Source organism: Scleropages formosus, chromosome 9 (genome assembly GCF_900964775.1).
Source record: "Scleropages formosus chromosome 9, fSclFor1.1, whole genome shotgun sequence".
Classification (NCBI taxonomy): Eukaryota; Metazoa; Chordata; class Actinopteri; order Osteoglossiformes; family Osteoglossidae; genus Scleropages; species Scleropages formosus.
Genome location: NC_041814.1, coordinates 2,608,616 through 2,680,704, shown reverse-complemented (window position 1 = coordinate 2,680,704; position 72,089 = coordinate 2,608,616). Strand labels below are relative to the sequence as shown.

At 43.6% G+C, this 72,089-nt stretch overlaps 2 protein-coding genes across 2 annotated transcripts in view; one reads left to right on the top strand and one right to left on the bottom strand.

The window, feature by feature from the left end:
• Positions 1-18,174, top strand: part of atp8b3 (ATPase phospholipid transporting 8B3) — a 19,666-nt gene extending 1,492 nt beyond the window's left edge. Inside the window, 21 exon segments of the mRNA XM_029254783.1 lie at positions 224-322; positions 695-756; positions 1,661-1,733; positions 1,844-1,914; positions 2,079-2,170; positions 3,306-3,464; positions 3,884-3,972; positions 4,123-4,316; positions 6,438-6,646; positions 7,220-7,251; positions 11,842-11,998; positions 12,591-12,779; positions 13,809-13,921; positions 14,471-14,632; positions 14,800-14,911; positions 15,000-15,075; positions 15,709-15,817; positions 16,421-16,607; positions 16,805-17,028; positions 17,475-17,557; positions 17,743-18,174. Of these exon segments, the coding sequence (XP_029110616.1) occupies positions 224-322; positions 695-756; positions 1,661-1,733; positions 1,844-1,914; positions 2,079-2,170; positions 3,306-3,464; positions 3,884-3,972; positions 4,123-4,316; positions 6,438-6,646; positions 7,220-7,251; positions 11,842-11,998; positions 12,591-12,779; positions 13,809-13,921; positions 14,471-14,632; positions 14,800-14,911; positions 15,000-15,075; positions 15,709-15,817; positions 16,421-16,607; positions 16,805-17,028; positions 17,475-17,557; positions 17,743-18,028 (2,778 nt within the window). The 3' untranslated portion in view covers positions 18,029-18,174.
• Positions 18,175-32,383: 14,209 nt separating this feature from the next.
• onecut3a (one cut homeobox 3a) lies at positions 32,384-55,473 on the bottom strand. Its single transcript, XM_018728126.2, has 2 exons — positions 54,192-55,473; positions 32,384-32,676 (listed from the first exon to the last, which is right to left on the bottom strand). The coding sequence occupies exons 1-2, from the start codon at positions 55,222-55,224 to the stop codon at positions 32,384-32,386; spliced, it is 1,326 nt and encodes a 441-aa protein (XP_018583642.1). The 5' UTR covers positions 55,225-55,473.
• Positions 55,474-72,089: the final 16,616 nt, after the last annotated feature.

Here is a 72,089-nt window from a genome sequence, read left to right as displayed (position 1 = left end):
ATTGGGTCGTACGCTTTGCGCACGTTTTCACGTTTTTGTGGTGAGGGACTTCTTTTAGATCAGTGCTACCCCTTTTTATTTAGCACATAGTTGTCCTGCAGTAATTTTAAACATTTCTCAAAGATGCAAAGAAGTTCCTTCTTTGCCTAAGATCCAGAATTCTTTTAGCCATATTTCCCGGTCCTTAACCGCTATGGCGAACGGCTTTTTTTTTTTGATGCAGTGTGTCCCTGCCATTTCCACGCTACCGTGGTACACCACCATGCTTCCCCTGCTGACTGTGCTGTCTGTGCGAGGCCTCAAAGACCTGGCTGACGACCTGGTGAGACCCCGTCCTGACTTTCCCCTTCACCGATCGCCCTCCGTTTTCCTCCTCGTCCTCAGCCATCCCAGCCGCTGCTCCTTCTTCATTCTTCTCATCATCTCCACGTCGCCTTTCTCCGACCAGGAGTAATTTTCGTACAAGGGAGCCTAGTCCTGGGTGGAGAGGTTCTTTCAGCTCCACAGTTTTGTTGTCAGTGTTTGTGTTTAGGTTTATTCTGCAGCAGCTGCAGACAGATATTTGCATCACTCCCCGCGCCGACTTATCGCCTTACTGATTAATGCAAATCTTCTCCCTCCCATCACCATGGAGACTGCCAGACACATCAATATTTTCATGTCTTCACTTGTGGCTTTTCTCGATGTTTCTCAGGCGCGCCGACGGAGCGACTCGCAGATCAACCAGCGACCATGTGACCTGCTGACTGCTCAGGGGTGAGAAGAAAGGACTTAATTTGTTACGACTGCTAATGCTAATGTACTTCCGATCACTGTCGCACTTGCTTATGTATGAAACATAACTTTCTAATTGATTATAATTTTCATTATTTATTATTACATAAAGAAAACTGATTTTCTTTATGTAATAAAAAAAAAAGAAATATAAATTGAGAAAAAATATGTAAATATATAAAATAACATATAAATATATTTATATTTAATATAAAATAAAGAATATAAATAAAAATAATATAATACATATTATATTGCAGCATAATAATAATTGCAATAAATATTACAATGTAATCAATATTATAATGCAATCATAAAGAATGGCTCCATACACTGTACTGACTCGTGGTGTCAGCACTAGTGGGGCCCTGGTTGGACATGGTGAAGGGCATCATTCTTTTTTCGGTTTTCTTTATCTGCTGATATTTTTTGACAATCGTCTAATTGCAGTTTGACGTTTTGAGTGTCAAGATCCGAATATTGAAATTTCTTATCCTTGTGGCATTTTCTATACGTGCTCCGAACATTTCCTTCTCACTAAGCTCATAAGGGTGATTTTCATTTTAGTACATGTATAGTCAGATCTTTCCGATCAATACTTTTGCAGAGATAACCATACGAGGTGAAAAAGGCATTGTAGTGTTTCGCTGTAAACACCTCTCGGATAGCATGTCTTCTTTCAGTCCATGTGTCGTTTCTTTGAGGTTCTTTTACAGATGAGAAGTGAGCAGTCTATGTCTTTTCTGGGTCTGGGTTTGAAAACTGACAGCGGAGTCCTGTTTGAAGTGGAGGGATGTAGAGCTGGGGTCGGCGTGCTTGCTGCGGTTCTTTTTCATGCGATTTCCCATACCTTTCCACTGCCCACTGCCCCCGCTCCTTTCTCCAGGTTCACCTCGGTGCGGTGGAGGGACGTGTGCGTGGGAGACGTACTGCGGCTCCGCAAGGACCAAATCGTACCGGTGAGCCACTGGGAAGAAGGGCCTAAACGGACAAATGGATGAGAGAAGATTAGGAACAATGCAAATACTGAGCCTGTTTGTCCCTTTACCTTTGTGCTGCCGTCCCCCAGGCAGATTTGCTCCTCCTTCGCACATCCGAGCCCCACAGCCTGTGCTATGTGGAGACGTCTGACATTGACGGGTAGCCAGCATCTCTGAAGCATCTTCCCAGCATCCTCCTCCTTTAGCTGGGAAGTACATTTGGAAAGGAAGGGGTCAATAGACGTGACCTGATTATGATTCCACATTAAGGCAGAGACTCATTGCCTGTGCATCGTGGTAAATGTACCTTCTCTTCCCCGCAAGGGAGACGAACCTCAAATTCCGCCAAGCACTGGGGATCACCCACCACGAGCTGAGCTCAGAGCCCGTGGAGCCCACCCTGCTGGCTTTTGATGGTGTGTATGGCTTAGGCAAATAACGTCAAGCAAACACTGAGTCTTTCTCTCTCTTTCACACGCTTTGGACTTCAAGCTCTTCAAAAGCAGCCCTTCTTCACACTGATTTTGTTTATAGCGATGGGACGCTTTCGGGGCCTGTAACAGAGCTCACAGATAGGCAAAGTGTGCACAACTCATGGAACCGTGGTGCTGTTTTCATCACAGCCTTACAGTTTTTTTCTTCTTCGTCAGTTCTCTTTTGTTGCCTATATTTAGTAAGACTTTTTTTTCATGATGTTATCATCAGTTTTAGCGGTTTGTCGCAGATGCACCGATAAACCATGTATCAGCCGAGCAAAAGAGGAAAAAATAGCTGAATTTTTGCATCTTTTATGGTCTGTAATTGTTCCTGTGTACTCTTTCTCATAATGCCATTTGTCTATATTTGTACGCTTTGAGTTATTTGTTTTTTGTTAATCATATTATTATTGAATATGTATTACCATACTGCTTGCTATGTCATTTTAAAACATTCACTTTGCCATATAATTTGTCCAAATAAAGTAATATTGTCATTACACAGCTCCCATCTAATAGATTCATCAAAGAACGTACAAATCTTTGGAAAACGTCCTGTTCTCTCCAAACATGGCCAGGCGTTTGACTCTCTAATATTACATCCCATGCAAAGTCTGCATCAAGAAAGGATCAACGCTTAATTCAGTACAATTTTGCATTTGGCATGTTATGAGGAACAAAACTATCGATTAAGAAATAGAATAGGATAGATTTTTTATCTGCCAGTAGCAAAGAGCCTTGGGGTGCGGTGGTGCAGCGGTTCAGCTGGTGGCTGCTCTGTGGTGGGTCTGGGGTTTGAGCTTTGCTTGGGGTGCCTTGCAACGGGCTGGTGTCCCCTCCCCCTTTGGCATTGCCCTGTGTTCCTGGGTAGGCTCTGGCTCACCATGACCCAGCTTGGGACAAGTGGTTGGTGACAATGGATGGATATATATATACATATTTTGAAAATGTTTGGAAGGGGGGTGGAGGGAATGTAAACTGTATTTAGACTGTCATGCATCTCAGTTGTGTGAGTCTCATGCTTCGTCATGAATGATGACTTCCATGTTGTCTTTCACCTCTTCCCCTACCTCAGCCTGTGTGTGGTGTGAGCAGCCAAACAGCCGCCTGCACTCTTTCAAAGGCGTACTGGAGTGGAAGGGAGTGCGCCACCTACTGGACACAGATCACATCCTGCTGAGGGGAACCGTGCTCCGCAACACAGACATTGCCTATGGCTTGACCTTATACACGGGTACACTGCTGTTTGACTGTATACACACCAGCGGCACGGTGTAAAATATGGTGACCATGCATTGCTGTCCTCCCAAATGAGTCTGGCTGTATACACAGGTATCCTTGGAGGGGTTATATTTGGATTTCCTGTGCCAGTTCAGCTTGACACATCTCCTTATTCTTGACTTCTAAAATGAAATAATTATATGCATGAATACACTGCCCTCTAATTACTGTATGCAATTCACTTGCTGTGCAGATGCTCCATCATACAAGTTGGGTGCTTTTCATTTACATTACGCTCAGTTGAACATCGAGAAATACAGGTGGATATATGTGCTAAGAGCAGGGACAAAACAGGGTAATTCGGGAGATGCATGTGCTTGCAGAGGTGTGGTGCACACATCTACTGCACTGTCACCCTTACTGTCCCCCCAGGTGCAGACAGTAAGATCCTACAGAACTGTGGCCGGCTGTCTGTGAAGACCACTCAGATGGAGAGGATTCTCAACAGGGTCGTGATCGGGGTGAGAAAAGCCTGATTTCGAGGTAGAGCCAGTGTGTGAAAAGGGACAGAGACGAGGGAACATTGGACAGGGTTCCTATAGAGCCTGCTTTGGTCCAAGTTAACAATGATTCATACAGTATGTGACCCGAGAACCCTGACTGGTCCACAGATCGTGCTGTTGCTGCTGATGGTGTCTCTGCTCCTCGCGGTGGGGGCTGGAATTTTTGAGGCCCAGGTGGCCCCCCGTTTCGAGGTGTTGTCTGCACTGGGCGCAGGCAGATCTCCAGCCTACAAGGCCTTCCTCACGTTTTGGGGCTATGTAATTCTGCTGAGCCCCGCTATGCCGATGTCCCTCTATATCTCGTGAGTAACAGGAAACAATGGGGTGTGTCTGTCTGTGTGGGTCTGTCTTCCTATGTGTAACTCGTACTCCCTGTGTGTACCTCACTATATCTCGGTTTTTGAGCCTCACATTTTGCACCCTTAGAAAGAAGCAATGCTGCCTCTCGTATTAGTCTTATAATGTGTTACTCTCAGTCTGCGCTTATGTGCATCACCTTTAAAAGCTGCTATACCACGAAGCTGACAGCCCACCTCCCACCACATCTGGTGCAAACTGAACCAGCTGCAGCTCAGCATTGGAAAGACCAAAGAGATGGTGAGGGTTTTCAGAGTGGACGTGAAGGCAGGGGGTAAACATAATTGCCAGGGTGTGCATCTGGACAACAGGCTGGAGTGGATATGTGACACTGAAGCTTGGTACACTAAAGGACAGTTACCTTTACATTCTAGGGTGTGCAGGACTCTGTTGGAGAAGTTCTACCAGATGGTTGTTGCTAGTGTAATCTTTTCGACGTTGGAATGCTGGGGGAGTAGCATTACCACAAGTGATGCCAACAGGATCAGAAAGTTAATCAGGAAGGCTGGCTCCATCCAATGTCTTATGGAAACGGAATCCAAATAAACTCCGGTCTGTCATAGACTATGACTCACACTTTCTGCAAACCGCTTTGGTGAAACACAGGAGCACTTTTGGCTACAGGCTGGTTCAGATCCAGTATTCCAAGGAGGTTGTTTCTACCAGCTTTTCTCTCTGGCTCGACAATGAGTACTAATGTATATGGGGTGTGATGCCTCAATGACTATGGCACTCAGAGGCTCCGTATCCCACCATTCACCCTACATCACCTCACCTTTAACAATCACCTCCTCCCCTATGTTTGCCTGTCCATTCACTTCTAAAGTTATTTTTCTACCTATTTTACTTGCTAACTTATTTAAATGTATTTAAATGTTTTGTTACTTTACATATGTATCTGTGTATAAATATATATGTTGTGTGTATGTGTACATGTATGTGTACTAGCATTCAAAACTGTGGAATCACATTGAAATTTTCATGTTCTCAAAGAATTATTGATACTTTTTTAATCAAGGTACCATTAAATATGTTTAAAAATATAACCAAGACAACATTGCTAATGTTCCAAATAGCTATTACTGCTTATTGCATCAGATAGCCAAGAAACTGAAGATTTCGTACAAAGGTGTCCACTGCTGTCTTGAGAGAAGAGGGCAAACTGGATCTAACTAGGATAGAAAAAGAAGCAGAAGACTCAGATGCACAACTGAGGATAAATACATCAGAGTCTGTAGTCTGAGAAACAGACGCTTCACAGGTTCTCAGTTGGCTGCTTCCTTAAACAGTAGACGAGAAGAACAGTATCGTCTGCTACAGTGAAAAGACGAATCCAGGATGCTGGCCTTAGAGGAAACATTTAAAAGAAAAAGTCATATCTGAAACTGGGGTTATGGACCGATGAGTCTAAATTTGAGGTGTTTGGATCAAGGAGAAGAGCATACATGAGACGTAGAGCACATGAAAGGACGTTGGAAGAGTGTTTGATCCCTTCTGTCTAGCATGGCGGAGGAAGTGTAATGTTATGGGGCTGCTTGGGTACCGGTACTGTGGGAGATTTACAGGGAGTGTAAGGAATAATGAACCAGAAAGGTTACCATTCGATTTTACATTGTCATGCCATCCCCCGTAGGGAGTGCTTGATTGGTGCAAATTTCATAATGCAGCAGGACAATGATTAGAAACTTACTGATGAAGAAACAGTAACCCAGAGTACAGTCTTTGATAGACTGGCAAGCGCAATTGAGGATTCTTTGATGAGTGTAAAGTTTTTATGTGTAGAACATGAGTATGAAATAAAAATAATGTTGCTGTATGTCATTATCAATGTATTTACTTATTTTTGATCAATTTAATGGTACCCTGGCAAATAAAAGTATCGGTTTCTCCCAAAAACATGCAAATCTGAGCTGTGCATTGCTTTGGAGAAAGTGTCTGCTAATTAAATAAATGTACATGTAAATGTAAAATTTCTGATTCCTAACTTCTGAAGACTAGTGTATGTTGTGCGTTGTATACTGCTGCAACAAAAGTGAATTTTCCTCATTAATTCATCTCCACTGCAGGTTTGAAGTGGTCCACATGATTCACAGCCTGTTTATTGGCTGGGACCTCGATCTGTATGATGCGGGCAGCAATACGCCAGCCCAGGCCCACAGTACAGCGCTCAACGAGGAGCTGGGCCAGGTGGGCTACCTGCTCAGCGACAAGACTGGGACGCTCACGGAGAATCGCTTACTCTTCCGCCAGTGCTGCATCGCTGGTGTCCTCTATGGTCTGTCTCAGCGACACACAGACACACGCACAACACAGCACACCGCCACACAGATCCGCCGTCATCCATTAGCCCCCTGGTTTTCCTACAGGGAAATGAATAGTCCAGGTTACAGGCCTATCCAGTTCTCATTATTTGTAACAAGGTATTGTTTTTCAAAGGGGGCGCGGTGGCACAGTGGCGCAGTGGGTTGGACCGGGTCCTGCTCTCGGGTGGGTCTGGGGTTCGAGTCCCATTTGGGGTGCCTTGCGGCGGACTGGCGTCCCGTCCTGGGTGTGTCCTCTCCCCCTCCAGCCTTACGCCCTGTGTTGCCGGGTAGGCTCCGGTTCCCCGTGACCCCATATGGGACAAGCGGTTCAGAAAATGTGTGTGTGTGTGTGTGTGTGTGTGTGTGTGTGTGTGTGTATTGTTTTTCACTCTGATTTTTAGAGTTCTAGATTGTATTACTAACACTATGTGCTTCCTTTCTTTAAAGAAAGGAAGTACATAATAAGAGTAGTACAATTAGACTCTTTCTTTCCTTATGTAAAGAATCTGTTAAATGTAATTTTATTCCTTTTGTGTCTTTACCAGGTGGCATACCAGATGATGGCAAGAAATTTGAGGTAAATTCAGGGTATTGTTCATTGTTCAGTCAAATGGCACATTTCTGTACAAATTGCTGAAAATTTGTTCTTAATAATAAGTCCATGTTACCTGTGAGTGTGGGAGATTAATCACACCACCCAACGAATATTTTCCACACAATAAAATTATGCGATTTTTACGGAATCGGTTGTCCTTGTCGAAAGAAAGATTTTCGTCACCTAAAATGTTTCTATTACATGCAAATGATGAACTTGAAGCTGTCCCTTTTGTTGTGGTTGTTATACGGGCTGAAAACCACTGTAAGCTTTTTGAACATATGTGCCACGCCCACACCTCCGAGCCGACACGGAACACCTGGGACGCAACGCAGACTGCAGCATAAAAGGCTGCGTCAGACCAGCAGCTGATGCGGAACCTTGTTCAGCTTTCTCGTTTGCGACCTCCTAGCCAATTCCTGTTCCCGAACGCCTTCCCCGATCCCGTCCCTTGTTCCCACGATCCTGTACCTCTTTATGATCATCGACCTCTTGCCTGTGTACCGACCTCGCCTTTTGGATTCTCCCTGTTACGACGTTCGCACCTCGAAGACCATTTGCCTGTTCTCTGACCTCTTCTCTTGGACTTCCCCGAAGACACCACGTATACCGCTCTGCACTTGGGTCCGCCGCTTCCTTCCAGACCCAGCCATGACACACACACACACATTTTCAGAACCGCTTGTCCCTTACGGGGTCACGGGGAACCGGAGCCTACCCGGCAACACAGGGCGTAAGGCCAGAGGGGGAAGGGGACACACCCAGGACGGGACACCAGTCCGTCACAAGGCACCCCAAGCGAGACTTGAACCCCAGACCCACCGGAGAGCAGGACTGCGGCCCAACCCACTGGCCATGACAATATGTTTGAAACATATAAAGCCATGAGGTGCCATATGCCACTTCTTCATTCCCATTTGGATCTCGCTCTGCCTAACTTGAGTGCCGTGAGTGATGAACATGGAGAAAGATTCCCTCAGGGTATTTTTGTCCTGGAGAAAAAAAATAGGGGAAGAGGCTCACCAAACATTTGAATGTTGCTGGAATATCTTTAAAGGAGTCCAAGAATGCAGGTTTCTAGAAAGGAGTTTTAAAAATGTAGTGCAAAGGATTTTCTTATCACTAATCAGATGTTTGAAATACATTTTACATGACAGCATTTTTTCAACATCATGATTACCTTCTGCATGTTTGAATTAATAAAAGAATATATTTATACACCTATGGCACTAGCAGATATTAAATATAATAGTTTTAGTAATCTCCACAATCTCCTGCCCCCCTTCTTAAAAAGAGGGACCGCCACCCCGGTCTGTCAGTCCAGAGGCGCCGTCCCTGAACTCCACGCGATGCTGCAGAGGCGTGTCAGCCAAGACAGCCCCACAACATCCAGAAACTTGAAAAACTTGGGGCGGATCTCATCCACCCCCGGAGCCTTGCCACCGAGGAGTTTTTTGACTACCTCAGCAACTTCAGCCAGTGTAATGGACGAGTCCCCCTCCGAGTCCCCGGCCTCAGCTTCCTCTACGGAAGGCGTGTCAGAGGGATTGAGGAGATCCTCAAAGTACTCCTTCCACCGCCTAAGGACATCCTCAGTTGAGGTCAGCAGCGCACCACTTCCACTGTAAACAGTGCTGGCGGAACACTGCTTCCCCCCTCTGAGTCGCCGGACGGTTTGCCAGAATCTCTTTGAGGCCGACCGAAAGTCTTCTTCCATGGCCTCATCGAACTCCTCCCAGGCCCGAGTTTTTGCCGCGGCGACTGCCAGAGCCACGCTCCGTCTGGCCCGCCGGTACCCGTCAGCTGCTTCAGGAGTCCCATGAGCCAGCCAGGCCTGATAGAACTCCTTCTTCAGCTTAACGGCATCCCTTACTTCCGGTGTCCACCACCGTGTTCTGGGATTGCTGCCGTGACAGGCGCTGGAGACTTTATGGCCGCAGCTCTGAACCGCCGCCCCGACAATGGAGGTGTGGAACATAGTCCATTCGGACTCAATGTCCCCAGTCTCCCTCGGGACCTGGTTGAAGCTCTGTCGGAGGTGGGAGTTGAAGACCTCTCTGACAGGGGCCTCAGCCAAACGTTCCCAACAGACCCTCACTATGTGTTTGGGCCTGCCAGGTCTGTCCAGCTTTTTCCCCCGCCATCGAATCCAACTCACCACCAGGTGGTGATCAGTTGACAGCTCAGCCCCTCTCTTCACCCGAGTGTCCAAGACATATGGCCGAAGATCAGAAGAAACGACTACAAAGTCGATCATCGACCTCCGACCTAGGGTGTCCTGGTGCCAAGTGCACTGATGGACACCCTTATGCATGAACATGGTGTTCGTTATGGACAAACCGTGACTAGCACAGAAATCCAATAACAACTCACCACTCGGGTTCAGATCAGGGAGGCCGTTCCTCCCAATCACGCCCCTCCAGGTATCACTGTCGCTGCCCACGTGGGCGTTAAAGTCCCCCAGTAGAACGACAGAGTCCCCAGTGGGAGCGCTTTCCAGCACGCCCCCCAGGGACTCTAAAAAGGCCGGGTACTCTACACTGCCGCTAGGCGCATAAGCACAAACGACAGTGAGAGACCGTTCCCTGACCCGAAGGCGCAGGGAGACGACCCTCTCGTTCACCGGGGTAGACTCCAACACATGGTGGCTGAACTGGGGGGCTATTAATAAGCCCACACCCGTCCGCCGCCTCTCACCCTAGGCAACGCCAGAATAGTGGAGAGTCCACCCTTGGTCGAGAAGAGTGGTTCCAGAACCCAAGCTGTGAGTGGAAGTGAGCCCGACTATATCTAGACGGTATCTCTCAACCTCCTGCACCAGCTCAGGCTCCTTCCCTGCCAGTGAGGTGACATTCCAAGTCCCAAAAGCCAGAGTTGGCGCCCGAGGTTTGGGTCGGCCGGGCACTCAGCCCTGACCACCGCCCAAATCACAATGCACCGGCCCCTTATGTCTTCTCCGGCAGGTGGTGAGCCTCACACTCCTTAGCCTCCCTGGGAAAGTCTATGCCAGGGTATTGGAGAGGAGAATCCGACAGATAGTCAAACCTCGGATCCAGGAGGAGCAATGCGGTTTTCGCCCTGGCTGTGGAACACTGGACCAGCTCTATACCCTCACTAGGGTGTTGGAGGGTTCATGGGAGTTTGCCCAACCAGTCCATATGTGTTTTGTGGACCTGGAGAAGGCATTCGACCGTGTCCCTCGTGGCATCCTGTGGGAGGTACTTCGGGATTATGGGGTTCAGGGCTTGCTGCTACAGGCTGTTCGTTCCCTGTATGACCGGAGCAGGAGCTTGGTTCGCATTGCCGGCAGTAAGTCAGACCTGTTCCCGGTGCATGTTGGACTCCGCCAGGGCTGCCCTTTGTCACCGATTCTGTTCATTATCTTTATGGACAGAACTTCTAGGCGCAGCCAGGGAACGGAGGGTGTCTGTTTTGGTGGCCGCAGGATCTCGTCTCTGCTTTTTGCGGACGATGTGGTCCTGTTGGCTTCATCGAATCAAGACTTACAACGTGCACTGGAGAGGTTTGAAGCCGAGTGCGAAGCGGCGGAGATGAGAATCAGCACCTCCAAATCCGAGGCCATGGTTCTCAGTCGGGAAAAGGTGGATTGCCCCCTCCGGGTTAGGGGGGAGTTGCTCCCTCAAGTGGAGCAGCTTAAGTATCTCGGGGTCTTGTTCACGAGTGAGGGAAAAATGGAGCGGCAGGTCGACAGACGGATCGGTGCGGCGTCCGCAGTAATGCGGTCATTGTACCGGTCTGTTGTGGTGAAGAGGGAGCTGAGTCGTAAGGCGAAGCTCTCAATTTACCGGTCGATCTACGTTCCTACCTTCACCTATGGTCATGAACTCTGGATCATGACTGAAAGAATGAGACCGCGGATACAAGCGGCAGAAGTGAGTTTCCTCCGTAGAGTGGCTGGGCGCACCCTTAGGGATAGGGTGAGGAGCTCAGTCACCCGGGAGGAGCTCAGAGTAGAGCCGCTGCTCCTCTGCATCGAGAGGAGCCAGTCGAGGTGGCTCGGGCACCTGTTCCGGATGCCTCCTGGATGCCTCCCTGGGGAGGTGTTCTGGGCATGTCCCACTGGGAGGAGGCCTCGGGGCAGACCCAGTACACGTTGGAGAGACTACGTCTCCCGGCTGGCCTGAGAACGCCTTGGGGTTCCCCCAGAGGAGCTGGAGGAGGTGTGCGGGGAGATGGAAGTCTGGGGGGCTCTGCTTAGACTACTGCCCCCGCGACCCGGTCCCGGATAAGCGGAGGAAGATGGATGGATGGATGGATAGTTTTAGTAATTTTCTGACAAAAATGTAAATTTTTATAAGAGAAAAAAACTGTACACAAAATAACCTTTTGGGTTTCATTTTTGAATTCAGGGCATGTGATTTAGTGAAAAGCCTTAATTTTAATTCTGTGGCAAAACAAAAGCATTAAATTTGGTCATCAGCATAAGATCCTGTTATACCTAAAAAGCATAAACATGGGACTAAATATAATATATTAAACACTTGTATTTAGAAGTCCAGGACAAACAAATATCATATACAGAAGATGATTAAAGGTCATCCCTGTCTCCAGCCCCTGGATCTCAGCTGGAACCCTTTCTCTCGTGGCGGTCTTCAGTTCTCGGACCAGCGGCTGGTGGACAAGCTGCGTGATCAGGACAGCACTGAGGTCCGGGAATTCTTCACAGTGCTGGCACTGTGCCACACTGTCATGGCCGAATGGAAGGATGGTGAGAGAGTAGAGGGGCAGGGACCCATGGTCATCTTACCAAAAGGGGTGCAGCGATAAAAGGCTGTAGGTGGCATAGTTCAGAGCTTGCCGCAGTCCAGCTGTCACGTTCCAGAAAATATGCTGTTTTTTTGCTGTTTTTAATTGATGCTTTTCTCCAAAGCAACTTACAACATGAAGGGATTTACAATTATTATGCTCATTTATACAGTTGGGCAATAATTTGGGGTAAGTATCTAACACAAGAGTTCTACAGCCAGAGGTAGGGATTGAACCTGCAATCTTTGGGTCTAGCAGCAGCCCTAACTACTACACTACCATCTATCCCTTGCGTCTGCTGAATGTTAAAAGTACTTTTCCCTTGTAGAGTACAGTAAACCTGGGTATTTCTATCTCTAGATAATAGCATTGGCTGTGGAATTTAAAATAGTTTAATGATACAATAGGTTACAGATGTAATATATAATATATAAAAGCAGAATTGGTAGAAATAACTGAAAAATCTATGGTTAGGAAGAACTGGCCACTTATGTAGTCAAACAACTCTTACTGATGAGAGTTTTTCATGTCTGAGGATGCGTTTGTCGCTCCAGGAACCCCAGTGTATCAGGCAGCGTCCCCGGACGAGGAGGCCCTAGTGGGGGCGGCACGGGAGATGGGCTGGGTGTTTCTGTCCAGGACACGGGACTCCCTGACACTCAGTGAACTAAGCCACATCCGTCATTACCAGCTTTTGGCACTATTGGACTTTACCAGTCAGAGGCGCCGCATGTCAGTTGTTGGTGAGTCCATAAACACACACCCACCCTTCAACTCTTTCCTTTTGTCTTCACATTTATTTACTTAGCAGACACTTTTCTCCAAGCAGCTTCCAATGAACTCTAGGTAGTGTTATCAGCCCACACACCTTATTCACCAAGGTGACTTACACTGCTAGATACATTACTTACACTGGGTCACTCATCCATATACATCAGTGGAGCGCACACACACTATGGGTGAAGCTGAACAGCATGTCTTTGGAGTGTGGGAGGAAACCAGAGCAGACACAGGGAGAACATGCAAACTCCACACAGATTGAATGGGGATCAAACCCATGTCCTTTCACACCACCCAGGCGCTGTGAGACAGCAACGCTACTCACCATGCCAGCAGGTGCCATCTTTCCATGCCACTGTGCTGTCTTTTTATCGTGGCCCTCACTAATCACCCTGACATGTCTTCCCCCCACCCCTCTCGCCTCTTCAACCCATGTCCCACCACATTTCTCACTCCACATCCTCTCTGTGGAGTTTCTCTGAAACTCTTATCATTACTTACTTGTATGTATCAGCTCCAGCAGCAATTGCTTAACCAGTTCATTTGTTTTTTTTTTACCTCAGTGAGTTTTTACCTACCAGATCTTAGAAATTTGTACCCCTCCCCACTTTACACTCCTCACCAGCTTGTTTCACAACTTCCTCTGCTTGGTGTTGGGTTCTCAGATTCCAGCTGAAGCCTACCATGAAAATGTTACTGGTGTATTGTGTGTTACGCGTGTCTGTTGTGTAGCCTTTCAGTGCTCTCAAAGCTACCGCGGTCTAAGTCAATGAAATATTTTTCCAGTGAATAAATCAATAAAATTTGCCAGTGGTGTGGTATATTCTGGAAAACATTTCCATAAAGTGCTGCAAAGTAGCCTGCTTTGAAGGCACTGATTTGGAGGCTATGAACACACACACGTACTGCGTTTGTAACTGTGCCTGCATTATGGGCTGGTCTTCACATGCAGTATAACTCAAGATGATGCTGTGCTAATGCTGATCCTGCAGTGCGAGACCCAGAGGGGGTACTGAAGCTATACTGTAAAGGCGCAGACATCGTCATCCTCGAGAGGCTGCGGCAAGACTGTGCGCATCGAGAAAGCACCGAGCGATCGCTGGAGGTGAACCGCATGCGCGCTCATACGTGCCAGAAGAAGCATGCGCAAAGGACACACGCTATACACACATAAATGTACACAAAAGAAATCACTAGAAGTATTTTGCAAAACTCTGTACTAATCCTTTTTATCACAGCTTTACATAGTCACTATCTTTCCCTCTCAATGATCGCCTAAGCTCTTCGACACTTTTCCCCATGTCTCGGACGGAGAAAATGTCCCTCTCTGCTTACTTTCTGAAATTATTCTTTTTTTCAGAACAACGTTGTCGCTTTCCTTTATGTCAGTCCTTGCAGCAATTATGTTTGTGTGTTTTCTATTGTATAGATATATGGACGTGCGCACGTATGTGATTCTGCCTCCTTTGTGATTCCAGCAGTTAGGATGGAGCACAAAGAAATATTGTGATCATTATAATACATTTTGTTCAGCAATTTTAAGGAACTGTATTGATCCAAAGCATCAATAAAAAGAAACAGCATTCTGTCTAAGCCAATTGTTTACCAATTATAAAGACCTGCATTGTAAACATACGGGCCTCTCGTGTCTCAGCTCTATGCGCAGGGTTGCCTGAGGACCCTGTGTGTGGCGGTGCGCTCTGTGTCTGAGGAATTGTGGGAAGAGTGGAGCCGCGCCCTTGCAAAGGCTGCCATGATGACGCAGTGTGGTGCTGTGCTCGACACCCTGTATGACAGCATGGAGAGAGAACTGACAGTATGTTTCTTACAACATCAGGTTGACAAGCCCAAGTAGAAAGCAGTTTAAATGCACCACTGTGTCATATGTTACGGCTCCCCATATGGAAGAAGAGAAACACGTTGTGATTAACTATTTTCTGTGAAGGAGTGAGTAAAGCACCCATTGTGCTACTGTATGTGCAGCTGCTGGGGGTCACAGCCATTGAAGATCGCCTGCAAGAAGGGGTCCCTGAGACCATTGCCACTCTTAAGCAGGCTGGAATAAAGGTGTGGGTCCTCACTGGTGACAAGCGAGGTACTGTAACTGCCACATTTGACATTTTCACACTCACGATGGCTCCGGGAGCTTCACCTTCCTTCTCTCTGCCTCTGTGCCTCTGCAGAAACCGCAGTGAACATTGGCTATGCTTGCCGACTGCTGGACCCCGACACTCAACTGCTGCAGGGGGAGGAACTGAGGTCCAGCTCATTACTGCACTGACAGATGCACTGACACCATCTGACATTCTCAGAAATGAGCTGACAGACTTGCCCTGATTCATATGCATACTCACAGCCACATGCCAATGCATTTGTGGTGCACGTGGAAAACTCACACAGACAGATATATCTGCACACCACACACACACACACACACACACACACATTTTCCGAACCGCTTGTCCCATACGGGGTCACAGGGAACCGGAGCCTAACCCGGCAACTCAGGGCATAAGGCTGGAGGGGGAGGGGACACACCCAGGACGGGACGCCAGTCCATTGCAAGGCACCCCAAGTGAGAGTCGAACCCCAGACCCACCAGAGAGCAGGACCCAGTCCAACCCGCTGCACCACCACGCCCCCTCATCTGCACACCAGTTGACGTGATTACATGACAAGTGGCATGCTCACAGTGACAAACATCTTTATACAGAAAATAACACACATACCTGCCAGCTGGCACATGTGCAAACTGGCTGACACACTACACACGGAATATTGTTTGTGGAAAATTGCCAGATGGGTAACAAGCCAACAAGTGAATAACATCTATTGAGAATAAACTATGAATAAACGATGTGAGACTGATCTCAGTATGCTTTCCCACACCAGGCAACTCTTGCAGCATCCAGATCAAGAGGCCATCCTGGACAACAGCAAAGTGACGGAAAAGAGGAGAAAGCACAGTACGAGCGCTCTGGTCATCACCGGACCTGAACTGGTACAGTACATCCCTAATTATTTTTCCACTATTTTGCAAAGGCACTGGCCCTGTACAAACACAAGGAGCAATAACCAGGCAGCCCATAAGAAAAAAAAAAATCTATGCAAAACACAGAAGGCTTGTATTTCCCTGTCTGAGAAATACATGGAGCTCACAAGCTTTTAAAATACAATGTATGATATACAGTATGTATGTATTATTTATGCCACAATGTAGACAGAATTGATACATATATATTATGTATTTATTCATATATAATCATTATATATATGTACATACACACATATATGTATATACATATACGTATAATTATAAATTGTATATTGTAATTGCATATAAAAATATATAACTACAAATATAAAAATGAAACTACAAAAATATACATAAATATATTTAAAATATAAAAAATATATAAATTGCATTGTAAATTAATTGTATATAAATGTGTAACTAAACAATTTTATATCATTGCAAATTGTATCAATAAATTGTATATACATATCTACAGTATATCTATACAATTTGCCAAAACCATATAAGATAAGTGAATAGCAGCCAGTGATGTTGAATTAATCGCCTTGATCACCACTGTCTCTTCAGGCACAGTTTGGTGAGCAGCCAGGCTGGGATGGTCGGTTCATGGCCCTGTCCAAGCTCTGTCAGTCAGTACTCTGCTGCCGCATGACGCCCGGCCAGAAGGCCGGAGTGGTCCAGCTTGTTAGGAAACACACCTCATCGATTACTATGGCAATTGGAGATGGAGCCAACGATGTGAACATGATTAAGAGTGAGCAGACAGAAGACTGAAACAAGACGTGCATGATCTTTGAAAGTTACGTGGGAAGGGTTGTTAGGATGAGAGCTCTTTTGGATGAGAGTATTACTTGAGTTAATTGTAGTAGACTGTCTTCATGTTGAATAACGATGTCCTTATTGCTTGTTTGCCCACTCACTTAAGCACTCGAGGTCTTTTTATCCCCACAGCGGCTCATGTAGGAGTAGGTCTGAGTGGACTGGAGGGCAGTCAAGCGGTTCAGAATGCTGACTTCTCACTGGCCAAGTTCCGCTTCCTGCGCAAGCTGCTGCTGGTCCACGGGCGTTGGTCATACCAGCGAATCAGTGCTTTCCTGCTCTACTTTCTGTACAAAACAAGTGCCTTTGCTTTGGTGCATGTCTGGTTTGCGTTCTACAATGGCTTCAGTGCACAGGTCAGAGAGCCAAGCATGTGAAAGTGACCTCAGCACTCAGATATGGGCCAGCTGAACTGTTTCTGCTGAAATCTTTCTTACAAAACATCAGAAGACAGAATAAACAAAAACTAAGAATCAATATTAATAAAGAAATGACAGCCTTTACCTTGAAGCAATGGTAATTTCAAGCTGAGCACTCAAATCGGTAATTTTGTAATAAACTAGATGTAAAAGCGGTCAATCACAGACTCTGAAGTATAGTATGAAGGAGATGAAGCACAGATAGACCTACAGCTAGATGAGTGTGGTACAGTATTGGCCAATCTACAATGTACCATAACAAAATGAAATCTGAGAGAAATCATCGAGCAATGCAATAAAGTAGAAGTGTACTGAGAAAACGGAACATGTCATGAAACCTGCTTGATGTTGTAATGCCAACACTGTGCATTTTTCTCTTCCAGCCTATGTATGAGAACTGGTTCATCACACTGTACACTGTCATGTACACAGCCATCCCTGTGCAGTGCCTGGCTATTTTGAGCAGGTACTCATCCACTGTTCAAAAAAGAAATTGGAGGATTCACCCTTTAAAGGGAGTATTCATCATCCATAATTGTCGTATCCATACATCATCCTGACTGACCTGTCTCTAGAAGGAAGCATTTAGCCATAAACATCCAAGAGAAACATTTATTTATTTTGATGAGTAAGACTACAAGTGAAAGAAAGATGATGACTGTTCTCTGGCATGCAGGACGTGAGTGCCGAGGGCAGCATGCGGTGGCCGGCGCTCTACCAGATGGGGCCCGAGCAGCAGCTCTTCAACTGCCGCCAGCTGGTGGTGACCCTCATCTACTCCATCTACACCTCATTGGTCCTCTTTTTCCTCCCTTTTGGGGTCATGTGCTTCTCCACCTTTGACTTCCAGGCCTTCGCCGTCATCGTGGCAACTGCAGCTGTGTTCTCCACAACCACTGAGGTCAGGGAAGAAGGGTCCGGAAAGGTCATTCTATAGGATGTGTGAACATTTCAGTAAAGACTTCATACGGTTGAAAAGCCCAATACGGCACAGCAAAGTAGAACCGATGTGGGAAAGCAGGTGGCACAGCGATTCTGACCATTGTCTTGCAATCTGAAGGTTCCTGCTTTGAACCCTGCTTCTGCTGCTGTACCCTTGAGCAAGGTACTCACCCTGGTTTGCTCCTGTACACATATAACCTGCTGTATAAATGAGTAAATAACTGTAATTTGCTTAACGTACAAACTCATGGTTGTAAGCTGTCTTGGAGAAATGGGTCAGCTAAATAATACCAATAATAAGTGGGAAGAAAAAAGAATAGAAAGTTCAGTAGTACCAGTCATAGAAAAGTACAATTGTGGTTTTCTTTGTCTCTCAGATAGTTCTGCAGACCAGATTCTGGACCAAATATAATGTTGCAGCAGTAATTTACAGCTTTACTGTGTACTTTGTGGCAACGCTGGTTCTTCACGGTCCCCGTCTACATGCAGCAGCACCGGCTGATTACTATTTCCCAGGTACACACTGTCTATATTGTTCAGAAAGACATATGACAATGCATGGACTTACCACATTCTGCAAGCATGAGTTGTCCACATATCACTTAGGCCCAACTGCCCTTCACATATTAAACTACCTTACCATAAAGTCACTGCAGATTCATGTTGGCAAGATCCGTGACAATTATGTCTCATATATGGGCAGGGGTGTCCATGAATGTGTTCTCTAGTCCGTTGGCTTGGCTGACCATGCTGTTGACCACCTGGACGGCGGTGCTCCCCTCAGTGATCATTCGAGCTGTGGCCCTGGTTCTCAGTCCACCTGATGTGCACCGGGTGAGAGTACAGGAGGAGAGTAAAGTTTGTGGGGGGGATGCCTTCTTCAGTTCCCCTTCACCTGCATTTACTCATTATCTTGGTCTGAAACTCAGGTCCACATCACAGACACCGGTGGCCTGCCAAGGCAACACATGGAGCTGCAGTCAGGATTCAAACGGTGCCATTTTCGTCGCCGCTCCTCTTACGCTGTGTCACAGGGCCGTGGATTTGGGTGGCTGATCACCTCTGGGGCTGGACTGCACAATGTCGTGTCACTACCCGATGGAGGTGCGGATGCAGGGAAGATCAAGATGCAGTCATTTCACAATAAAGACTCGGTTGTTACCACTGTATGCAAGTCCTGATGGATATAAAGAGAAGGTGACATTCTGGCTTAAGACCCTTCAAAGCATCATTTCATGGGCAGATATAATCAAATGCAACTGGCCGATGAGCTAACCAGAGAATTAGCTAAACGTGTTCTTTTAATCATACTATATAACCTTGTGTACTACTGTATTTTGAACACTAAGAATATTGACTATTTTTCCTCAAAAAAATAAATTTACAGATTACAGAATAAAGATTGTATTTTTTACAAATAAATCGATATTTCTTATTAAGAACGGTGCTCTTCGTTTATCTTGAATTCTACCTTTCTCACACAATAAGGACAGCAGGTGGCAGAGTGGTTAGAGTTGTTGCTCTGCACTTGAAGGACCCACATTCAGATCCAGCCTTGTTCTGCAATTCATTTGAACAAGGTACTTACCATGAATTGCTCCGGTAAAATTACCCCGAAGTATAAATGTGTAAGTCATTGTAAGTCACAATGGGGGGAAAAAGCATCACTCAAATGAATAACTGTAAAAAGGAATTCAAGCTTTTGGTTAAAAACACACTAGTGGGGATGGGTAAAATAATGTAACTCACAAAGGGTGTACTGTGATTTTAGTCAAACATAAAGACACATTAGACGACACATCACAAATACAAATGCTGATCTTATTTGTAAAAATTTACATTTTAAAGGTGCTTTTCTCCAAAGCCAGTTATAATAAAGGTTACAATTACACACACATTTTCTGAACCGCTTGTCCCATACAGGGTCGCGGGGAAACAGAGCCTAACCCGGCAACTCAGGGCGTAAGGCCGGAGGGGGAGGGGACACACCCAGGACGGGATGCCAGTCCATCGCAAGGCACCCCAAGCGGGACTCGAACCCTAGACCCACCAGAGAGCAGGCCCCGGTCCAACCCACCGCGCCCCCGCGCCCCCCATAGGTTACAATTATTCACCCATTTATAGAGTTGATTAATTTTTTACTGGGGCAATCTTAGGATAAGTACCTTGATCAAAAGAACTACAGCTAGAGGTGGGGCTCGAACCTGAGCCCCTCGGATCCAAAGGCAACAACTCTAACTACTGTATTGCACTCCCAACTGTTCCAACACACCCAATGCAGTGTTCCAACAGTCAATATCTAATGAAACATGTGCTACAGAGACCTGAGGTTTATATTTTCCATTGGTGCATTTGTGTTTATACTAAAAAAACACTCCTAAAAATGTACCATGATAGCACAATTTAAAGAAAAAAAAGAAGAACCGACTCAATATATACATCATGGTGGTACCGTGTATGACTGAGTCTGAAATTACGCTTGTTGAGGTATTACACTGTAATTACAGCGCAGTTCTTTTAGGAGGATAATTTGTAAGGGTGCATCAGAAATAAGAGAGGAGATGAGAAAAGGACTCTCAACGCTGTGGGGACACGGGCGATGGAGACATACAATATACTGGTTCATGCCGAGGGACCTCAGCGCTTTATACGAGGCAACAGCTCCTCGGTCTGGTGTGTGCGGGCAAATTCCCGTGTGTGCAGCCAACCCTAGTTACCGTACAGTATACAGTCTGCGGGGGCTGCGGAGCGCACCGGGTGACAGCAAAATGACTGTCTATAAAATGTTTGTGCAGTGTTTCAGCAGAAATGTATTATTTTTTTAAAAAAATATCCCTGTAGTTAGTTATAAGAACAAAAATATTGTTCGCAATAAAGCCCAGGTTACAAAGTATCGGCGTACCTACAAGGCCAACCTCCGCGCTCACCTACTTTTCGAACTTTCTAATGCGCTCCGATCAGAGCTCTCATTATTACCCAATTACAGTGACGCTTCGAATCACGTGGTTTCGTCCGTAAGCGCTACAAGCACGCGCTACAAGCACGCGCTCTTGTTTCCGTCGCCACCGTTGCTGGTGGTTTTTTTTTTTTTTTAATACAGTCGCTGATTTTGTCACATTTTCTGGTGTTTTACCTATAATTCTGTGGTATTTAGTATTTGCGATCCTATCAATAACGTTAAAATAAACACAATTTTGATGCAGTTTTTAAACGTTTTTACTTCGAATTGTTGTTTTCTTACCGAATACTTTAACTAAAATGTAAATACAGTATACAAGGAATCCGTCTCGAAATCAAGTGAAACCTTCCTCCATCATAATGTCTTCGCGTTTTACCCTCCCCAAAAACCATCAGTTATCCTTCGCATACGCTGTTAGTCGTTGCGAATGCAAAAGTATATCCTAATTGATTTTTAACAATAAACACCACCCGTACTTAAAAAAAAAAGGCGGGTAAGTCCGATGGAGCTGCACTGACTGTTCGATCTCGGCCGACGGAGTCTGAGGTAAAAAGTATTTCGTCTCACATTGTCCTTTTACTGCGCCGCAAAATATAATGTTGTCTATGTGTGGCAAAACAAACGTTTTCTGAACGTGTTTTTATTAAAAAGATCAACTTTGGTAGCCGTACGGCCCCGCATCATCACTCAGGACTCAAGATGTCGGACTGTTGGATGGGATTGATTGGCAGGCCTGCCAGGTAAACTCGCCAAACGTAGCAGAAATGTTCAACCGAAGTATTTAAAAAAAAAAAAAAAAATATATATATATATATATATATATATATATATTTTTTTTTGCAAAAAAAGTGAATTACAAATTGTACTCGACAGCAGAAAGTGGATATTACTTGTAATGTTCTCTAAAGGACAGTTGAGGAAGACTCTTCTTCTGGAACACTGTCCCGGACAGTCGAGGATGAAAACTGAAGGTTAATGAGGCCAGACCTATATGTTTTTGTTATTACATCTACATTTTCACTATGTAACTCAGTCCACATGTCTAATTTTTGGGAGTCCGCTTATACGCCGGATCACCTCATATGCCCGCATATACAGTACATTTAGTCAGAGTCGGTTCATTTTTGCTGACTCCGACTCCACAACGCCGACTCCACAGCACTGGTTGTAAGTAGCTTGACTTTATAAGTTCCTTTGGAACATTATAATTACTTGTTAAACACTGGATTACAAATTGTTACTTTCTAGAATGCCCAGGAGGGGTGGGCAACCACAGGCCTGTGCACCCCCAGAGGTTTTTTCTCCCTCAGCCTTCAGTTGGGAGTTTTTGTCCCTTTCCCCAATGGTCAGTAGGTATACTTGTAGCTCTATAATAAGTTCTTCATTATGGTAGCCATTAGTTAACTGTCTTCTTTGTTTGTATCAATCTTTCTTGCTGTATGCCTGTGTTAAAGCGCCCTGTGTCACTGCATGAGAAGAGCGCTCTATAAAAATAATAATAATAATAATAATAATAAAAGTGTCAAGTCAATGAGCAAATGTATTAGTGTGTTCTTTAAGGGAACCTAAAGGAATATACCTGTGGGTGTGTGTCAGTCATTTGCTCCCTGGTGAGGAGCACATTTGACTTTCATAAGGTTGGTGTCAATGGTATAGCAAAAAGTCATTTTCAGTGTCCAGTGGAGTACACAGTTATAGAGGAGTGATGTTAGGAAGGCTTGAACACTGGAGGGACCCGTTCCCCACTTTCTTACACATATGGGCATGATGTTAATACATCTGGTCATCAGCTTTGATCTTTTCAACAAAACACACAGTTTATCAGCTCTGTTTCAGCAAGTAAAACTAGTCAAGATTTTTTTCGATTTTGTAAGTTACAGAGGGTGCTTTGTACGGAAGTTTTTAGAACTTTTTACAGCATTGCAGTGTCACAATAGTATGCTCAATTAGTTGATCACAAAAAGATATAAAAAGGAAAAAACAATCATATAATAGTATTGAATAATCTAAAGATCAATAAGAGGGCCAATAATAAAAAGTAAATGCACTTCTTCGCTGTGATAGTGTCCTCTTAATAAGAAGTTGGGGCTTGCGATATGGACTTTTTCTGATCATTCCTCCCTGCTGCTGTTTGTCACCATTCCAGCTTATAGTTTAGAGAAAATACAGTGTTACACACTTACAATACATCGCTTGCAAAAACCTCAGTAATGACTACTTGGACGCAAGCTAACCATGTCTAGAGACTAGAAAAACTTGAGTGGGGAAAAAAACTGCTTAAAATTTGATTTACTAACCTTAAATAGAAAATATTGTTCTAAAGGGTTCTTTGGTTTCCATGTCAGAGAGCAAAGGTCCAGTTTCTTCCCAGCACAGCCCCAAACTCTTGTGTGGGTAAATGTATTGGGTAACAGAAGCTTTTGATATGCTCCCACCATCTGAGCTGGTCGTGACCTTCTTGCATGGTCGGTTATCTGTCTTGCGGTCTTCCAGCTAGATGTTGAGAATTAGGTGGTTGCTGAGCAGGCATGAGCAAATGCTTCCTTTTGTGAAGAGGATAACTTTGGGTCCAGGATGAAGACAAGTCAGATCACATTTTGCCCTCTTCCCCATGTTTACCAGCAAATGCTGCCCTATTGGCACCTTCTACATATCTGTAAGGCACATCTTAGGCCATTAGCTGTTCCCCAAGTGAGAAGAATCCTCAGGCCTCGTTGAAACTTGAGATGTCCCAGCTCAACACACTTCAGTCTTACAGCAGCCTAGCATGTTAACTCGAATGCGCCCTCTCACCCCTAGTTCCCTGGGGATCCACGGCCTGTTGGGCTCCGTGTTGCCCTTGGTTAGCAGCTGGTGCTTGGGCTTTTGGGATAAGTAAGCAGCATCTGGCTGTCCTTGTTCCTCTTATGGTGCTGTACATCATTGCTCATAGCTTGCCCTCAGGGTTTCTAATCTGCTGACTTTCTATGTGATTGCTTTACTTGAAAGCCATTTAAGCATCACTACTGCATTGCATCAAAGGATTTCTCATATTTGCTCTGAATCCTTCAGAACATGGGTTTAGTGCTACTGGAACTCTTGCTGTACTGCGCTGTCTGTGACAGGATTTACAGGGAGTGATATGTGTACAGTACATCTGGAATCTACAGCGGTGCTTGAAAGTTTCTGAACTCTTTAGAATTTTCTATATCCACAAATATGGCCTACAACATAACGTGATTTTCATGCAAGTCCTAAAACTAGATAAAGCGAACCCAGTTAAACAAATGAGAGAAAAACATTAGCTTGATGAGCATCAACAACACCTTTTGTGAGGTCTTCAGAAATCTTCTTTGCTCAAGCCATGACACACTTCCACAAACCTGTGTTGTGAAGATCAGACTTTGATAGTGAAACCCCATATTTCTATTCTTTCAATAAGGCAGGGTCTCCCCTGTGATTGTCATCCCATTGACTGAAACACACACTGTCTGAAACCACTTGTCCCGAGCAGGGTCACGGCAACCTGGAGCCTAACCCGGCAACACAGGGCACAAGGCTGAAGGGCATGGAGTTTCCATGTTTCCTCTGGGTGCTTTGGTTTCCTTCCACAGTCCAAAGACATGCTGTTCAGGTTCCCCCACAATGTGTGAGTGACAGAGAGAGTGTGTGTGTGTGTTTCACTTATGTATGGATGAGTGACCCATTGTAAGTAGTAGTATCTAGCAATGTAAGTCACCTCGGTGAATAAGGTGTGTGGGCTGATAACACTACATAGAGTTCATTGGAAATCGCTTTGGAAAAAAGCGTCTGCTAAATAAATAAATGTAATGTAAATGTGACGTGTACTCCTGTTTACAATGCCTGCTGTTCTGTAAGTTTTTCTCACCACTTCACCTCCCTCTGCCACATAATTGCTGCAATTTTATATAGTCTAGCTCCTTACAATCGAATTTGAATTATGTATTTTTAAAGAAATCAAACATTTTCCAGTTTATTTGCTTTTAAATGTGTTTTCTTAACTTGCCTGTTTTGAGAAATATCAGTTTGATACAGAACAAAATGCTCTGAGTGTTTGCGCAGAGCTTGGTGTTTTACTGCAAAATAGTACCTAGCTGTTAGTTGCCTCTTAAACTTACCCAATACTGAGTAGAAGTGTGAAACTGGATTAATTCAACTGGCTTCTACCATTTTTAAAGCTCCTGTCAGGAGTTCCTCAGTGTCAGTGATCCATAAGCAAATGAGCAATGTTGCCCCCCGTTATTGGATTAATTGGTCACAAATGGGCATACCCTTAATTTGTAGACAGAATGTATTACTATTCTCAGTCATTTTAAATGATTTTTAAATTTACTGTAATTTGAAGTTAATAAATATGGTAAAATAATCTCTTGCAGAATATTTGTAATTATTGTGGCCATATCCAAGATTTTTACAAAACTTAACATGTAAAACTACAGACCTCGATGTAATTAATCTTTTACTGATAGTGGCGATAACTGAATAAGTTGAAAGTGGCCACGAGGACCTCACACTGGGCAAGAGGTTGCTGAAAATGGACAGAGAATTTTAAGAGTTTTAAGAATGGAAGTGTCCATTTTTGTTATTATAGCTTTATCTGAGGTTTTCACAGAATCAAACTTGTGAATAAAAGGCAGAATAACTGTGTTATGCAGTTTTTCTTGACTGTGATGTAGTAGTGAAAGTGACTTTGGAGTTATATACGAGCAAAGTACCAGTGCCACCTGTGTTTGTAATTTGAGGTGCCAGTGTACATGTGTGGGTGTGTTTTTTTTTTTTTTTTTTCAGAGATTGTCTCATGTCATGTTGTCAACTTCTAGGCTAAAATGTGATTGTCTTTTCTTAATGCTTCATTATTAACAGATTTAATATGACCTCATTAAATTGTATTTTATTGTTCCTGTGAGGACAGTGGTAGATTTCATCGATTTGAAAATGCCTAATACTTTAGGTGAATATTTTTGTAAAAAAAAAAAAATCACAGTTCTTGTAGATTGCCATGACACAAAGTGCTTTTGCCCCTACATATTTACATGATCAAGAATGCATCCATCCATTGCTTAAAGAAAGAAAACAAGCAATACATATTTTTCAGTCATTTTATTTGATTTTTTCAAAACACGCAGATTTACCCATATTATCGATTTTATTTTTTATTTTCTGTAACAGTTATTACTCAGTTTGTTTTTCTCCATCGTAAAAGATCTCCACTAGTGCTAAAAACAAAAAGTACTCCATAAGCTCCCAGTGGTCCTCTGTGACTGGGAGGGGAAAGGAGGCTCTCTGAGTGAGACACTGTGCTGGTCATGGTCCTGTCAGAGGAAAACAGTAACGCCCACGCTAATATTGCCCAATGGTCTACAATAGCTACAAAACTCCTACACATGATAATTGTGTACCTAGACTCATGGGGGTTGTTTCCTCTAAGTGCGTATGCTTGTGTGAGAGGCCATGAGATTCACGTTGACGTGTGAGTCAGGACAGTGAAGCCGGTGGGACTGCGTTCGCGTGAAAATTTGTACATTTCCCTTGGTTTGCGGTGGGATTGTCATACCTAGGATTTCATCTTTGGTATTGATTCAGGGCCACCCTGGGTAGACTTTCTGATGAAAGAGGAATTCATATGTAAGTGTTATTGTGTGGGAATGCGTACATGTATGCATCCATCCACTTTAAGATGTATGAGTTGGCTGTGGTTTCCAAATGTGCATCTTAAACTGCGCTTAACATGCAGCCAGCGTTTCCATGTAAATTGTCGTGGCTCAGTACCTTTTCGCCTACGTGTTTACATCCATGGACACCCTTGTGGTAACTGGAATAGGGCAGTTATGTACGTGTCTGTCATGTAGTGCATTTTCAGGCACCCTGTAACAGTACCCTGAGTGACTGAGGCTGCCAGACACATGAGGGATGAGGGGGTGGGGTTTGGACACTCTGACCCAGCAGCAACAATCAGAATGGGGGGTCAGGTGTTTGCATAGCTTTCTGTGCAAAACAAACCTGCCAGACACACTTTTTCTTGTGCCCAGTTTCATCATTAGAAGAGCAGGGTACCCTGTTTAAAGGGAGTCGATGAATAGTACATGCCTGTTTTCATGCTGTATATCTCCCGTCTCAGGGGAAAGCAATCGCAATTAATTATTCGTTATACTTTGAGGAATTTGAGGCAGATAATGGCATGCAATTACTCAGTAAGCACGTGTACACTTTTTATCTAAAGGATCCTTAAAGAATGGGTGCTCCAGTTATTCCAAGTTTTCAAATATGAGGACATTTGCAGGAGGAGGGTATTTTTGAATCTCCGTACGTGTGATTTGGGAGGGTGTGCGGAAGGGACGTAATGTTGACATTGTAACGGTTTTAGGGTAAAATTTGACCTGACCATAGTGAGAACGTGTCAGAGTTTTGAAGTTTGGGTCAGCACATGTATCTACTGCTAATATTCTCTTGTGGTGTGCACTCAGCAGAATGAGACCATTACAGATGATGGATGAGTCAGTGACAAGTTGAAGATACCTTGGGGTGAAAGGTCAAAGGGCATTCGTTTTGCCCATTTGAAAACAGAGCAGTGCGGTACTCTGAGAACCTCACTTCCCATCTCTCCCTCCATCCTTTCTACCTGCCTGTTCCTTTCCTTTCTCTAGTTTTGAAACTGATTGTCTTCTACCATCACAAAGACACTTGGTTCTGATTGATTTAACAGGTAACAGAACAGGGAGAGCACAGTGTGACTGGGGTCTTCATCGTACCTTTCTAAAGTTAAACTTGCAGCCTCCAAGGGGGAAACACATATTTGCTGTTTGACAGTAGAAGAGAACATTCCTATTTGGAGGGGTCAGTTGCTATGCACTGGTTGCTTGTGTTCAGTCCAGTATGGGGGGAAAAAAAATGACATCCCAAATAAATAAACAGTATAAATACACAAGTTACATCCTACAGAACATTAAGACAAATGATCACCCAGCTGAGAGAAATAAAATCACGCCAGGAGGGGGTTCCAAAGAATTGTTGAGACTGTGCTCTGAGTGTGTGCGCTGAGCACACTATCTTTTGCTGCTGGTGTGTACGCACACCACAGCAACATGTGGGAACAATGGGGGCGGTTTTTTACAACACATGCACATGACCAGTGAAAACAACAATGACAAGATTCTAAAGACAAGGACCCTGGCTCTGCCCAGACCCCACGCCGCTCCCACCCCCTTCCCTTGATGTGAACCTTCCTCTCTCCCCAGTCTCTCCATCCTCCCCCCTACTAAAGCACAGGTCATTCCTGCAATTTTCTATACAGTTTTACAATATCCATGCAGTAAGAAACAAAAAAGCTGCATCCCCTTTTAACTTGGGTTGCTGAGTCTTTTTTTTTAATAACACCAGAAGCACTTGAACACACACAGGAAACACAGTTTTGAAAGTAACTGCCTATTTTCATTTGGAGAGAAGAGAAAAGATGACAAAAGAGCAAAAAAAATGAAAAATACCTTCCTGTTAATTTTGATCTCCTCTCCGGTTTTTCAATGCAGTATTTTTTCATTTTGTTTGCATTTTTGCCCAACCTCCTGCAGAGCCAGTACATTTTTCTTCTCTCCGCTTGTAACCCTCTTTGCTCCGGTAACATCCCCCACTCCCCAGATTTTTCCCTCCCCATATCCTGTCTGTTTCAGTTGTACATCTTCCATTTCACATTTTTTTCCTGCTTCCACAGAAACATTCAGAATGTCTTTCCTTTATGAAAACATCAAGTACATGCTGCTGCAATCAACAAGAACGAAAAGTGAGCGAACAAATATAATTGTAATTTAACAGTATAAAGCTTCAAGTCACAATTTCCAAAACTAACTATTATTAGTATCATCATCATCGTCATTATTGTTATTGTCATTATCATTTAAATTACATAAACTTTACACAAAAAGGTTTGAGGTATTTCAGAATTAATTGTCAATACATGCCTGCCAAGTCTTAGCACTATCCAGGGGGAGGAGTTAATGGTGGAGAAGGGGGTGGGGGCTTTTCACGAATCGGATGCAGAACAGGTGCATTTCGGGAAGGAGAACAAGGCGCTGGTGCACGCCTTGTGTCTGCGGTTGCACAGACACGCTTCGGGTGCCCGTAGTCACATTGTAATGCCTCCCTCTGTGTTACACAAAAATATCTCTGGCGGGAGAGCCAGTGTGACTGGACGTGGAAGTGTGTCTGTGCCCAAGGGCCTTGCCGGCCCGGAAAAAACTACCAGTGACGGACGAGGGCTCTCGTGCGAGCAAACTAAAGGCAACTTCAGCAGTAACATCGTTTCTTTCGGACGCGGAGTAACATAGGATGTAGTAAGCAGATATAGTCCTTTAGACTTTATGCATGATAAAGTGCTTTTTAGGGTATAAAGGTGAACAAATAAATAGTGAAATAATTTAAAATAGCCCCCACAAAGGTCCTTTCTCTGTGCCCCCCACTGCATTCGTTGTCGGAGGAGTGTGTGTCCGCTTACGTTTGTTTGTGTACCTGTGTGCGTGTGCGTGCGCGTGTCTCTGCGAGTGTGTGAGTGAGTTAGATCAGTCTCTGTGTGCGGTTTGGCTGTGTCCAGAGCAGTCCCACCCGTGGTTGAAGGGAAAAGGCACTCAACTCTTACCTGCATGGCGACCACCTCCTACCGTGTGGCACAATGCAGTCTGACTGCGCTGTAACTGTATGTGTGTGTCTGTGTGTGTCGAGCAGGGGGGCAGTTTTTGGTTTGTGTCCCCCCAGGCAGCACCGCAGGACTGGCAGACTGGAGTAATCTTTGGTATCGGTAGCGGTTTCACAAACCACTCAGCTCGGTGAGGTAGCCGCACTGGTTCTCACGACAGGTACATTTTCCCTCACATTTTTTTTTTTTTTTTTTTAAATCGGACCCCTCCCCACCCACCGCTTCTCGTTCCGTTCGCTCTCGCTGTCGACGTCCTCAGCGAGAGGCGCGCCGCTGACCTCCGCTCCCATGCCTCTAGCTACGGAGATCGGCATAGGCCCGCGTAACCAAACCGCTTCTTCCCTCAACCGCGCGGAAAATCCGCTTCCTGTTGCGGGACCAACAAGCGGACCATCGGCTTCCAGTTGCTTGGCCCGCGCCATCGTACTCTCCTCCGGTGGAAATCGTGTTGGAAAATCGGTGTGAGAGGCGCACGGCAGAGTTCAGGAGAGAGGGACCTGGACAAGCAGAGCCCTAAGGCCAAAGAGCAGAGGTTAAGCCCACGTGGCCGTACCCTCTCTCTCCTTTCCTCGGAAACACCTCTTCTGTCGCACAGTATTCACAATTGCAAAGATGTCCTGTGTCCTTCGTTTGTTTCTCTCCGCTTATCCTTAAGTCTTTTCGTTTTTTTTTTTTTTTCTTCATTTATCAACATGGTGCCTTACATATGCACAACAGAGCACGACAGTAACAAGAAATAGAAACTTTGTGTCAATGGTATTAATTACCCGCATCAATATTATAGAGTGAAAGAGACAGAAGAAAGAGAGGGGATCGGGGGAGTGGAGGTAGAGAATCAAAGCGAGAACGACAGAGAGTCAGAGATTCTTCTTCCTTCTAAAAACGGTTTCAGTTCGTTGCGGTTGTTTTGCGGTTTTTACCTCTTTCTTGAGACGAGGACCGGCTCTAGTTTTAATCTGAGGCTGAGCGTTAGACACCTGTCTCCCTCGAACGAAAACGTACGTTTGCGCGAACGGAAAAGCTGATTGTTGTCTGCTACGGCGCAGGCTGCCCGTTCGCGGAGGAGGGGAAAGGGAGGGCACCGGCGCTGTGTGAAAGCAGAACCGTCTTCTCGGATTCATCGTTAAGGCAGTTGTCATTGGCACAAAATCACAATTGTAACAATTCTCATCCTCTTGTGTTGCCGCTGAACTTGGGCGCCCACTTGTGTACTGGAGATATAACGTCCTACTTGCTAAGGTTTCTTTTTTAATAATAATAATAAGAAGAATAATTTGAAGGTTTCTCTTTGGTAACAGACAGGAAATATTTTTAAACGAGATTATCCTGACCCTCCCTCCGTATTCAGATAAAATAATTTCCGAGTAAATATCGCCACTGGTTCGCACCTCAAAGCAGAGAAATGATGCCATTCGTTCACATGCCACGTGATAATGCGTGTGTCTGAGTAGTGTGATGCATAGATGTGTGTGAGCTCAGTGCCGACGTATTCCTACCGCATAAATGTGAGTAAAAAATTATTTCCTTGGTCCGGCCTGCTTGGCGTTCAACGGCTTTGCTCTCTGCAACTATGTTAGCCCTACCCAGGATGAAGAGAAATTCCACGGTGATCATGACGCGTTGACCTCCTGCAGGAGATCCGTGAGGACTGGTTCAGTGGGGCCTCAGCTGGCGGCAGCCCTTGGCGGCGCCTCTTAATCCAATAGCACGGGCGGTGGCGCTCTTCCCGCTGCGCGGATTGCACAGTCGTTGTCGCCGCCATGTCCGCTCCGTCAGAACGGTTCCTCGCATAAACCGTTCCCCTGTGTCCTCATTCGCGGTTGTAACACAGATGAGTCCAGGCCTGGACTGTCACACTGTTTCTGAAACGCCCCCAGGGCAGGAGCTCCTCACCGCAGCGAAGAGAACACGAGACGCACGGCGGAACCTCCCTGACAGCGAGAATCTAACAGACCCCGGTTTGGAGAACAACAACGGCCTCCCGACATCTGTGCAAAAAATATATGTAGACCTGGGCTGGGCAGACCTCAGCGTCTTCGGTGTTGCACATGTGTCCCGTTTCGCCTTCAAGGAGGGCCAAGGCCTGTGTCTGCGCTAATTGATTTTTCGATCCGTTATTTTCTTGTGAGATCCAGGCGCCTCTTTGAAACGGACGGCCACCAGGGAATGCCTTTTGTGGAAGAGAAGTAGGCGGGGAGGGCTGTCAAGTTTGCTCGGCCGCTGCCTGCTGCGCACTTCCAAATTCTCGTGACTGCTTTCGGTTAAAAAGTGTATGCTGTGACATTTATTGCCTCCTCGGTTTCCTATACCTCCAGCATACAGGAAGCGCGTCAGCAAAAACCGGTGGAGCAGGTGGGTGAGGCCAAGCCCAGCTCCGCCGCAGAGGCTAAGTTAAGCAAAATTTTAGGTTCGGAATCAACGGAACTTCAGACGATACTTAGATGTTTTAGATGCCCCGGTCCTTCGAAATGGACATGGGAATAAAAACGTGAGGCTGTCCTCGTGTGAACCTAACTGTTTTTGTGTATCTGTTGTTGTTGTTTTTTTTTTTTTAATTTTTTTTTTTCCCCGCAGCACTCCAACTGGGGGAATTCGGAACTAGGATTAAGAGTGCCTGTTATGTTGTGTTGCACGAATGTGTTAGAAAAAGAGGCGCATGAGAGCACCCTCCCCTTTGCACCTTTGACCTTCCCCTCCCGGCAGCCCTCTCAGGCCTTAGAGAAGGTAGTGGCCGAGGTGCTCGGCTGGGCGGGGCTCGTGCCGTGCTCATCGTGCCAGCGGTCCACGCAGCGTCGACGGGCATTCATGAAGAAGTTGCTGACGGTGTTGAGCTCCAGGCCGAGCTGCTGCGAGATGGTGATCTGCATCTCTTTCGAAGGCCGCTTGTTCTCCTTGAAAATGGCGATGAGCGTGCGGCGCTGCAGGTCGGTGAAGACCAGCCGTTGCTTCTTGGGTGCCATGTTGCGGTCCTTGTGCTGCTCCTGCTCCTTCCGCTTGCAGGCTTGAGGGTGGGGTGAAGGTGAGAATGATGTGAGAGAAAATTAATAGTTGCAACATTTTTACATGAAGAGTTTGATAGAGGGAGGGAGGGTGGGAGGGAAGGAAGGAAGACAAACATTCAATAATGATCAACTTAGCGTAACAATTTTTCCCCTTCTCTCCGCATGCCTTACAGCAAACCCCCAGCACTTGCCTTGGTAGGAAATTTTATTTAACGTCATGCAGCTTTTTTCAGGACTGAACAGTGTTCTCGTACAGGTTCCTTGACCAAAGCAACTAGTCAGAGCAGACAAAGAAGTAGTTGGCAGAGAGGTACTCCAGGGTGTGTAAGGTCAGCGTTCTAGCGGTTGAAACGGCTGTTTGATTCAATATTAATGATGTTTGGGCTACAATAGAAAGCCGAGTGACCGCGTTGCAGGGAGCAGAGTGTCTGGGCTCTTTGTGTGTGTCTGCGTCTGTGTGTATGAGAGAGAGAGAGAGAGCGAGAGATTAACCTGTCCTGCCGAAGGCCCTGGGGGCACTGGAGGGTATTCCAGCAGGACTAAGGTCAAAATACCCTCCAGCAGGTTATTGGTTTGCTGCTTCAAACACGGGATGCTGGGAGGATGCCCGATGAGCTCTAAGCTGTTATTTTTAACTGCCTGTAAAACAAACTGGAGTGTTGCCCCTGCTGACTTCTTCTGAGTGTTGTATACCCCAGAAGAAAGGTACCCCTGACATTGCGGGGAGGGGGGGGGGGGGCAACATCAGACAAGACAAACACAGCAAAGGAATATTTTGTGAAGTACTAGACAGCAAGAAATGGACAACTGTTTATGAGAGGATGGGGGAGAATTTCCTTGCTGGGTTCGTCTCACTGTTGTATTTTTCCCAGCTCTCTCCTTTCCACCACCTTCATACTCTCTCAGTACCACAGTACCATGCTCATTTTGATGTCTATCCTTCTCTCCTGCTGTAGATCCTGTATTCTCTAGTAGTATCTATATCCTATAATAGCCCCTTATTCAATATGATAATTCTCTCCTTATCTTTGGCCCTTTAATGTGCATCTTAGAGCCTCTTGTTTAGTGGATTGTCGCGTCCCCAGACGTCAACGTCGCACGGCCTTTCCGCCTCTAAAAGCTATCCGTTATTCTAATGCGCAACTCACACAGGCTTTCCATCATCTTGGGTTCCCAGGTCTTCCCTCAGTTTTTTCTTGTACGTCTAATTGTGCCGAATAGGCAGCCAGATCACGCTGCTGCTGTTGAATTATAGTGGACCAGAGCCCAACAGTCTCCCTTCCCGCTGACATTTTTGTATGGCTGCCACCCAAAGCCCTTCTGTAAGCATCTGTCATTTTTATATTTCAAAACTGTAGCAGCACTCATTAACTTTATTTATATGGAAGATGAAAAATTGCCATGAAATTATAGTTATTTTTGACCACAACAACAATATTAATAATACCTCAGCCTGCCCTATTTCTGCAAACAGTTATAACGATGAAAATAAAGTCTTGATTTTCCACCTCTGTGATGCAACTGCATTTTTTTAATTATTTTTGTTTCGATGAGAGGTAAAATCCAATCATCTAATCCATGAATAACGAATGAGGAGAAATTTCTGACTGCCATGTTATATAAGTTATGGATCATTCATCAAACTACAAAGTGTTTAGGGCCTTATAATGCCAGAATACTCAGTGTTATTCAGCCAAATGTTCTGTATGTGCTGAATACTCTGCAATTAAAAAAAAAAAAAAAATTACATTGATGTTTTTATGTAAAATTGACGTTTTCTTTTCACTTCTTCCATTTTTTTCCAGGCCTGTGTTGTTCTTTTCATGAAAATTATTTGGGTGTATAAACTATAAAATCACATATAAGCTTAAAAGATCTGATTGCCCAGTGGGCTACAATACCTACAAAACTCCTACACATGATAATTATGTACCAAGACTCTTTCCTCAGTTAAGAAATGCCTTAATTTTTTTTTCATAGCTTGTTTCCATGGTTACAGGTTTGCTTCTATTGCCCCCACTTTCTCAGTTTAAAACGGTTATAGCAAGTTCTTTTTGCTTTTGTTCATTTTTTTATTCCTTATCACTGGCGGTGCAGCTGTCCTCTTTGTGAGTCTATGGGGGATGATGATGTTTGCATGTAAGAAATAAAGCCTGCATTGTAATAATGAGTGACCTCCATTCAGCCAATCTATGTGAACATAATTAAAAATTCATGCAGTGTGCAGCTGCGGAAACACTTTTTCACCTTCAAAGTATTACAAATAATTCTTAATCAGTAAATGATAATCTGCGACGCGAGAAATAACGTGATTCTGTACTCAGTGTTACATACAGACCAAATTATAGGACACAATGATATATATATATATATATATCATTGTGTCCTATACTTTTACTGTACTATTATATATACAATGTATATACTGTATATAGAATGGCATATATAATATACTGTATTTTTATATAGAAATAGAGTTTATTATATATATTTGCTTATAATATACTGTATTTATATATAAAAATCATATAAAATATTAAGCATATAAATATAAAATATTAAAGATATATATACATATGTCTTTAATGTTTTTCGTTTTGAAAATGATGTTTTGTGGAATATAAATCTGAGAAACAGCCGCTCCTTCTCGTTTGATATTAACCCCGCCGCTAGGTGTCACCAGCGCGTCGCCGAGGCGGCAGCAGCGACAGGGTTCTGTAATCGATAGTGATCGATTGGGAGGTGGGGGTAGGGTTTTGGGGGGGGGGTGATTACAGAACCAGGCGAGCCGCAGAAAAGAAGAAAATCGATCATTGCAGCTTTTAGAGCTACAGCGCTGGAGACAAAGCAGAGCCACAAAGAGCCCCTCAGCATTCCTCACATGATGAAAGTAGCAACAGCAAATTACAGCGTTTACGAAGGTCGATTCCTATACGTTCTGTTTTATTTTATTTCGTTCATTTTATTTATTTCATTAGTGCTCCTGAATTTGCATGGAGTATAATAAACATCAAAGAGCACGTGACACGTTTATGCCTCTATTCTATTGTGTGGAACCGTTTGCTTTCACGCGTTTTGAGGACACATTTCGTGTCGCGCTGAATTGAAATTATTTATTCGGGTTTATTTTTGCAAAAATGTCTTTTGGAAAGTATTTGCAACCCCCGTTTATAAGATGTAATATGAAATAAGGAACATTCTTCGTTTCGTCATGAAATTCTCCATCAAAATGAATACACTGATTTATTTTAAGTTTACTATAGGAAACATATAACGTAGAATATATATACCAACATTTAAATAAAGCTGTAAGCAGCAGTAAATGTGTGTAAAACGATAGAAGAATGTACCCTGAACGCTCTTTTCCACCCCTTTGAATGTTAATATTCTCTCTAACGTGTCGTGAGAATGAAGGAAAACCCTAATAATCGATAGTCGCGGATCGATTGCTGAATAATTGGTGTGTGAAATTCGGTTTTCCACTGTAATTATGCCTCTCTTTGAGGCGTGGGAGAGCAGCACGGTTTGGGGAAGAGGAGCACCTGAGCGGCAGGTTAACACGCACACGTTCACACCCCGTGGCGTGGCGTGGAAAGAAAAGACGCGAATCTCCTAAACCTGCCCGTCTGTGGCCAAAAGCAGGAAGGCGAGTGTCGCGCTCTTCTAACACGAGACAAGATGATCCTTTTAAAAGAGGGAGATCGAGAAACACGCCACGTCCGTATCATAATGATGGGAAGAAATCTCGGCGCCACGCGCGCAAATAACGGGCCGGTCGAGTCCCGGGATGGACCCGGTCCACCTGCAGCCCTTTCGGCACCTCGGTACCTCCAGCCACTCGGTTTCTCTCCCACTGTGTGTTTTCTCCTCTTTTCTCCTCTTTTCTCCTCTTCTCTCCTCTTCTCTCCTCTCCTCTTTTCTTTTCTGTTGCTTACAGATTGATTGTCTCCATATCGATTGACCTATAATATTTATTAAATTCAAGCCGCGGGGTTTTTGCCATGCCTTCCGAACTCTGAGTAACTGCTCCTCCTAACTCGATGTTCTTAATGTAATGAGGGCGAATTGGTGCTAATATACTGATAATTTAATACATAATGTATGTTTCCTTGCAACGACTTTTGCTTCGAGGCGTTTTACACAACAGCCATAACTTGTTCAACTGTGGTCAACAAGTTCTCCTCTTTAGTCTCACATCGAGACGGTGAAATGATCCCAGCAGCGTCTGTTTTCTTGTTCTCATAAACCTTATTATTTATTCGTTATTATATTTACAGCTGTTCACATTTTCATTAGAGGACTTTCTATCTTTCTATGCAACTTGGATTTTCAGTAGCGCCTCTCCTGGGATTTGCACTAAAATCCAGTCCCCAAACTCCACCGGATTCTCTGCGCAGAAACCTATTTGGTACAAAGAAACAAATGATTTCACCAGAAACACCAGTGATGTGCCGCATCTATCCGCTTTATGAATGCAGCTCTGTGTGAGGCTCTACATGTTATTAATAATACACACACTTGAGCCAAGTCCAATATTGCTTCAAAACTGAACCATTTTCAGCCACATACAAAGAAGCTTTATAAATAAGGTTCATGCCATGGCTGAGCCAACTACTCTCAAAGTAGCCCAGCAGCCGGTCGCTTTAAGAAAGCCATTCTGGATGTAAGTTTATAAAACTGCACATGTTTAGAATAATTCCCTCTTGGGAACAATTAAGGCTGCGGATTTGCGGCTTACAACGCGTAAGATGCTGTATTTTAAAGTAATATTACAAGAAAAACTATTTTAATTGTCTTGATATATCTATTTTTTTTTTACAATACGCAGAATAACCTTGTATATGTAAAATCAGAGTTACTGTATTTAAAGCCTTAATCGGAAGGAAACTAGGTTTCAGATCTTTAAAAAAAAAACAGACTTTAGGATTGGACCTCTTTTAGCAGCGTCCTTCACCCCCTATTTCAAATGTTTCCCATTCATATTAGCCTATTGTTAATTAATTATTGCTCTTTTTTCATGAATCTCTGGTAGCACACCTTATATTTGGTGACATTTCCGGGGAAATGTGAGTAAGAAATTGTGCAAACGTGCATGTAGTGTGAAACTAAATATGCTGACAATAACAACATGGCAGTATTATTTACACACACACACACACACACACTGAAACCGCTTGTCCTGAGCGGGGTCGCGGAGAGACGGAGCCTAACCCGGCAACATAGGGTGCAAAGCTGGGGCGGGAGGGGACACACCCAGGACGGGACGCCAGTCTATCGCAAGGCACCACAAGCGGGACTCGAGAGTCCCACCAGAGAGCGGGACCCGGCCAAACCCGCTGCGCCACCGCTCCTCCCCAAGTGGATATAAATAGATATTTCTTCTAAGAAAACAGCAAATGTTTGAGAATTATTCTGTTGATTGTGAGGCGATACATAAGTGGTCATTATCACCCTGGACACTTAAATCAGAGTCTTATTACACACTTACTGCAGTCTGTCAGACCATCTGCACCTTTTTCACACACACTCAGCATGGAAATGAAATGCGAGATGTGGGACTCAGTGCAGTACTTTGTGGATGCAAAATATTTTGAAAGTAGGCTATATCAAATAGTATCGTCATCCCTCATACTGTTACATTGTTACATAGTAAATAAGTGTAAATGTGGTGTACAATGGCCCCATTGACATTTACACCCTGCGTCCTTTAATAAGGTACCAGCCGCTTCCACTTTCCATCTGCTTCTCACTTGGAAATAATGTAGAGTAAGCACTTTCTTTCCCTAAATTTCATTGCTAAATGTAGTGGCTTACTAACAATAAATTGATCGTCACAGTGTGGCAAGCGGACCGTTTCGTTCGGGCCAAGAAAAAGCGACACTAAGGGGCATTCATTCAAATCGCAGGAGAAACAAGAATGTATTACATGCATGAACCGATTCGAAAGGAAGAATAGTGTTCGAGAATGAACAGACTAGTCTTTAAAATAGAAATACTTACGCACTCTGCGCGTGCGTGTATGTGTGTGTGTGTGTGTGTGTATGTGTGTGTGTGGAATCCCATAAATTCTACTTCCTGCCAGAACACGGAATAATCTCTGCGTTGATTCTTATAACTTTTTATTACATTTTTCCTATTCACTTATAAGAGAAACACTTTGATTGGATGTGTAATAATTGCAGGTTGTAGCGCAGCAGCGTGATCTGCTCTCATCATTATTGTCACCAGGTTCTACTTTCTCTCGAAGGCACCGGCATTTCTCAAAGGACTGGATGTGACAGAGCACTCAAGTGCCGATACGAAACTTAAAAAATTAATCAGGCTCATATTTACATGCTTGCCGTTGATTGCTGCAGTCGGTCTGCACTCGAGCATTTCGGCTGCCATCGAGGTTTTCCTTGAGTCCATCGATTCTCGCCTCTGATTGGTCACGGCGGCTGTGACGCAATCGAGAGGAAGCGAGGAGCGCGCGGCGGACACATGTGGGAACAGACGCTGTGTGAAGGAGTCGATAAGCTGCTCTTGCATCCAGCGCCTGTCTAAGAGAAGCCGAGTCCCGCCTCCACCTTGCGATGTGTTGCACCTCCGCCACTGTTTGAATTGAATATTAAATATTCTTCCGGGCGATTTTCGGTTTTATTAAAATGCACGTGACGCAGGATTTGGGGGGAACTTTTTTTTTTAAAAAAAAAAAAAAGTCTTGACTATTTACATATGCATGCAGCCATTGTGTGTTTGGGAGGGTGATGGAGCCGGGGGAGGGGGGTGGGTTGGTGGTAGGGGTGGGTGGGGGGTTGGGGGGGGGTGCGCGCCCTGCCGGAGCTGCAGGGGGAACGGAATCGATTAACTAACCGCACCGTGCAGCCCACCGCTCTGCCTGGGATCGATGTGAAATTGGGTGCGGTGCGACTCTCCCCCGCAACGGGCCGGACTACTGCAGGCGAGAAACAGGCAGGGCGTCAGCCTCCCTCCCTGGCAGCACCCCCAGGGTGTGAACAGAGCACATGAGATGAAAATCGTATACCAAAAACACGCAGATCATCAGGCTGGGCCTTCACGCAACACACCGCATGCTTTAAGCAGGTGGAGGAAGAGTTGCTGTCACGCACCCAAGTGCAAAATGAGCTCCACGTCCCGTCGCCAGAGCTCAGGACACATGTGCGCATGAATCTCTGCACAATTTTTCTTCTGTTCTCAACATTGTGAATCAGTTTTTACCGCGGTAGCTGTCCCGCGGCCTTACGCACCGCATTTTCGGTCACGGATTGTGTGTAATGCAAGAAACCCCAAAAACTGCACTCGCGGTCTTAAGGCCTCTGACCCATCATGACTGAGTTTGAATTCTATTTACTGTGTTTGCAGTGAACACTTTTGAATGATGACATCCACACAGAATTATGTAACACGGTGGAGAAAAAAAAGCAGACAGAAGACTTGCCTTTACTGACATTTTTGGCTACAATAGTAACGGCAGAGGACAATCTGGTCAGTTGCTTTTCACCATTTGAATACTGGACCCCCCCCCCCCTTTTAACATGTCATAATGCATCACTTTCTAAAATTCCATCGGGTGGGCAGGCAATCTAGCAACATCTGCCCGAGGGCTCTGCAAAGATCTAGGCCTTGCATGATGGGGAGAATAGACTTTTGGTGCTCCATTTAGTAGTCCATGTTACTTTATTGTGCACTGAAACAATTTCTTTGTTTCATCCTTAATTTTATTCAACCTGTGATGTATTCTTTTATTTTTTACAGTGTTTAAAAAAAAAATCTAAAAATCTCATCATGCCAGTCATATTAGCAGAGAGCTTTTAGTCTGCTGCTTCTGCACCTGTTCACATTTTTAGACTATTTATAACATGTAATCAGTGCAGAAATCAAATGCTTCAGTGCCTTAACATTTAGACATAATGTGCTATACATTACAATAAGCTGTAATAACAATATGATAACCTGTTGAATTGCAAGGAAGAGCCCTCGAATAGGTCCATAGTGCAGGGCACAGCATCAGTACCATTGGGTTACCACTTAATGGGAGTCAGTGTAGGAGTGGGGGTGTTTGTATATACTCTTTTGTTTTTCCTTCCTTATATCACTTGAATATTAAGGTTAGAATAACAGATACTGCAGGGATGTCCCTGCAAAACCATACCCTCTTTCAAAAGTTCAGCCAACTTAAAGAAATGGAAAAACTTCACCCGCAAAAGTACTTGTTTTATTATCAGCTTGAATAACTTTTTGCATTTCATTGGGGTGGACTAAAGAATCGTTTATTATACTGAAGTAGGAATCAATGTGAAATCCCCACAAGTATATGTGTGTGAATGAGTTTATGTGAGTGGGTGGATGACAGTGAGCTTGTATCTGAGAATGTGCACACTTGCTTTCAGTCAAATGTTTGCCTTTCTAATAAAAATGCAGTGTAGTGTACATTTCAGAGATACAAGAGCAATGATGGCTTTTGGTTACTGATTAGTTTGCATGTATCATGATTCTTCCACTTGTATATGATATAACATTTTCAAGTACTAGGCTAAAACTTTTTTCCTTAATGTGCTATCACTCATTGATTTACCTCCTTTCTTTGCTGTGATTTATGGGTTGGTGAACAGTTTTATCAGCTAAACAGGCTCTGCTAATCGTTTCAAAGGTCGATCCTGCTGGGGTTAAATCTGCTGTTCTCAGCAAATGGAGGTGAGTGGTGCTATACATGCAGTGTTAATGTTGTCACCATGTTCTGATTTAGTTATAGTTTCAGTCTTTAAACCGAAACAGCTAAACTATATGGAGAGATGCTAGCTGTGTTGGCAGTGTTCATTTCAGTCTTTTACTCAGTTTTCATCTGCAAAAGCACTCTCTTATACCTCGGTCAGTTATATTTTAGTCGTACAAAATTTTTTACATGACAACACGATAACTGAAAACTCCTTTGAATGTACTCCAGAACACCTCGAAGACCAAAACTAGCCAAATTGTGAGAAAAAAAAAAGAACTATTAGAAAAAAAATTAACAGAAATTTTTTGAAATTGACATCTGGAAAACTTATTGCGGTTATTTTTTCCTGAATAGGTAGATTAAATGTATAATGTATAATTCAGCAATAAAGGCAGAACGAATATTGAGTTACAATTATTGGATTGTTTTCATCTACATCCCAGACTGCGCCTGATACATACCTTTTATCGCACACAACAACACACTGATGTATTTTCAGACTTCACACTTGTTAAATATATGAAAACTGTAAATTCTTTTCCATCTACATGCCAGGCAAACAACTGACTTTTGAAATCAATTTATTTCATTGTTATTTGTTAAAAGTATTTTAATATGCTATTTACCGTAATCAATTACATTTCTTTATCTATTGCATTATAGAGAAAAATAGCAATTCTCCTTTCAATGCGGCTTCGAGAAAATTATCTGAATTTCTATTGACGCTTGCTAAAGTTCCATAAATAGGCTAGCTTGATTTTTCAACAACTTTTTGCATTTTGTTTGAAGAAAAATGCATGATAATTATGAAGGCATTTTGGGAGATTATTAAACAATTTACATCTTCCTATATTTTTGCTCAAATGTTAAATTGTTCAGTGTAACTCAACAGGACATATTCATCACAGTATCATTAAGGCATTTATTACTGCTACAATTTTCTGTTCAGTCTTGCAGTTTCTGTGGATTATTTTATTAATTTGCATATATAGGCCAAAGTAAAGATTAGAACTCTGGGGAAATTGTATCTGAGGAGAGAGCGATACAATCATGTGAGCGTAACGTGACTTAATAGCTGTGGTGATACTGTATGTTAACTATACATAACTGGAACTGGAGGCACAACCTGTTTATTATTAACAACTATAGACTTTGTGGTCTGAGTGGCGTCAGTGTGCCCATGAAGACAAGAAATACGTGGGTGGCTACAATGAATGGTCGGAAAGGTGCTGGGATAGGGAAGACTCAGTCGAGAGGAACAGAGCCTAAATTATTTACAAAGCAGTATAATGAAGATATGTGTATGTATTTAGCTGCACCTATACCTATCAGCTGCTGGGTGCCTGTGGTAAAGTACTGTCTTATGGATGTTATTACTCACTGTAATGCATTTTGACCTTTACGTATCGCTGTTGGTCAGCTGGCAAGATGCTTTCATTCTCATGCTTTTTCAAAAATGTGAGCAACAATGACACAATTACAAGAACTGTGAAAATGTACCGAAATGCAAGGCCCAGAGATACAAAGCCTGTGATATTTCGATGCCGATTTGCAAAGTGAAACGTGGCGAATGTGATTTAGCTCAAGGGTCGTGCAGATATCATGTAACACACTTTTACTCTAAGTGGCTCTGATCTACAAGGGCATTCATGAGGTTTTTGTTATACACGTTCCATCATTTTTGGCTATTCAGACAAATTCCGTAGAAGAGAACAGACCAAATAATTCTTATTCAGATCAGAAATGATACAGAGTGAACGAAATAAAATTCATATATGTGCAAAGCCTGGAACGGTTTAAGGCTGGAATATATTGTGAAAAAGTTCTTGCAGAATTCCCCATTTAGGAACCCGGTGCATTTTAAAAACTGGCAAAGCCTACAGATTGATTGCTTTGCCATTCAGACATAAGAATAAGCTTTTTCAGAAAATGCTTTTTCTTTGTGATTGCAGTGCCTACGAAATCTCACATTATTCAGAGCAGAACATTTAGTAAGTTAAAAAAAATCCATCAATAATGCTGTGTGATCAGCTACATGTTTGCCTACAATTTACGCCATGGTCTTGTGAGAATCATCCATATAAATGTTCATTCCAGGTGATCCATAAAAAAAATGTCAGCTTTTAGCAAAGTGTCCACTGTAGCACAGAGGGATCGAACATTTTACAAAATACAATCTTTTGCAACCCAGTATATGCAGGGTTATATTTACCAAATTAGATTTTGTTTATCTGGGAAAATTGCAGTTGCAATTAGTCATTTATCAGTTTAGTCAAAACATAATAGAAACAAGGTTTTTACATTAAGACAAACACTTTTACTTGAGCTCTAGTGTATTTTTACTTTTTTATTAACACAAATTTCTGTGCCTTCAAAGAGCAAAAATTTCTATCAAATGACTACTTTTTGACCATTTTCGTTTTCCCATCTAATGTACACACACCTATAATCAAACCTCCACACCAATTAACAGTAAGAAATAATTGTATTATTTGTAATACTTGTAGTAGTGCAAATAAGACCGTGGTCGTTGGTCCTGCTGCTAAAATCAGTTGAATATTGTCAGCAAATAACTTCATTTTAGTATCTAAAATTTGAAAATTAGCGGGAAAAAGACAGAAAATGCGAAATGTTAAACATGCTCTTTCGATGCTTGAACACGTATCGTACCATGGTACACACCTGGGTCTGGGCACAAAGCCCTCAACACGACTTCCCTTTTAGAAGAGCTGCACGCACTGATTTATTTTCATAAGTCCTCAGACAATATTGTTTTATCTCGTTCAGTGAAATTGTCCCAGAATTCTGGCAAGATTCAGCTTAAACACATAAACTGATGCGCAGATTATCTCAGTGTGTTGCGCAATTTACTCAAGATTTAGGGACATTTCGAAGCAGCGTGGAGACCCCCCGCACAGAGCTATTAGGCAACAGCACTCTTTACCTTCGCCGTTTTTCACCGACTCCGCATTTTACTTGTAACACGTACAACACACACGTGAAGGAAAAACACACAAGAAAAAGACTGTTTTTGAAAGGTGACTGTGCAATGAATGGAAGTGTTCTGGCTCCGTTGTGGTGGAACGACCTCCCCCTCTCACTCAGAACTGCTGAATCTCTGTCCACATTTGAAAAGGATCTGAAAACTCACCTCTTGCACACTCACTTCAACCGTGATCTCCTAAGTTCATGTAAGGTGTAAATGTTCATGCACCATAACTTGGAGATCATAACTGTTGAATAACAGATAAACTGTCACGCAGCTATTCCTGTATTCATTTATATGTATCTCAAAAAAAAATACTAGGAAGATGGTCAGGAATCGTTGATATTCAGATAAAATTTTCTGCAGCTACTTGTGTGATGAGCATTGATTCATATGGTGGAAAGAAAGAAACTAACAGCACTTAAGAATCACACGTCTCATTAAATTCTAAGTGTCTCTTCCTGCTAATGTAATGAATGCATTGTATTTTCTATGAGATGTTCGTCGCTTTGGAGAAATGAATGCATGTACATGTAATTTAAAGTACGCGTTTCCACTGCCGTGACGCTCTGTGTGTGTGTGTGTGTGTGTGTGTGTGTGTGTGTGTGTGTGTGTGTGTGTGCGCGCGGCGAGCGGCGGCTCTCCTTCCCGGTGTGTGTCGCGTGTCTCAGCTCCACTGATCAGTCACACTCTCGGGTCCCTCCGTGTCTCTGTCCTTTCAGGACAAAAAGGTCCCGATCGATGTGCTCCATTAAATGTTCCTACCTTTCATTTCAACTAATTGAACTGAAACAGCCACATTTTCAGAGGCAAAAAAAAAAAAAATTAATAATAATAATAATAATAAGAAGAAGAAGAAGAAGAAATTAATCATTAATCGTGTCGATTACGAATGTAAATAATAAATTAATGAATAATGTATTGCTTTATCGTAGTTTTATCTCTGAAAAAAAACATAAGCTCTTCAATTTATATTCTCATTTTTACTTGAATATCTTGTTCGGTACTCTAAGAAGTTGAATTTTTTTTTTGTTTTAGTTTTTTTTCATAGAAAAACTATTACAGTGGGAAGAAAGAGACCCGAGTCTCCCAGAAAACCACAATTCCTGTGCGTGTATTCTTTACAAGTCTGAACTATATTTTATACAAAGTTACAAGTAAAAAAAAAAACAGTGAAATGCATTTCATGAGTCTTTTCACTCTTTTGATCATTTTTCCTGACTACTAGGCATGAAAATACAAGGTAAATTCAGTGTCTCAGTAAAGACTTTTCATCCTATCTGAGTGAACTGCACAGATTCATCTTTTTACACACTTCAGTTTACATGAACAAGGACCGACCACAGTTCACGGCGATGTATCTCTGACTTGATGTGGTGTAACTCAGTCCTCAAAAAGGAATAATTATTCACCATCTGCTAAACAATTTGTTACTGCCACAAGCATTGTGTAAAAAAGAAAAAAAAAAAGAATAAGTGCCAATGATGGCACTTTGGATGATTTCTGATTTTTTTTCTTTAAAATAAATTTCTCTGGATTATAAGTATGAGGCGCACAAGGGCCTGTTCTCAGATCTCCACAGACGGCCCATTATCGGTCCTTTACTAATAAGAGTGTCTTATAATGAGCCAAGATGAAAGGAAAAGACGGTGGGCCTTTCAACGCCCGCGTCCTGAGATTTACAACCTCGGTCGAAGCGGGAAGATAGAGGTCTCCTCTTCTTTTTCACATTTGCACCATCGTGCCGGTAACATTTCTATGTGGAGCTGCTGACAACAAATCTAGCCTCATCGGTCAACCTCTTTTATTCATTCAACCTCTCCAGGACCGGCTGCTTTTGGCTGAACGTAAGAGCAAACAGAAGCAGGTCCAATGTCTAATCAGTTGAGCTATATAATCATAAACAATAGGGTTTAACTAACTTACAGAGGAGTTTCATTCAGTTAAGTTTTTGGGGAAGATTTGTTTTCTTGGTTAAAATAAAGGATATTTCATAAATTACTTTCCTTAATGCCCAGGCTGAGTCTCAAAGCCCTTGCCACTTGCCTTGCCTGACCTGCTGGAAACCATCTGCTGATCAGAGAAGGGCAAGTCCACAAACCCACCTGGTCGCTCCTGGAACTCATTAGAAAATCGTAATATTTTCTCCAAATTATGTAGTCTTATCAGAAGGAGAGAGTGGCCAGCTGACCTTGGACACCCCCCAACCCCCGTGATTTTTCTCTGCTGCCACTCCAGAGTTTTATTTCCTTCCTTGTGTTGCCTTCGCACTTTTTCCATGTGCTTCTTTTTACCGGAGCCTATCTTTCTGTACTTCTCACATTATACCATGTCAAATGAACCGGGAAAAACCTTGGAACGACGCTGTACACATTGAACAGAACAGGCCGGAATGAAAAGGGATGTTGCACTCAACCAAAGCGGCCAGAACTGTGCTGTAGCCACGAGAATATTTTCCAGCTTCACTTCACACACAGCCTGAATAATTTCAGGGAGAAATCCAAAGTCACCGTTGCGTTTACCTGATTTTTTCATTGCCACATTTTCAGTTGGGATAGTAACAAAAGTATTTGTTTAATTAATTATACAATTATTGCACAAATATAAACCCTGGGACCATGATCGAGTACTAAATGCGCCTTCTTGCAAGAGCATACAGCAGTAAGCAGGCCGTAACGTGCTGCTCTTCTCAGCTGTTTATGATTTCAGTGATGAGACTTTTTTTTTTAAAAGGAAGCCAACAGACTGCTCTCATATAGATAAATATAGACAAGGCCATGTGGGGTAGGCCTTTTGTTTGGGCCTCTCTTGCTTTATTTAGAATAAATTTTAAATAGACATTGATGGACTAAGGCAGGCCCCGTGTCTTCAATATGATACTATAATACTGAGAAAAATTCCGCTATTGCACTACCATTGCACATCTTCTTTCGGGCACAGTGCATGAGAAGTCCTCTCCCCACTGAAAAGAGAAGTAATGTCACATATTTTCTTGAAAGAAATAACTGACTCCTGTTTTTATCGAGCTCCTTCTGATTAAAAATCATTACTCTTCCATTCCGCCTGGTATGATGAATATGATGAAATGAAATAGGAATAGAAAGGGCGCCTTTCACAACCGCTACCCCCTCCCATGAGAGGCGCTTGAAAAAAAATCTTAATATTAAAAATATTAATTACACATAACATTGTCAAACGTGTTTTAATGAAATTAATTAAATGAAACAGCCTTATGCTTATATATGTTTATTATAACGTCTCTAAACCGCCGCATGCATCTGTCTATATTCATAACCTGGGCAATTCGATATTTTCCACATATTGTGTTGCTGTTATTATTAATCTGTGGCTAATTGTGCAGAATAGTTATTACGAACAATTTTCCCGAATTCTGATCGAAGTGCTGGCTTCCTGCCTCCGGCGAGTTCTTGCAATACGGTGAGCGACATCTCGCTGAAGAATCCCTGCGCGAGCTGAGCTCTTGTACGTGTGAAATATACTCTTCTCGGGTGTTTCGTGCTTCGCGAATCGCTCGCGGAAAGGGTGCCGTTATTGCCAGGAGTGGGGGATGTACACGAGCAGGGGGTGGGCTTCGGCTGCTCCGTGCTCTTCCCGTTCCTGCAATGGAAGCGCAGGGTGGAGATCGATAGCGATTCACCGCGAGTCACATCTGCCTTACCGACGTATTCCGCGAGCGCAATCTATATCGCGATCGCGCGCGTGCGCGCGCGCGCGCCTCCTGCCTCTCGCCGTCGAACCGTCGCGCAGCCCGCAGAACTCACAGGGCGCCACGACCTCGCATGAGCATCTCAATCCTGGAAAGAGGCTCTCTTGGAAATATTGTTAGAAATATCAGCCTTCGCTCGCGTTGACCTTTCCCGGGGGGCGGGGGGGGGGCGAAGCAGCCTTCTTCTCGGTGCTCCAGTGACGCAGATTGCGGGATGCCTACACGTCCGTGTTTCTCCCACACATTCACCACACACTTTGCTTACAGAGGATGCGCTAAGTAACCGCAGCCATACGGCTCCCGTTGTCTCTCCCCCTCACCTATCAATTATTAAAGTTGCTATCGATCATCCGGGCAGCCTGTCCCTACCTGACTCTCTTGGAGAGATGAGTCAAGCGATGCTGAGCCCAGGTCAGCTGCGCAGCTCACGTGTCCAGAGCTCTCTCCTGAGCGCAGGACTCTGCAATAACGACCGCGATCGGGTCACACGCCACGGCACGTCCCACGCCGGATGCTCGTTTTCGGGTTTCGGGCTTCCAGGTGATCAGTGGGCGGGCTCTTCATTTCTCTAGGCTGCCGTACGCACGAGTTGAAGACTATGAGCACGTCAGGATAGCCTGGGAAAAGTGGTCCTTACACTGGTTACAAACCATCGTGGATCTGCGTTGTTTGGGTGGATACGGCGTTGCCCTGGGGACGGCGAGACGGGGCCTCGCGTGGCGGCACACGCGCCCAGGCTTTGTCAAGAGCCCTTTTCTCACACACACACACACACACACGTGTCGACGCCCCGCCGTCTGTGGCTTTGTTCACACCTCTGTGAACTGAAGATGCGGCAAGGCTCGATTTTGAAGCGCACACCCAGCGCAACAGTCCCTCGTCCTGGGTTCGGTTCCAGAAAGCATCGCAGCATTAATGTCATAAAAAGTCTATTAACTTGGTTATTGCTACTAACATACATTTTATAGATCCCTTCGTCCAGGATCATTTACAATTTTAGATGAGCGGGGTGAGCAATGACCTGCATACTTAAGCACTATTCTTGGGTGAGCAATTGAACAACCTTAATACAGCAGTAGTGGGATGCGAACCCACAGCCTCCTGATTGAAAGCTAACAAATATAAACACTACACTGCCTGGTGCCCACCAGGACGCCGCGATGATTTTAGGAAAACGGACCCACTGTTTTTTTTTTTTTTTTTTAATTGCTAATCAGTGGAATAATAGGCAAGTAAAGCATGCTGTATAATGCGTATTGCCTTTGTTTGGCATTTCATGACATGAAATATTACCAATCTTTTGACAATACTGCAGCACAACCCTATTTACTCAGCATAACGAGGTCTGGCGTTATAGGTACGGCTACATTATCGATCTCCTGTTTACTGGAGAGGGCAAATACCCCAGGATGGAGCAGCGCGTTGCATGACGGTCCAACAAGCCAGTGGGGAACAAGACTGAGAGAGAATGGGGGTGGGTTTCTGCAATCCAAACACCCTTTGGAGGAGAAATCAGGGCAGAATAACCCATTTCCCATATATATATATATATATAAAACATGAAACCAATAAGGGGAAATAATCTGATTATTCTGATTGAATTCAGACTTGCAACCACTGACGTAACCTGTTCCGTTACATAAATATTCACACCTTTATTCACCCGATGTTCTACTGCACATAGTAATTAATTACCATTACTTTTGACTGATAGATTTATTTGATTCGGCTCAAATCTTTTATAACGTTACACGGCTATTACCTGGAAAACAAATCTTTACTAATCTTATCAACAATATACTCGACGAGTAATAGTGAAAATGGAGTTTGACTCAAAGTAACTGCAGAATTTGTGCCCTGGAGATGCTTCCTGGCAGCAGACGGTGAGGCTTCGGCATTTGCCGACAAGTGATTCTATTAAGTGCGGCAACTCCCGCGTCGTTGATGACATGAACCACGTGCGTGTGTGTGTGTGAACTGTGTTAACCGCGCAGTCCGAGGTCACGTCCACATTTGACACTACAAGCGCGACACAGGACACGAGAATCATCATCCTCTCTCGTCCTTCACTGCTGTCCATCCCCGCCTCGCGCCGCTCATCGCGCCCCCTTTGTCTATCGCCCCGCGCGCGCACCACGGGGCAGTCCCGTCCTGTGGGAGAGAGTGCTGAGCCGGAATAATTGATCGATGCACTGGCTATCCTTATCGATCACTGTTTTTTATCGACCCGCCCAAATACATTGAGATGGAGTGTGGAATTCAACAGAGATGCAGAGACGAATGGGTTTTCGTCGTTAATGCAATCTTTAAGGGCCTCTGCGGAGCAGCGTGTTCGCCGTCCACGTGCTTTACCGCTCCTTTAACCGGTCACCTCTCCCGGTTACCCCTGAGCTGAGCACGCTTCACCACCCGTTACACTTATTCATTCATCTGACGCCTGCCTCCGGTGGGATTTACCATAGCTTTACTGGAGCAGTTGAGGGTAAGAACCTCGCTCAACGGCACTACAGCTGGGATTCGAACCTGCTACCTTTTGGGTCAGTAACTCCAAGCGCTAAGCTGCCAGGCCGCTGTATTCGATTTCAAGCGGGCTGATTTTAGACAGAGGAGGGGGTCTGAACGTTTTTGTAAAGTTCAGAATGTTGCTACACACACACTTGTGAACTCTTACTGCAGTTGCGCGCCGCGCCACATCACACACCGTTCCGTGATAAGAGGCGATAATCGCTCACGGACACACGAGAGGCATCTATCTATGTTCGAACCTCGGTCTAGGCCGGACCCGGCATTACTCGTGAATTTCCATTTGCACGGCTGTCAGCGCGGTTAGCTTGATCGCTCCTCCGCACCGTCCCGCACGTGCCACTTCGCTCACACGTGCACGCGCAACGAATTCGCTCTGCGCAGGTGAGTAATCCGCTCCGACTGGGCCTGCTCGGCCCACGCACAGGCGCGCGAGCGCTTCCACGCGCGGACCCTATTGCTTCCTCGTCTTTTAGAATACTGGAAATTTCAATCCATGCATTTTATATATATATATACACTGTATGTATCTATATATATATATTATATACATATACATTTTTTAAAACTAAATGTGTTTATTTGTCAAGGCTCTTTAAGAAAGTCCTTGCTTTGCATACGTGCGGGTTTTAGTGCGGAGCTGCCATTTATACATAAGGAAGGCAAGCCAAAGAAATTGATTTGTATGACTGTGATGAATTCAGAATAGTAATTTGAAGTTATTGATTGAGGTAGCAGAGCAAGAATTCCCAACCCCCCTGTTTAAAACGCAAGCCTTGGCGTATTCCTTCCACTGATAACAGCGGATAAGCTGTTTTCCCCAGCAAACAACACATACAATCCCCAGCAAGCAGCACCAGGCTTTACAATCCCACAGCCTGATTGTAGTCACGGTTCTGATATTTGGAAAAACATGTTTTCCTTTTATTTAGTGAGAAAAACAGGCCAGATAGAAGATGGTCGGTGTGCATTTTGATCAGTTAGGAGCCTTTCATTGCTATCGTGGCTTATCTGATATACTTCTATACTCATATATACTGTATTATTGAACTTACACTTATATATATTATATATCTTACGCATATGTGTAAAATATAATATATACATATATCTATTATATATATTACATATGTAATTATATATATAAATTTATATCTTATATATATATGTAGTCATATGTATGCCTTATATGCATGCCTTAATTTGATTTATTGCCTTAATTTCAACATTTGGCAAATATCTATATGAGAAATTAGAATGCATGTCCAACTTATTGTACTTAAGAGTGTTGAACCAAAATTCAGTTTCAGACATAGTTTTATTCATTTAATACCTTAAATTGTTTTAGTGTGCGTATTGACACTGTTGGCAAGGTTTTAAAAGCAGCGTATAAAGCAGAATGCTCTTTCGCAGTTTTTTGCTTTGTTTCTCCCTGTGCCCCTCCGACACATGCAAACACACACACACACACACTCATAAGAAACGCACATTTATTCAATGAGAGGACTCAGGGCTCCCTGCTCTTTCTGAATGCCGCACAGCAACTGGCAACCTTTTATTGTTGAGAAGAGGATATAAAAGCCTGCAGCCCAATTAGGTTTAACAGCAACGGTACTTAAAGAGACAATTGTGGGGAGTGTTTAAATCTTTATTTAGAAGAAGCCCTGTAAATGCGCAAAGGAACAATTTACATTCCATTAAGCGCTTTTCAATAGGGCATTGACTGGAACTAAAATATGCCACTATACCTGCTTAATTGAACCGTCTGCTGAAATACGGCATATAGATATAACGCATGATGGAGAAGAAAGCAAATAAGGTGAGAAAAAAAATGCACAGGAAAAAGTCTTTGTGCACCAGCGCCGTTTTTATGTCAGTCTATTTACTCGTGCCCACGTCTCTTCCCTCAATCTTCAGTTGCCCTTGAAGCCACTATTTTTTTTTTTTTTTTTATCTATTCCACCTCCAATTTTTACACCCAGCACAACACCACACACATCACAGATTTAGTGAGGGAGCTTTTCTGTCTGCACACACTGTTGCCGTCATGTCCGTGATCCTTTTCAAGAAAATTATTAGAAGTTTTGATGACATAGTATACTGATTGAGAAATGCACATTAGGTCGAATGTGTCAAACTCGTATTGTTTTCCAAATAAATCAGTCATGAAGGGTTTAATTAATGACTTGTCAAAACCACAGAATGGTTTGAGATACGACCGATGTTCACGTCCACGACACTCACTATACACACATCCCAAACAAAAATATTAGTGGATTTCTGACAGCCTCGCTTTTCATTTTTTGACTATTTTTAAAAAAATTGTTCGATGACCTTTTCATCTCATTTTACAGGCAATATCCACATTCTAATGTCTCCTCCATTTGCGTTACTTCACAACATACCGAAAGAAAAATCAGTGTCTGGCATTCATCTTACACACCTTTACTACGCCTAGGAAGGAGGAAACTGTTATTGTTCAGAAAATAAATGCGGACCCCTTTATAAAGTGCTACTCCGTTTTTTAGATGCATAATAAATATAGTGCTATTTCAAAGTGGGTTCTTTTAAATTATTGTTGAGAATTTGTCCTTGTGTGTGGCTACTTGAACGGACCGTCATACCTTTCGTTATATGTAAATGGAAAAAAATAACGCCGTTTATTACTTGACATGTCATCATAAATAATATGTGAATTTTAGTGCACATCAGAAACGACACTGAACGCATGTCGATGATCTCCACTGGACTGTTGATTGTTATTATTAAAATCACTTAACATCCGATATTACACCTTTCCACATCTGCATGATTATTACTTAAAAATATGAATAGCTGAGAGAGAGAGAATTTAGATTTAAAGCCGTTTTTTGATCATTTTAATACGCAACAGGCTTCAGAGGGATTGCAACAGCGGTGGCACAAAGGTTGATCTGCGCGAACTAATGTACCGGTGGTACAAAAGACGTGTTAAAAACAGACGCAGGTGTGCTGATCCGTCTTTCGAATCCGAATGGAGCATCGATCCGCCCGCCACTTTAAAAGGGACGCTGGGAGCTCGAGGATCGATTGGAGGGTCACGCACCCGTGACCCGCGCGCAGGGTATCGCGGCTAAGACTCGACTTGTTTGCGCCTCGCTGTGAAGATAGCCCATGAGGGAGTGTGGGAGGTGGGAGGGGGGGGGTTAGGGTTAGTGGGGGTAGGGAGTGTGGAGTGGAGTGGGGGGGGGGAACACGCTTCAAACACAAATATGACCTTTAGAATTCGGTTTGCAAAAAACGCACATACATAGTTGTAGGGAAAATACTGCGTTATGTGAAACTCGAGCTGAAAATGACTTATTACAAATTAATATCACATCGCTAAAATCGCACGACATTGTATCATTTATTTTCCTACATACGTTGCCTGCGCTCGCAAAACAATCGCGCAAAGTGACACCACTAGCCTTTCTTTCTATAATCGTGCATCGGCTTTGTAATGCACGGTCTCCCCCGACGCACGCACGGTGCCGTCTGGTACTGACTGCTCTGGGGTCAGTTCCCTTCTCGCCTCACTCACCTGCCAGTCTGAGCGCGGACATCCTCTGGAACTCGGGCTCCTGCAGCCACTTCCACATCCTCCTGAAGGTCTCCCGGCCCGACTTGAGTTTACTCCACGGTTTAGGGTTCCTCAGCAGGTCGGACAAGGTGCCTTGTGAGCGACACAAGATCCGCTGGGCGAATATGGCCTGGGGGATGCTGTAGCGCTTCAGCTCCGCCATTATTCTCTGCGCCACCTCCTTGGTGTTTATTTCCTCCACCTGCCCCGACCCCGCGCCCTGTCCACCCACAGCCGTCGGCCTCTCGCGCTCAGAAAGCATGGACCCGTTGGCCTGAGAGTGGGGGTGGCCGTGGTGGTGCATACCGTTGAGGGTCGTCATCATGCCAGCCCCGTGCGCCCCCAGACTTCGAGCCAGGGGGTCTTCGCTCCGGGTCAGCATCGCTGCGTGGGATTCGAACCCACCCGGTGAGATCATTTTATCGTTCGGGAGGTGGGCGCTGGGACCATACGCGGAAATCGCTTGCTGGGAGTTATGCAAGGAGCCGAGTCCGTTAGAGAGCGGGGACAATGGCTGCCCCATGCCGGACATGTCTTTGGGGTAGTGACTGTATAGGTTGCTCATCGACGCCAGGCTCCTGTCGTCCCGCATGAGGGTGAAGCTGCCGCTGACGTTCCCGGCGGCGAGTCGCTGGTGTGCGGGGTGGTGATGCGGGTGCGGGTGGTGGTGAAACTTGTCCGACACGGTGGAGATGGGGGGCAGGTGCTGGAGCGGGGTGAGCGTGGTGTAAGTGCTGCTCAAGCTCATCCCGGAGTCGCAGGACATGGTCATCGCTGGATGCAGGGGCGCCGACAAAGCGTGCTCTGCCCGGTACTCCCCGGCTCCCTCCAGGATCGAGGCCATACTGGACACCATCGCCGAGCGCCCGTGAGACACCAGGTTCCGATGCGACGCCGAGGACTGCCGCGCGTGAGGAGAGCTCATCAAGTCGCCCGTCTGATGAGAATGAGACACGCCGTGCAGGTTCCCTATGTTTTCCATTGTAAGTTCCATCGCAGAAAGACTGATCTCTTTCTCCCACCTCTCTCTCCCGCCTCCCTCCCTCGCGCGCTCCTCCGTGTCCACAGATAAATTTCAGACGAATTCAAAGCCACGCCATCGATTGTAACGCTCCCTATTCACTCAGCTAAGCATCATTTTCAGAAGATTTTTCAGTTCGTCCGTGAGGGACCCGCGCCTCGGACCGCCGTGCGCACGTCTGGTTGGTCGGTGCGTCTGTGTGTGCGCGCGCGCGTCTGGCTCGCGGCTGCAGCGCGCTCTTGCTACCTTCCGCCCTCCGCGATCGCGCGCGCGCGCCTGCGCGAGTCGGGTGTGTGCGTTCACCGTGCGGCCGGCGCGTGTGCGTGTACGCGCGCACCGCGTCCTGCTGCTGTTGGAAATGCATGGACTGCGCGGAGTCGGGGGGCCGGGGGGAGATGGTGGGCGTGGGGGTGGGGACGGTCCTTCAGCCTCCCGGCCGAGTGACGTCACAGCCCACCCCTGTCCACTGAGCCCAGGCTGATGCTGCCTGGTTGCCAAAGACAGGGAGGGAACGGAGCGCGACTGCCATGGGAAACTGAGCAAAAATAAAGGATTTGCTCCCCAGGCCAATATTTTATGTAATATGCATTGTGTACAGATAACATTATCAGTTCGTTTTTAACGACTGGACGGGAAACGTAAGCTTACCACATACTGAAGCAAAGCCCACTTTTGGATAAGTGGCGCGTTCCGTTGGTTTTTCCTGATAAAGTTGCTTAACCTGGCGCCGGCATAGAGGATAAACAGGCATCTTTATGGTTAATAAGTAATTTGCCTTCTAAACATGACGGAGTCGTGCAGCCAGGGCATATTAGCAGCAAAACTTGTGCAGGTTAAAGAGTTGTTGCACCATTTACTCTACGTCCCCTTAACTCCTTTACATGGCTCAACGCGGTGTTCGCGATGCTTTAACTACATCACCAAGCGCGAGTTAAAGCCACGCGACAATGCGCTGAATCTGAGGTGTAACCCTGTGTGCGACAGGACTCGCGAAGAGGTGCCTAGCGCTGCAGAACCTTACTCGGTTCCTTACTCGAGTGGAAATTCACCGACTTGAGTTGAGCGCGAGATGATCGGTTTCTGTAACTTTTAATTTTGTGTTCGTGCGAGATTAGAGAGTTCGGATCGATAATCGATTTTTTTCGAATACGCCATTTTATCAGCAGGCAAAGTGTTTGATCGTGCAGCGTTAGCAAAAAACGCAGGTGTCACCGGTGCACCTTCTCAACTTGCAGGCTTACTACTCATCAGGTCTCCATTCAAATGTTTAAGAGCGACTCAGACTGGACTGACATAAATGACTGTTGTCTTGGTTTTGACGAATGACTGATAATTCTGCCAGTTTGAGGCTCTACAATCTATGCATTCGAGTGAAAAATAGCCTCGGCGTTTCCCCTGCACTCTACGCCGTGAACGAGATTTACAGAAACCCGAGGGAAACACTTGAAATGACACGCAGAGATTTTTGCAAAGCAGTAAAGGTTGACGAAAACCTTGCGAAACGTCATTCAGGCTCCCTTGCATGAATCGGTGACTTTGCCTGTGTTCAATAAGTAGAGCTTCTCTTTGAGAATACTTTGCCTTTTACCTCACTAACACTGAAGATCTGCGCGCACATGCTTTTACCTTGACAGCATAATGTAAGCAGACGTCTATATTCGTCATAATGTTAATTTTGCGCACCCCTACGAGGGACCTTGTGAAACAAGACCAGATTTGCCCTATACACTATATCTGTGCTTTATGTGCTTACTGGACTTGTATAGGAAATTCATGTGTGATCCAAAAGGCCCCGCTCAGTGAATACATGGAAATACATTTTCAGGTCTGTTATTATAACCGAGCAATTTAATGAATGTTCACGAGAAGAACAACCGACGTCGGTGCATTTGTCTCGAAATATTAAAGAATTTATGCTGATCAATCAGCTTGAACGCGCACCTCCTAATGAAAATGGACCAATAAATGCAAGGACGTACGTGGATATGCGAGAACAGCTAAGTTAACAATCAATGCGAAAAGGATGCCTGCAAAAGTGGGGAAAAATAAAACGCATTTAATTTCGTTGTCAGTGCAAACATGAATTAATACTTTCTCGTCGTTCATCCTCATACTTTTCTCATTGTATACTCCTTTTCAATGCCTGAATCAGGTTTAGCAACGTACAGCAAAGAAGAAAATTGAGAGCCATAAGGAAACCTAGAAACATTTTCGAAATGATCCCTTTTTTGCGTTACAGAGAAGTCCCAAACGGTCGTATCCTGCAAACGTCCTTCTGTCACCAAAAATATGGAAGCAGATCTTATCATGAGGAAATGGTAGAAATTCCAATAGATACGCGCGGTGCTCTATTCAGAACGTGCCATGAAGTCATGTTTAGCTAGAAAGGACGGGGTGTGGCGGCACACCATATATTGGGTGACTAAATATTCCCCAGGAGAAAACGCATACGAGTATGTGGGGCTTATTAATAACTGTGAGTAGCCGCTGATGTGATAGTAATAAAAACATAACGGTAGACTAATTTAATACTTAAGGAAGAAATTACATCAGGCAAGGCTCCGGTAATCTGTCTGCAATTTCTGGAAATTCTTAAAATTCATGTTATTAGCAATGAGACTACTGAAACCGCACATTTATTACCGTGTCAGTGCTTGGCACGGCCATTAATTTTCAAACCTCCACGGCCTTTAACTGAATGTTTCTTAATGGACAGAGAGGGGTCCTTCGCGGCTGTGCTGCAGTGTGACACCTTCCTAAACTCTCCCTCCAACTGCTTCTCTCTTCCTAACCTGTTAGGTGCGTCCGTTAAAGCGCGCGGCCCCTTGACGTCACCACAGGTCAACGGTCCTAATTCATCAGTGTCAATGGATGTATAGATTGGGCGAGTCATCGATACTGCAGCAGCAAGACGTGTTCTGCAGCTTGGGCGCTTCCATGGGGGCCGGAGGAACACAAAGGGGTGAGAAATCATACAACATCTCATAGGAGAGTTATGAACCACACTGGGAAATGCAGAATAAGAGAGCAGAAGACACTCACACCATCCCCAGTACGTGAGAACATTGTGACAAAGTATGGAGTAACAGCCTGTGAGCAACTGGGGCCACCAGAAACGGTAGCAACAGTCCTGGAGGTGTTTTACCCCTTGCTACATCTGTGGTATTCCATATTCCATGAAAGCATGCAGTAGGGCTGATTTCCTAAGGGTGCAATCAAACCAAGAACTTCCTGCGGATGGATTAAAATGAATGGAAAAGGTATTCAAGGCTCTCCATCCCGTTGGATACCGAAGGCTGATTTTAAATAGATGAGCCAAGCAGGGGAAGGTAATTCCAGCAGGAGAGGGCCGAAGGGATTGCAGCACGCTGGACGGGCTAACATCCTTCTTGTCATCCCTACACGACCAAATGAGTAAGGGCCCAGAGTGAATCCATCTTCTAACAGCCCCAACACCACCGTGATAAATCTCAGCTTTCACCTCTCATCCGCACTCTGAGACAACACGCGATGACTTCCAACTGTAACTACAGACTATGCTGGGGAAAAAAAATGCGAGCTGTATATGAAAACATCAGCAGTTATCTTCAAAGATGTCAGAAAAGCTCGTCAATAAGCGTTTAAAGCAGTAAACAGCATCCCGAGTAAAGGCCACCTGACGTCCGACCTCGATCTTTTTTATTTGAAAGCGCTCTTTGAACACGCGCTCGTGCGCGCAAATCAAAGCAGGCTTCCCCACTCAGGATGTTTCAACAATGTGTACATTAAACCCCTGTATTTCGTGTCTCAGATGTATATAATATCAAATGGACTGTCTGTCTCGATCAATTCAAATTTTGGGTAAAAAGTTTACGAATTAAACATCGGAATAATTTAAAGCCCCTTCATCCTGGTCGCATCATTTAAGTCACAGCAAGGAACCATGTTTGCGCGTGGTTTTCCAGCACTTTCTTCTTGCTCACCAGATTTTGCCAGAAACGTTTCACGTTTTTTAAAAATCATAAAGTGTTGGTAATAGTATGAAATATATGTCGACAGTTACACGCAAGAAACAAGAGAAAGCAGCACTAGAGATTTAAAGCCAGCGGAGATTTCTGCGCTCATCATCTCTCAGTGTCAGGTAAGATTTTAGCAGAACTGCCTGGAAGGTGTTGTCGAGTCTCCGCTGCCTTTGAGAGCGATGTGATATTTCTAAGTGCTCAAATTGTACACTTTCAGCTTCATGTATCATAAACCTGCTGGATTCGTTAAAATTCCTTTCAGGCGAGGAAATTTGCGGTGTGACGCACATCGTTTTTGGAAAGGGCTCTTAACCCGAATTTTCCAGTTCCTTGATCACGGGCCCTAAACTGAACTGTTTGCGGTCATAAGTTGTCAGGGCTGCGGGGATCGAACAAAATCCTCGGCAGCGCTCAGCGGAGTCGGACACGAGCACCGGGAGGCTCCTCGGGTCTTGAACCTTGGGACAGACACACACTCCCTCCCTGTTAGTCCAACGCATAATCCAAATAATACAATATAATATTTCACATGCCGCGTAAGTGCGCACGATGCACATAAATACTGTTAATGTGGATAAAACATCTGTATAAAAGGAACAGGTATAAAACGGTGCGCGCGCACTGAGATGTACATTTACTTCTCTAAGGCGACTTGCAGCCACGTACGAATTCATACAACCGGGATCTTATGACTCACTGTAAGTACTTTGCTCGAGGGTTTTACAGCAGGAGGGGCGACTGGAATCTGTGTCTTTCAAGCGTAAGGTAGCAGCTCTAACCACTGCGCCACCCACCGTCCCCCGCTGTAACCGCACGCAGGCCAGTTTCCTAAGATGCACCTACATTTCTAAGAATCAAACAAGGATTTTTGAACTGCCTCGCAGACTTCATCAGCCACACAACGATTTAAATGCCACTTATTACGGGAACAGCCACGTGTTTTAAAAGCCGCGTTGAAGCGGAAACGGTACGCATACAGTACGTGTTCAGTTTCAGTCCCACTGCAGCGGTTCTGCTGTGTGTTCACCGTGTTGAGGAGATCATTTGAAAGGGACGGATGCTGTCCGGTGACTGAAGAGACATGTTGAAGTGATGCACGGGAAATGTTCATGGATCCTTTACGCAGCGCTAATAAGCCGCTATAAACAAATATCATTTTTTTTTCCTTATGAATATTTCATCCTTCATTAAATCTTGGGTTTTCCTGAAAGCGTCTCCAGTGCCGAACGCTTCATTAAATATTAAGCCCGTCGATAGCGGCGCAGTGACTAAGGGGATGCCGCTTAGGCCTCATTATTGATACCACATTGATATGAGGAGCAGAGCGCCATCGACCCGCCGTAATCCCCGATTCGCAGCGCATCCTCATCCTCATCCTCATCCTCATCCTGCTTCTCGCAGCGCTCCTCACACGCGTCCACGTTGAGCTGGAAAGAAAGGTGATTCAATCCTGGCGCCTTTCGGCTCTCTGCTCCACCACAGGCTTCCCTCTTCATGGAAGTGTATTGTTTTAGCGCGCGCTTCCCCCCTCTCCATGTATTTATTGGCATTCTTTTTGCCAGGGAAATTAGTTAAGTTTCACCTCTTCGCTCCTCTTTTAAGAAGCAAAACGTTCATTCTTTCACAGCTAACATTAAAATAATAACCGGATCGCATCCGAATTACTTTCTTTTTTTTTATAACCCATTTCCCTCCCATTGGTGTCACTGAAATATTAAGACGTCATATTTTTTTGAAGGGCTTTTCTTTGACATCACCTGTCGATCAGGATGCTTTTTTTTTACGCGGGTTGTACACGTCAAGTGTGACATTTTCAGCTTTGTCCGTTTGTGCGCTTTTCATTTGAGATATTTAGTATGAGTGAGTAAATAAAATCTTAGCTATACCATTTCTGATTGTTCTCTGATGATGGATATAATATTAGGAATGGCTGAGCAACATCACCTAATAGATGTAATAATGTAAATGAAATGTGTGTGTGTGTGTATTTTTCCAGAAAAAAAAGTTTATAAAAAAGATAATTATTGATCTAGACCTGAAGAAATACAGAAATTGTTGTGAAACATTTAGTGAGTAGATTTCGGGGCGTCATTACTAAGTATAAAATAAAAAATTAGCAAAATTGTAACGACTGCACACTAACTGACTGCTCAAGTTGTAATATTAGGGTGATAACAACATGCTTGCGGAGGTTTATTTTCACAATTTATGTTAAATGGATGTAAATTCTCTGTTGACCTTTTGCACAAATGTTCTGAGTTACTTTGCGTGTAATTATTTTGTACATGTTGCTATTATCTTTGCTGGAATTCAAACATCTGCCTGCTGTGACCTAAATTTAAAATGAGAAGATAATAGCTATTAAAATTAAGTAACATAATAAATTATCTGTTTTCTTGTCTCTTTGTTGCCTATTTTGTGCGTTAGACATAGACAGATGATTCATTAATCTGCTTTTTCCTTTGGATTTCTCAAATCACTCCATTTCAGAGAGTTTCACGCAAGTTCAGTTTTCAATTCTCCATAATTTACAATATATTGGGGAAAAATATAAAACTGTTATCCAGTCCCTAAAACAGAATCAATTTTCTAAAAAAAGAAAATGTCCAATTACTTATTATTGATTTAATTAGGTTAAACAGAAGTCATCAATGATGTATTGGTTGAAGAAAATATTGAAGATTGTTTATCTCACTGGTGTAGGCATGGCTGGACTAAATAAAGAAATTCTCAATCTTTAAATCTGTGTGCGGATTGTTAAAATTTTCAGTGGAAAATATTTTGGCCCAGTCAGCCTTGGAGCTGGATCTTAAGGACCAGTTTGGTTGAAGTGCTATTACAATTTTGATTTCATAAAACATGTATCTCCCTAAGGGGAAAATGCCTAAAATATTGAAGTCTGTTTTTATTTGTACTGTGTTCTTAATATTTACAGCAGTTTACAAAAGCAATACATATGTTCATGAACATTCAAAGAAGTTGGACAGAAATGGAGAGAAAAAATGTGAATTTACAGTTTAGAGTTACACACAACAAAGTGTTCATTTTACTGTTATAAGCACAACTAACTTTAAAGTTTACAGCTACCCATACGTTAATATTTAAAACTATTTTCCACTTTTCACTTTGGCAATGTAGTGAAAAGGGATTTCATGAGCGTCAGTTTGTTCGAATACCAATAAAATTAACCACAGTTGCCATATTCATACTATACCACTATTTATCAATACATTTATGACAATGCATTTTACTGAATTTTCATTTAACTTTTTTAAAAAGGCTGAAAGTCAACATTACCTTTAGGAGGGTATCAGTATGATATGCATCTGCACTGGATCTATTTAAAACGTTTAAATCAAAAAGCAGAACTTTTCCAGAGAATTACTTTTATGCCCCAGCTAATAGCTTTGCTTTATAAAAGTAAGGTGTGAACAAATGAGCGCCAGTTAACAAATATGTAACACACACAAGATCTCAAACAATGTGGATCTCGCACTGAATGTAAATTCCCCTGCTCATTAGAGAAAGTGTTTAAAGACAAGCCCTCGGCGCAGTCTGAGTGACTTTCTCAACGGCAGATGCATCACTCTCACTGTATTATAAAGTATATTTACTTTAAAGTGTCTATTGGCACAAGTTAAGTACCATGTTAAGTCATGTCCAATTGATCAGGCCTGGGCAGTCAGTCAACCACATCTTGTGCTCTGGGAGACTTCCAGGGCGGTGTTTCAATTCAGTGTTTTCACCCTTTTTAGGTTTATTTGTTTATCAGCTCTATACTTGGACCAGGGCAGTTCAAATATTTACAAGGTTACAGTTATTACAGTTATTTACCCATTTATAAAGCTCTACTACTGGAGCAATTTGGGGTAAGTACCTTGCTCAAGGGTACTGCAGCCAGAAGTGGGGATTGAACCTACAACCTTTTGGGTCCAAAGCCAGCAGTTCCCACCTCTACTCGACCAGCTGTACCTTTAATTTCATAGGACACGTTTCACAGCCCTTTTCAAGCAGCAGGCTGTGTGGGTTCTGAACCTGGACACCGGCTGCTGTGACCCAGCTGTGTTCCGCTCTCATATTTTCCCCAACAGAAGAGGATCTCTAGAAGCTTCACCTGTGGTCTCCTGCCCCAACCCTGCACCGACATTCCTGAACACGTTCATCTCGTTGAGTTGCACACATGAGGTCATCTCTCCGCGTGCAGGGAAGCGCACCATGAGGGTATGTGTTCGAGTCGCGCGGCCCTGCGGCTTTAACTTATTTCCGTGTTGCTGCTTTTCCGATCGACGAGCTGGCAGTGATCTACAGCGCTCTTTCCTCATTGATCTATCTGGAACCAATGCGATCGATCTGTTAAATGACTAGGCCTTACAAAACTTGGTCCCCCTTTGCCTTTTTTTTTTTAAAAAAAAAAAAAAAAAACATTTCTTTCTTCATTTTCACTTCACTGTTCTTGTTTTTACCCCCCCCTCGCCTTTCTCTGCAATGCAGCAAAGAACTTTTATTTTAGGAGCGTCCACGTCGGCTGCTGCAGCTTAAACTGTAGCAAAAAGAGGAGAAAATGAGCTGAAGATGCATTTTCCAGATCACTCAGGGTGACTGATGCTGCAGAAGTAAGAAAAAAAAAAAAATTGTAGCAGCGGCGGATGAAAAATTCCTTACATTTTATTAGTTTCAACAGGTCATTTTTTTTAATTCAGTTTCATACTAAAGTTGGGCTGTTTAAAAAAAATCTTCATTCTAAAATTATATATTATCCAGGATGTGACTGGGGCTTAACTGTACATGTCGTGCATTTTCGGCGTCCTTCGTTGTCATATTTAATATTTTATAAGGAGGTAAATTGAAATTAATAGGTAACATGTTTCTGGGAAAAAACTGTAATTTTACCGTTAAAAGGTCGATTTGGTGTTTCACTGTTTAGTACGAGTTTAAATGAGTAAAACGAGCATGTTTGTATTTTGGCAAGTACTCTTTTTATTATTGAATTATTGCAAATGGGGAATTTATGAAATACACAGGAAAAAAATGTGTAAACTGGGACGTGGATCCCTGAAAAAATGAATTGGATGAACTAAAAACGCAAGAAATGCAATGAAATGATTATTCTAATAATAATTTTCTGCTCGTTCTATTTTCCTCTGACGATTCTGTAACCATTAAATAAAAATCTTTGCTGCAGAACATCTCAAAAAGAACTTCAGCAACTGTAAGGCAAAGACAAGTACACAAGAAAAGGCTGAAACATTGGAAAATTCCTATAAATGTTAATAAAAACCAGCCAATGATTTTTTAATTATGGAAGTTTTTTAATTATGGAAGTGGGGCAGATCGGGTTGCATATTAAAGCACACTTTGTCATTATTAATTTTTCTTTATAAATCATAACTGCAGTGAAAGTGCGCATCAACATAATGGCCCACAAATATTAAAAACACATTGCAATTTTTACCTTTGGAATGCTGTTTAGTATTAATAACAGATAAAAATAATACAATCAGAAAATTATAGCTATTTATAGCGTGAAGTATTTCCACGTATAATATAATAATAATAATATAATAATTAAGACGATGCCAAATAAAAATACCTGAGGATAATTGACTTTGAGATGGGCGATAATTAATATTTTCTAAGTTACCAGATATGCAGCATTCAGACATAACACTTGGGGATGGCTGTGATTTTCCTCCTTTGGTACTTAGAACTCTGATTTATTTAACAATCGGATAAACGCTAAATAAATACATTAATTCATTAATTTTCTTTTTTATTCCATACATATATACACAGTTAGATATTATATTTATGTAAACATAGAGATTATTTTAGCTCATCTTTTCCTAATAATAGTTAGGGACTTCAGTCTGTGAAACGCAGAACCGATAATAATCCCGTTTATCGCCGAATCGCATGTGCTCTGTGCGCGTGTGCGCGCGCGCGTGTGCGTGAGTGAGTTCATGTGTGTGTAACAGGTGCATCTCAGACTTTTGAGGGTCTTTCCCTGTAATTTTTAAACACCCCCCCCCCACCCCGACTCCCACACGTTTCCATCCCAATAGCGCTTCCGTGGATCGATGCGACTGCCGTTTTGTGTGTGTGTGTGTGTGTGTGTGTGTGTGTGTGTGTGGATTTGCCGATCGCATCGACATCTGATGGATCGTACGGTCGAGCCGCGTGTCAAGGTCCATATTGCAGCGTGAACCGCGGTTCACAGGTACAGGTACAAGTACAAGTACAGGTACAGGTACAAGTAAACCATCTAGAGCTACAATAATATGAACTGTGGGCCCCTACACGAATGCCCTGCTGAGTTAGGAGTTCTTTTAGCGTCTTCAGAAGTAAGATCGCCCTGTTTCTGTAGGCACAGTGAGGCCCGGGTCGGAATAATTCCCATAATATAAAATATATCCATATAATAACTACGGAAGCTCTTTCTGCTTAGAGCAGGACATTCCAGTCCAGCCCTGCAGCTCTGTTCCTCACACACACACACACACACACACACACACACACACACACACACACACACACCACCAACCTCCACGTTTCCATCTGTTACTTTCCACATCAGCAAAGTATTACTGTCTTTACTCCGTTACCACTGATCACACACAGTTGCCACTTTCAATATGTATTTATTTTTAATTTGCGACACATTAAATTTTCATTTCGACCTGAGTGCTCCTGAGAGAAGAGCACAGTAAGCACTTCCACAGCAGACCATGAAAACAGATGCCAACTCAAAATTGCTTTGCTCAATTGCGTGATTTATAGAAATTGTCTTCAGACAAAGATTATTTCTATGTAACCAACAACAACAATAAGTTTCACATTTAAGACAAGCACTTGGTACACAGTGCTCCTATGTACATGAACTTTAAAGGGATGGATGGTCATTACTCTTGGGTGAAATGTTAAAATAAATCTGTAAAATCTAAATCTAAAATCTTTAAAAAAAAGCTTATAAAATGAATAAATAATAATGATTTCCAAACCCGATTCTACTTACCTGCTCGGTTTAACCAATGCAACTTGGGTTCTGCTTATTTTTGCACCTGCACTACTTGCATTGCTCTACTACACACATGATTTCCTCTAAAACAACTTACGGAACTGCTCATTACACACCTGTTATGTCAGATGACAAAGGCCGGTTGTAATAAAACAACAATTTTGTGGTAAAAGTGAGGGCCACATGGGGTTCACAGACTTTCAAGCAGCGCTGTATTTTCGGTGTCTTTAATTTGGCCGATTCTGCGTTGGTGTTATTTCTCTACAAGAAACAATTTCCTAACTTAAAAGTCGTTTCATTTTGTTACTGGTCTGTTTTTTAGCGTCACCCTTTGTAAACTGCACTATAGCACTTCTTTGTCTTTCGTGGCAGTTGTGCCATTTTGGTCAATAAAATACCTATAAAAATCAAAGCTTTTTTTTAAAGTGCAATTACCTGCACTGCTTTGCTGCTTGATAGAGGTATTTACTTGCTCGTGCTGCCTATTAACTGCATTCTTTGTTGCAAAATAAATGTAGGAGCTTAAACAAAAGGCCGGGGATGCCGGGGCAGCATTTTCAATAACTGCCTGAGCCATTTACAGTTGCAGTGATCTGGAACAAATCCTGGGGAGCAAAGGGCATAAGACAGGATGAAGGCTGGATGCGGCACTAGTCAACCATGGCACACTGAGCGGACACACGTTCGCTCACACATTCACACCCTAAAGGCAAATTAAAGTCATAACTCACCTGAACATGATGTCTGGAATCATGGGGAGAAAACAGTGGATTCCTGACACTGAACCGACAGCGATGCTTTCCGAGCCATCATGTTGCCATATTTACAGCATGAGATCCATAAAGTGCAAAGCAAACCGGCAAAACGGACAACTTTACGAAGGCCAAACATGAACATCGATGCTTCCTTGATCTAGGTGTTAACCTTGACACGTTGAATGAATTCGACAGGAGACACGGACCGATGCGGAATTCCAAACTTATTATCCCGAAAGACGTTACTTTCCGAATGAACGTGCCTTTTGGATCTCCCTCGAACACCACTCTAAATATGTACGGCAAGAAAGCAACTCGAAATTCCACGCATCTCATTCAATACCATGAAGAGAAATTAAACGATGCAATACTGAGTTCCGTTGGTCAATTTAAATGATCTAAATTCCGTAAGATTCATTTCTGTTACTTTAAATATAATAAGTATTTGCCCCTTGTCCTTATGGAATATGTTGACATTTTTTTTCACATTAAATCAGCAATTATTGTTCACATTAAAGCACTATGGGAAATATACAGAGATGCTTTACTGCACTGCATATCTGTGTAATTTGAAGAATAGCGACCAGCAACATTTCTTCAGTTGTACAACATTCTTCTATTCACCAGCATTTACCGAACTAAATATATATCTATATGGACAGAATTATGCTGCACGGATAAAATAGCCGCAGGCATTCATATTAAATTTGATGAGGGAATACATGCTTTAATCTTTGTCAATATTTGCATGAAAATATGCACAAATACAATCACCACACCTAGGGCTTAAGATGCATAGAGCACATGGCTGAACATTTTCACTATTTCAACTTCATAAAGTTTATTGGATATTATTGAAATCAAATGTTCTTCAGTCACACGACCGCTGTTAGGTCAGTTATATGACAGATAGTGTGTGTGATCAATTCTTCTCAACACAGGATCCCAGTTACATCAATAATTAAATATCATTCTTGCAGCAATGTATCTTCAGCATGAAGAGGTAGCGTTTCGCCAACACACGACAAGTGTATTTGTGTCGCTCTGCAAATTTGCGTTCCGCAGGTGAGGCCTTTCGGGGAAATCCAGAGGACTCCTCCGCAACGTGTGTATGTCCCATCGCAATGAGGGACGCGGTCCTCTGTCAGCACGTTCCTGGAAGACAGCCTTTTAAGAATGAAACAAAACAACGATAGATTATTAAAAATGAGATTGAAATGTAGACTTTCAATAATTTCATAATTTTAATTTAATAAAATGTAGACTTTTTCTCCTGTGCTCTTGATAGAAGGCTTTGTGTGTGTCGTACCCTGCTCCCTACCGTCAGCCCGATTTCTGATACGTTCTCGTTCTCGATTCTCACCCGACCTGGATCCCAACCCGTCCACCAGACCTTTGGCTTTGTTTACAGCATATTTTAAGACTTTTTTTCTGCATATCCATAGCATTGAATTTAGACCTGGACACATCTTTGCTATAAGCAACATAAACTTGACCTTAAAATACATAAATTTCCTTTCAAATGTAATTCGAGTGAAACAATGAATTCATCACAGAAAATAACTAAAAAAAACTGTTGTATACAACGACTAGTTTCTACCTTTTTTTCCTATTTCCTCTTTTTTGCACTCCACATTTTCTGATCTTTTGAGCAATATATAATATTCATCAAGCTTGTTTTGTAATGTATTCTTGTACACCAAATCATCTCACGCGAATTCTAGTCGCGCCTGAAAACTTTTTTCTTAACACACATCTCAGGAATGAATTAACGCACACCTGTTTCTAATATATACATGAATTAAATCAGTGCGCTTTACACACTGTATTGGGGAAATTCAAATACAGTACAAGAGAAACCATATACATTGTTTTGTACCGTAGAAGGCAACGCAGTGTCGCTATTGCAAAGTGCAAATTTGCTGCCAATCATAGTTACTTGAATGCTTAATGTTCGAAACAAAATCTTCATCATTATACGGGATTTGGTCAGATTTAAGATGACAATAAATGCATGAACAGATGCAGAAAGGATGTTTGCATCCATCCCTGCAATGTACAACACACAACAAACACACTGTATGCCCCCCCCCCCCCCCCGACCACAAACATGAAAAAAAAAAAACTCCACCAACCTCCACACTCAATAGAGCACTGGTTGCTAAGCGACAGAGGCAGAGATGGATTGAGAAGGCATAGTCAATCAATTCTACAGAGAGAGAACGGAGACGGGAGAGAGGCTGACCCAGTGAGAGGGAGTGGGGGGGGCACAGGATTTAGAGAGTGGTCTTGCATGTATTCACACTTCATTGTTTGAAACACTTTTTTTTAATAATCACTTTTAAAATGTGTGTTTTTCAGATCGATATTTTTCTGTATTATCCCCTTCTGTGCTGGGCTTCTCTTTCCGGAGAACCCTTTATACGTGCCGTCAATACGAAACCCTCTTTTACTGTATGTCGTCTAGGTCTTCTGCATGGGGCTCCAGCCTGCCCGCACTCCCACAATCATGCACGCAAACACACGTTCACACAAATTGTGCAGCCCCCACCCTGCATGTGTCTGCGCAGAGCTCTGTGTTGAGTGTATCGACTGAGTATTGATCTCTCCACTCACCTCCCCGCAGTCAACTCTTGTCCTACATAGCATGCCCAGTCTGATATCTGTCTTAATGGCTTTTATCTAGCTCCGATCTTTATTTAAACTGAAAAGTAGGAATTAGCACTCACCCCCACTCCTCTCCCCTCCTAAAGCCTTTCTCACCCTGATTTCCAGGTAGTGTGAACACACCACTGTACACAAGAACCCTTTCCCCCACCACACTCCCATTACCATCCTTCTCTGTCTTTCTATATCTACCACGCTCAGCATGACTGTGGAAAAAATCGTTTCTTCTTCTTGGCGTTCTGCCAAAACAGAAAGGGGGCGCGGGGGGGAAAAAATTGATTTCTTATGAAAGGAAAGTATCTTTCAAATCTCTATAGCAACAGGACAGTCCTGGGTTTCCTCGGAAGCCGATATTTTCTCATTTTGCGTTGATTAACTTTTAATATAATAATGGAAGCCAACAATGTTATGTCTTCAATAGATATTTGCTGTAGAACGAGCTTCTATAAAATAAAAACAACCTGTTTGCTAAAAAAAAAAAAAAAACAGCTTATCACCTTGAAGATGTCCAACTAGGGTCCTGGCAGAGTTAACCTTTCGCCTGTCTTGCTTTTTTATTCTTATGGATTTCATCTGGCCGTCAAATAGAGAAGGAAAGGTAGGGTCTTATCTTCAAAATACAGAATCAAGCCGTCTCTAATCAGACACTGCATACTATCCGCGCTGGCACAAACAATGGAGATTAATTGATCCCCTAATACATACCAACAGATAAATCAATCTTGACCTGCCCCATGAGCCCTTCTGCCCAACTGGAGGCCAAATAGCTTGGTCAACAGAGGCTCCCTACCCAATGGGAGAGCGCAGAGCAGTTGACTGACAGCCGTGTGGAGCTCTTTGATGCTGCAGGCTGTGTAGTGAGTCAATCAGAATCCCATTGGCCAGAGAATTGTTACAAAGCACAATACCATAGACTTAGAAGCACTGCATTATAGCAACATGGACTGATACACAGTACGTCTACATTACTTAGCGGAAGCTTTCGTCCAAAGCGACTCCCAATGAACTCTATAGTGTTACCGCTCCGCACACCTTATTCCCCAAGGTGACTGACACTGCTAGATATACTACTTACACTGGGTCACTCATCCACACATCAGTGGAACACACTCTCTCTGTCACTCACACACTATGGGGGAACCTGAACAGCATGTCTTTGGACTGTGGGAGGAAACCAGAGCACCCAGCAAAAACATGCAAACTCCACACAGACTGAGCAGGGACTGAACCCACCTCCTCTCGCACCACCCAGGTGCTGTGAGACAGCAACGCTACTCGCTGTGCCACCATGCTGCCCAGTAAAGGGGGGATATCAGACAATAAATGAATGTCGTATAATTAATAAGGCATACAGCCATCCTTGACCCCCAGCATAACTTGTGTCATATAAATCCTATATGTGGTCAGATATTAGACCATTCTTTGCTAGGGGAAGACCCATGCTCTTTGAGGGATGAAGGAAGAAAAACTTCCGATTCTCAGGGCTCTGAAACGTCCAGTAAAGTGAATGGTTTTGTCATATGTCACAAGAACGGGAAGCTCGTGAAAGGTGTTCGCATTCACCGAACGAGTCTTAGCAGTATGTATAAATAGATTTTTATCTAGGAAAATCGTAAATGCATCCGACTCTCTTATAAGTGATTCTTATTCCTTAAACAAAAGTGTAGGACAATCGCTGGAATCACTGACTTGTACAACATATATTATTACAAATCCACATGGATTTGAAGCAGTACACAACACGTGGTATGAGTTACACTCTACACTTATTCATTGAGGGGAGACTTTTCTGCAAAGCAACTACATCTCAGAAAACAATACAAGAGTGCAGTACATCAACAGATGGAGAGCTCTAGATGTAAACGTGATTCTTGAGTACGGTCAGTTTGTCACATACTACTGAATAAACCTGTATACATTTCATGAGTAGCTGCATATTGGATCTTTTTTAAAGAAATAGGAAACAGTGGCACACAGAAGATCGGGGGAGAAGTGGTTCTCAAAGAGATGAGTTTTGAGATCCTGCTCGAATGTTGATATTCATCAGTTCTGAGTGAGAGAGGGAGGTCACTCCATGTTGACTGTAGCAGTCTGGTTGGGGTGTAGCACTTACCCGTTCTTGTAGGAATTGGAGCTGAAGGCTTCTTGTAACTTCCGCTATATACAGTCCTATTCAGATGTAGGTAAAAGAGTAAAATACAACAGGTGGCCACACTAAAAGCACCTGGGCTTCTTGTGTGTAGGTTCAAATTCGGCTTGGTCCGTGTGGAGTTCGCATGTTCTCCCCGTGTCTGTGTGGGTTTCCTCCGGGTGCTCTGGTTTCCTCCCACAGTCCAAAGACACAAAGTTCAGGTGGATCAGTCACAACAAATTGTCCACAGTGTGCGCGTGTGTCTGTAT

Bases quoted from the DNA above. Each gene is read 5' to 3' on its own strand.
- onecut3a (XM_018728126.2), bottom strand. From the start codon at position 55,224: ATGGAACTTACAATGGAAAACATAGGGAACCTGCACGGCGTGTCTCAT. The intron at 32,677-54,191 runs GTGAGTGAGGCG...CCCACCCTCAAG, and splicing joins GTCCGCGCTCAGACTGGCAG to CCTGCAAGCGGAAGGAGCAG.